Source organism: Uranotaenia lowii, chromosome 2 (assembly GCF_029784155.1).
Source record: "Uranotaenia lowii strain MFRU-FL chromosome 2, ASM2978415v1, whole genome shotgun sequence".
Classification (NCBI taxonomy): domain Eukaryota; kingdom Metazoa; phylum Arthropoda; class Insecta; order Diptera; family Culicidae; genus Uranotaenia; species Uranotaenia lowii.
This window is the reverse complement of record NC_073692.1, coordinates 4,266,434-4,338,522: the sequence shown is the minus strand read 5'-3', so window position 1 is coordinate 4,338,522 and position 72,089 is coordinate 4,266,434. Positions and strand designations below refer to the sequence as shown.

At 35.5% G+C, this 72,089-nt stretch overlaps 1 protein-coding gene across 3 annotated transcripts; it reads left to right on the top strand.

The window, feature by feature from the left end:
* The first annotated feature begins 19,513 nt into the window (after positions 1-19,513).
* On the top strand, positions 19,514-35,334 carry LOC129747385 (homeotic protein spalt-major-like). 3 transcript variants are annotated; one of them, XR_008737500.1, is made up of 5 exons: positions 19,514-20,518; positions 28,901-29,795; positions 29,986-32,186; positions 32,250-32,408; positions 33,533-33,670. XR_008737500.1 is itself a non-coding variant. In XM_055741574.1 (5 exons), the coding sequence occupies exons 1-5, from the start codon at positions 20,458-20,460 to the stop codon at positions 33,980-33,982; spliced, it is 3,747 nt and encodes a 1,248-aa protein (XP_055597549.1). In that variant the 5' UTR covers positions 19,514-20,457; the 3' UTR covers positions 33,983-35,334. The 3 variants fall into 3 exon arrangements, 2 of the variants coding, with proteins under 2 accessions (XP_055597549.1, XP_055597551.1); XM_055741574.1 differs by having other exon boundaries at positions 32,269-32,408; positions 33,533-35,334; XM_055741576.1 differs by lacking the exon at positions 32,250-32,408 and having other exon boundaries at positions 33,533-33,706.
* Positions 35,335-72,089: the final 36,755 nt, after the last annotated feature.

Genomic DNA, 72,089 nt, shown 5'->3' with positions numbered 1-72,089 from the left:
CAAAAATGACAAAAATGACAAAAATGACAAAAATGACAAAAATGACAAAAATGACAAAAATGACAAAAATGACAAAAATGACAAAAATGACAAAAATGACAAAAATGACAAAAATGACAAAAATGACAAAAATGACAAAAATGACAAAAATGACAAAAATGACAAAAATGACAAAAATGACAAAAATGACAAAAATGACAAAAATGACAAAAATGACAAAATGACAAAAATGACAAAAATGACAAAAATGACAAAAATGACAAAAATGACAAAAATGACAAAAATGACAAAACAAATGACAAAAATGACAAAAATGACAAAAATGACAAAAATGACAAAAATGACAAAAATGACAAAAATGACAAAAATGACAAAAATGACAAAAATGACAAAAATGACAAAAATGACAAAAATGACAAAAATGACAAAAATGACAAAAATGACAAAAATGACAAAAATGACAAAAATGACAAAAATGACAAAAATGACAAAAATGACAAAAATGACAAAAATGACAAAAATGACAAAAATGACAAAAATGACAAAAATGACAAAAATGACAAAAATGACAAAAATGACAAAAATGACAAAAATGACAAAAATGACAAAAATGACAAAATGACAAAAATGACAAAATGACAAAAATGACAAAAATGACAAAAATGACAAAAATGACAAAAATGACAAAAATGACAAAAATGACAAAAAATGACAAAATGACAAAAATGACAAAAATGACAAAAATGACAAAAATGACAAAAATGACAAAAATGACAAAAATGACAAAAATGACAAAAATGACAAAAATGACAAAAATGACAAAAATGACAAAAATGACAAAAAATGACAAAATGACAAAAATGACAAAAATGACAAAAATGACAAAAATGACAAAAATGACAAAAATGACAAAAATGACAAAAATGACAAAAATGACAAAAATGACAAAATGACAAAAATGACAAAAATGACAAAAATGACAAAAATGACAAAAATGACAAAAATGACAAAAATGACAAAAATGACAAAAATGACAAAAATGACAAAAATGACAAAATGACAAAAATGACAAAAATGACAAAAAATGACAAAAATGACAAAAATGACAAAAATGACAAAAATGACAAAAATGACAAAAATGACAAAGATGACAAAAATGACAAAAAATGACAAAAATGACCAAAAACGACCAAAATGACCAGAATGACCAAAAGACCAACATGACCAAAATGACAAAAATGACCAAAACGACCAAAATGACCAGAATGACCAAAATGACGAACATGACCAAAATGACAAAAATGACACCAAAAGGACCAAAACGACGAAAATGACAGTGGTTGATTTTACTCAATTCCGATTCAGTTTCAAACTTGTAAACTCCATTTCACTGAAACAATAGATGATAGACAAAATCTGACAAATGATTCGATACCAAAATTTTCCAATCAATCATTAAAATATACGCAGTTTTATAGCTATTCCCTTGAGTTATCAATTTTATTCTATAAACAAGTTTTTAAAGTGGTAAGACGTATTTATCGGAAAACTTACCTAATAAAATGTAGAAAAACAATCTTTTGCAGCCTCATATTTTGTTTCCATTTTCAAATAAATTTGCAATTGAAACCATTTTTTTTTTTGAAAGTTTCTCATTATTTCTGTTTTTTTTGTTTTGTTCTGAAGTTATTATCTATTTGGAAGCCTATCAATATAAATCTGTTTTATTTACTTACTTACTGCTCCCGCGCAGATGCTCCGGTGCGTAGTGCCGTGGTAAAAGACCTCCACAAATTTTAATTAATAAAAACATTCTTGATTCCTTTTGTATTTCAATTGACGGTTAATAAATATTCAATTTTTTCGTTTTTTTAAAATGATCATGTTTCGCATTCGCATTCGCATTCGCAGGAGCAGTCGCCTAAAACTTCGGTTGGCGCTACGCAACAACTCTCCGTTTTATGAAATTATAGCCGATCGGACTTGCAACATTTTCTCTTCCGAGATTGTGGTACATTTCCTGACTTATAATTCCAATAGAAGCTAGGTCCCCCATTTCGTTACCTCAGATTATAAAATCTCTTAAAATGGAAAACCAGCCCCCACAGAATGTTGATGGTGCCCTGGCCGAACCCTGCGGACTGTGTAAGGAAGGGGGAAGGAATGTTAGTCAACGTTTACTTTACAGATAGATGCAGAGATCTCTACGACCCATCCATAAACGTGAGGAGGTTTTGGAGCATTGTTAGTTTATTTGGGAAGGGTGGACCCTGGGAGATGCTAGGGCAGCATTGCGGGTTATGAATTTGTCCTACACCTCCTATGCTCCTAATGTCTCCTACTGAGACTTCTATCACTGACTGAGGCATTTCGATATACATTTTTAAATATAATTTAGAAAGAATAATTTATAACATTCTTTGAAAAATAAACTTAATTCGAGGGAAGAGGTAGTTATGAACCAATTAAACTGAAAATTAAATTCATTTAACTATTTATTCATTTTATTATATCAATTGAAATCAGATCTTTTTCCTATTTGTTGTTACTGGATTTTTAGAAACATTTATATTCAGGTAAAAACTTTAAAGTGATCCAAATATTTAAAATACTTTTCTACTGTTGGTTTATAAAGCACACAAATAAATAGTTTTAATTTAATACCAACTCCAATATAATGTAATTAAATTCAAAAAGCTAAACAAACTAAAATGATTTTCTGATAATCTGGCAAATAATTTCAATTACTCTGTAGATCTTATGTGTTTGAAATAAAGGGATAGCTTATCCTGAAAACTTTGTCTATCATAATGTAGTTTTTATCATAAATTTCTTGAATTGGTTTTCCTTTTGTAAATCTAACTGGGCCTCATCTTTTAGACATAAACGTCACTAGGAATGCAGAACTAATATAAAATAAGAAGGAACGGTTAGTAAGATCAATGCGAAACAATTTATCATTTTTTGAAAATATAAAAAAAAAATGGGATTGAACTGCCTGATCATTTTTAGATAAATATCAAATGCGCGAACCTAAATTCATCAATAATCCAACTTGAAGTATGAGTCATACAAACAAAAAAAAAATATTGTACCAATTGAAAGCTGGGATGGGATTTTATCGTTTTTATCTACATAAAACTCCTCTAAACATGCAATACCTTTGTAGCGAAATTGAAACGAGCAGTTCTGGATAAAATACAAAAGCTCACAAACAACTTTGAATGTAATATACTATTAGTGAGAATTATTACGATTACTTTCAACTACAATCTGCACAAGTATGTCTTAACTTCAGTTAACATATTTGGCAAGGAAAGAAAAGTGAATACTTAGCTTAGAATCCTTGACATCGTATTCGAACTCGGAGCTCAAAATCCATCTGGAGCCCACTGTCATCAGGCTGACCTCCTTCAACATGCAATATTGCGTTCAATATTCGTAACGCACCAACACCAACATTTCACACAAAAAACATCAGATAACACTATTTTATATGAAATTTCACTATTTCCGACAACAATTAACCACCGCGCCTCGAACCACCCAGACGAAGGGAATTTATTCGGCATATTACCGTTTTTTTAAAATGATCATGATTATCAATTAATATTTTTAAAGTTAGAAACATCAACTTAAAAGCTTTATTTAAATGAGCAAATTAATCTAAGTTAGTATTCGATAATATAAACAACAAATCTTTGAAATTCTTTATTTTAATACTATCAGATTCTTATTTATCATTCAAGAAATCAAATTTCCCAACCTTTACATTGTTAGTATGAGCTATAAATGATGCATTGAAAACGTAAAGTTATTTTTGTGATCTTTAAAATGAAATTTTTTGGCCTTTTATTTTGATAAATGGGAGAATTACAATAGAAAATATAATATTTTCTCAGACTTTGGTCTTTTGAAATAAAATAAAATATTTTCTTCTTTTTATAAAATTAAATTCAATCATCAAGTAGGTATGTGTTTTGAATAAATTCTCTTTAGTTAAAAAGGATATTTTTTTCCCAACCATAAATTCACATTGTAAATCGTGATTAAATATTTTTCGAAAACCAGATATTTCCGCAGATTTTTTTGCTGTTTACCCTTCAAGTGAAAATGAAAAATAAAAATGTAAATTTAAATAATTAATAGTTAACAGTTATTATCATTTTTCTGAACAATTTTTAAATTTGTTAATTTCTTCTGTTGTTTTGTAAGCCTACTTGGTTGAATGATTCAACTGAATCAAAGCAATCGAAAGATTCCTTTTAATTCAACCACGGTAAATGAAAAGTTCATATACCAGTATTTCGATAGCAACTTACTACCTTCTTCAGTGAACGTGATGAATGTGTATCGTTTCCCTCCCTTATATTATAAGGGAGACTCAGAGTATTTATAAGAATAAAATTAGGCAGGTGAAATCTTTTGTTATTTTGTATTTGAAAATGAAAAATATTTTCATAGGACGAATGATTTCGTGGTCTGAATACTAATTCGAGGCTTACTGGGGGAAGTCGGCTATGACCCCGAAAAAAAAATTAAAGGATTCTTAAAATTAGGACTATGATGTCAATATGATGTTCATGTTCAATATTCTGCAAAAGTTACAACAGCTTTAATTAATTGTTGCAAATTTGTTACTTTATGAAACGAAGGGTTAAGATTCAAAAAATGTTCTTTTAAAATTTACTTTAAAAAATCGTTTTTAGACACAAAAACTAAGTTTTTCAAAGAGGAATTTGAGTTTTTTAAATTCAATTGAGCAAATAATGTTAATGAACCAGGGCAAAATCCGAGAAGTTTTTACCATATCTGAGCCATTCGGCCAGATAGCTTTTCTAACAATACTTTTGGATCTTATATCCAGGGTTCAACACGCAGGAGTGCGTCGAATGAGAAAGAGCAAATAAAACGCAGCTCTTTCGTTCTCGGTTCACGGGCACATTTGATTGCTCGAAATTCTCTCGAGAAATTTGCGACCAAAACGCAGATTTAAAATTTTTGAGCTGAGCGAATTTGCGCGCGCCTATTCGAGAGCTCGAGTGGTTCAAAAACTGCGTTTGCGTTTATCTAGCCGCGTGCGTTTAGGAACACCGAGCATCTACCGTGAGGACACGGCGGCTCACCGATCAGCGCGCGCGGCTCTCTTTAGCACACGGTGTGTGGGCCGTGTGTTTCGTGTTTGGGGGGCGATTAAGAAATCTGTACGAATTATTTAATTAATAGAATTGGTTAAACAGTTTGTAGCGCGCAACGGGATTGGTGGGAGGGTTATTACAATGAATGTTAGAAGTTTTAAAATATTTATAAGTTATAGTTACCAACACTAGTAACTATGAAATTTTTACCATGAACTAGTAAAATTTCGCGAAAAAGGCCAAATTAAAGAGCTATACGCAAGGGTTGTTAAAATGAAATCGTTTAGATCGATCATATTGATCGATGGTTGGAATATTAATTAGTTGTTGTGTCTTTGGGGAGATTAAACGCGAAATTAAAACAAATTAATGATGATTAACGGCACAAGTACCGCGAGAAATTAGTTTAGCTCCGATTTCAACATGCAAACCCTCTAGTGAAAGGGTTTGACTTGTAGGTGACGAAAAATAGTGTCGCGAATTCGCTAGTACAAGCTACTAATGTTAGTACCGCGAGAAATGTGTTTAGCTCCGATTTCAACATGCGACCCCTCTAGTGGAAGGGTTTGACTCGTAGGTGACGAAAAATAGTGTCGCGAGCTCGCTAGTACAAGCTACTAGTGTTAGTACAGGTAGAAATGAGTTTAGCTCCGATTTCAACTTGCGACCCCTCTAGTGGAAGGGTTTGACTTGTAGGTGACAAAAACTAGTGTCGCGAGCTCCCTAGTACAAGCTACTAGTGTTAGTACAGCTAGAAATTTCTACCTGTACTAATACTAGTAGCTTGTACTAGCGAACTCGCGACACTATTTTTCGTCACCTATGAGTCAATCCCTTTCATTTGACCGGTCGAAAGTTGAAATCGGAGCTCAACTAATTTCTCGCTGTACTAACACTAGTAGCTTGTACTAGCGAGCTCGCGACACTAGTTTTCGTCACCTACAAGTCAAACCCTTTCACTAGAGGGGTCGCAAGTTGAAATAGGAGCTAAACTTATTTCTACTTGTACTAACACTAGTAGCTTGTACTAGCGAGCTCGCGACACTATTTGTCGTCATCTACAAGTCAAACCCTTTCACTTGACCGGTCGAAAGTTGAAATCGGAGCGTAACTCATTTCTACCTGTACTAACACTAGTAGCTTGTACTAGCGAACTCGCGACACTATTTTTCGTCACCTACGAGTCAATCCCTTTCATTTGACCGGTCGAAAGTTGAAATTGGAGCTAAACTAATTACTAGCTGTACTAACACTAGTAGCTTGTACTAGCGAACTCGCGACACTATTTTTCGTCACCTACAAGTCAAACCCTTTCACTAGAGGGGTCGCAAGTTGAAATCGGAGCTAAACTAATTTCTACTTGTACTAACACTAGTAGCTTGAACTAGCGAGCTCGCGACACTATTTTTCGTCTTCTACAAGTCAAACCCTTTCACTTGACCGGTCGAAAGTTGAAATCGGAGCTAAACTAATTTCTAGCTGTACTAACACTAGTAGCTTCCCGCATGGAGCAGTATCATACAATAACGATCCCCCTTATCTTCTTCCCAAGACACCCAAAAGATTACCTTTATAGTTTTTGGATTATACATGAACGATTAGACTAATCCTTTTTTCATCAAATGGAATCGTTTAGACACAAATAACGATACAGGGAACGGGTTGTTAAGTAAATAAACGATTCATTTTTTTGCTTTTTTCTAGATGCAAAATCTAGCTGAAGCACCTGAAAGATAGATGTAATCGTTATCTTATCTTGTTTTTTTAAGCATTGCTGACGCTACAGGTTATCTTTAAAATATCTTTTTCCATTAAAAATAAAAAGGCAGAGCATTCGTTTAGAGAAAATATTGTTTATTGAACAATTGTTTTGGTTTTAATTTGTTTATAGGATATTCATACAATGAATTACAAATTTTAGAATAAAAAAAAACAAATGCAAAATTCAATAGCAATCTTGAGCTTGTCCCTTCTGAGACTCATCGGAGTACTTTTCCCACTCGGACTGCCCAGAATAGTCAAAGCAGCATTCGAGCAAGAAAAAACCATTAAATTTTTAAAAATACAATACAGTTTCGGATCCTATAGAAACGGTTACAGTAAACAATGCCATGGTAGTGCTGTTCGCTGTTCTTCAAATAAGTCGGAGTATGGTTTCTGAATCTGAATCTGAAAAATTCGAAATTAGAAAACTATCAGATCCTAATAAGAATTAATTCTACTCAAATCCAACTAGGCGCACTTTTAGATGACTTATTTATGCAAATTGGAATTTGATAAAACTTAAATTGGATCGATGGAATGCTTTCAGTTGCTGATGTCGATTGTCCAACTTCTCGACACAGTTGGAAGTGGTTTCTTGCTGAGTTTGATGACCATGGACCAATGCATTGAATACTCCTGGCAGTGATTTCGTTTCGTTCATTGGGGTTTTTTCCGAAGTATCCAGAGTTTTTAATAAATCTAAAATTTAAATAAATACATTAATAAAGAACTTTTTAAAGCAAAAACAAAAGATAATATTCTCACCTCGTTACTGATGGTTGCTGTTTAGTCGTGTTCGATTCTACCAGATGACCCAGAATGTTGAATATTCTCCTTCCGCCAGAGTTATGCCTACTGTTGCTGCTGTTGATGATGCCCATGGTGATAGTGGTACACCTGGTGACACTATTTATCGATTAATGCTGGGAAGCTTGAATATTGGCAATATATGCAGGTTCAGACTTCAGCTGACTGTTCTTCCTTTGGGCATTCTCCTTTGAATACATTCCATCTACGGTTCATAGTCTCGGTTCAAGTCAAGAATGCTTTCATTTGGAATCACCATTGCCATTCGAATCACCAGTCCAGATTTACTCTATCTGCAAAACATTAAAGTTTTAATTAATATACATAAACGAAAATATTATGAAAACCATTCTTCACCTAGAATTTGCGTATTACGATGTTCTCGTGTAGAAGTCGCATAAAAGAAATTCTCGAGAGACTGAACAATCGAAAATTTCTTTCAACCTAGGTAAGTTTAGATGCTGCCAGTAAAGTTTACTGGCTTCCTGACCACTGGCTCCAACCGATGGGCAAATTTAACTGAGCTTTGGTAGTGGGTCAGCAGGAACCCTCTGGCATTGGGTTCACGATAAGTTGTTGGTTAGGACTCTTCAGAAAACTTATTTGCTACTGGTTGTAAGATTTATTCTTAGCTTTCTGTAAAATTAGAATTAAAACTAACAATATATTTCTGTAATTGAAATAAAATCAAAGGACGGGTTTAAAGCAATAAATTATTTACATTTAATATTTAAAATTTATGTGAATCATCAATTTCGAAAAAAAATCAAATTAAGGTTTTGAAAGCAAAACTTGATTTAAATTGTACTCACCTGGAAAATAAATTCTTTAGTTTCTGAATTGCTGCAAGCGGATCTTCAACGGGCTCGCACGGTCCCGAACCACTTGTCCGGGAGTCCGATGACAACGATGGCAGCTGAAGACGTGCCTGCAGAGCTTTCTGTTTTTGAGCGATTTCAACCGCAGAATTTCTCGTCGTTTCCACTGACCCGGATTCGACAGCGTACCGGAAGTGTTGATATCCATTTTGACTCTGGCACTTTTTTGCCGGAGCATATTTTATAATTGAAAAAAAAAAAAAAAAAACTGGTACACGAAATCACAACAAGAAAGTACGAATTCTGGTTGATTATGATTTGTTTCGGCGAACACTCGAGCCACCATCAAATCTTCCCTGATCAATTATGACCTCTGTTCCACGTCCGCTGCCGGGTGCTCTTGTGCCGTGGGAGAAGAAAAATTCGAATGCTAGCTGCTGCTCTTCTAGCGGAAAGCGGGTAATAATGCGAGGGAACGGTTTGGTGGTGCTGCTGTTGCCGCTGATGACGGTAGCGGCTGTTGTCTATGATCGCGATCGTGGCTGAGGAATTTTAAGAAACAGGGTAGAAAAAACGAAAATTTTCGCTAAACAAAAGTTTTTTCTCACCTAGGCCGGACGTTTTGTCGACTTCCTCTTCGACGACTTCACCGCTACCAGAAGTTGTACCGAACGTTTCCTGGAAAATCAAAAAGGTCGTCGTTTTAATAACAATTTAACTGGACAAGAATCAGCCTTACCCAGCTTTCGGCGTAAAAATCTGCGAATTTTACCTGCGAGTTTCTGCTCACTTAAACCATGCGCGCGCCATTTTTTTTTTGCTTTGTTGAGTGAAGACACACGTCACACTCAGTTACATCACGAGTTTGGATTCCAGGATTATTACGTGTATCTTTCAAAAATATTTTTTTATCATTTCTAGCAAAGACGCATGAAAGGTAGAAAAATTAGCTAAAAATTCGAAGATTTAAGAACGATTACTCGAATAATAACTATTCATGTAATCAGAACCGAATAATATTAACGATTAAGTGTATGATATTTGATTATGCGGGTTGTACTAGCGAACTCGCGACACTATTTTTCGTCACCTACAAGTCAAACCCTTTCACTAGAGAGGTCGCAAGTTGAAATCGGAGCTAAACTAATTTCTACTTGTACTAACACTAGTAGCTTGTACTAGCGAACTCGCGACACTATTTTTCGTCACCTACGAGTCAATCCCTTTCATTTGACCGGTCGAAAGTTGAAATCGGAGCTAAACTAATTACTAGCTGTACTAACACTAGTAGCTTGTACTAGCGAACTCGCGACACTATTTTTCGTCACCTACAAGTCAAACCCTTTCACTAGAGGGGTCGCAAGTTGAAATCGGAGCTAAACTAATTTCTACTGGTATTTGTTCCGTTAATCATCATTAGTTTGTTTTAATCTCGCATATGTACTATCTTCCTATAGAAAAGCGAACAAATTAAATTCGAATCATATTCTTATTTAATCGATCTGAATCCCATTGTCTAAATTTACTTTGCATTAAAAGTGGTCGCGACAGTCAAATTCATAACATTTCAATGTTACGATTGAAATTTCGTGACATTATAAATATCGATGTCGCCGTAGCATTTCCAAAAAAAGGATGTTATTCTTGGTATCGAAATTTCACTAGTTAATGGTAAAATTTTCATAAATACTAGTGCTTGGAGCTGTTAATAATATGTAACGTAAACCTCCTACATTGATTCTTTTAATCCTCCCGCCAAGTCCATTGCCCGCTACCATTTGTTCTAACTATTTTGCTGATGAAATTAAACACACAGATTTATCAATCGGGCCACGGCAAATACAAAACACAAGCCCCACACTAGAGCCCGTGCGCGCCGCCCGGTGACAAAAAGAGAGCCGCCTCAGACCGTTTGGAGGCCGCCGCGAGCTGCATTGAGAGCCGCTGCGTGCTGTTCTGTTAACCAAAAGAGAGACCTTGCACGCCGCTCGGTTAGGACGCGCAGTGAGCTAGCCGTGCCTGTCTGACTCGGCCGCTCGCGCAGATTTCGGATAGCGCATCTCGTCGACGAGAACGAGTGGAAAAGATAGAGCGAGCGTGTTTTTGTTTAGAGCGAGAGTGCGTCATCGGCCAGAACGCAAACGATGAAGTGTTTTGCACGAGAGAATGGTTTGCGTGTGTTGCGCGTGGCTAAAAGAGTGCGTTTTGTTGAACCCTGCTTAGAAGTACGTAAATTACTTGTGAATAAGTTGGTTAATTTTTTGTTATTTTTTATACAAAATAGTAAAATCGACGGCTTGAATTTCCTCTGTTTTTCAACTAATGTTTTGTTGAATGTTTTGTTTAAATGTGTCGTCATTTTAAACAGTTTTGATCTTTTTTTTTTGTTTCGATCATAGTCGTTTTGCCATTTTTATGGCATTCGCGACTTTATCAACTTTGCAGTTGGCGGAAAACTTATCCGGTACAACTGTGTTCGATGTTTACTCTTGGGCTCGAACTCGCGGACATCGGCTCAGGAGACAACAGACTTTCCAACTGAGCTATATCACAAGCCCCAAGTTTTAATCAATTGTCTTTCTTTCTTCGCCAAAATCATGTTAGAATTGTTATTCATCGTATATCAAATTTTCTGACATGGCACATTTTGCAGTGTTACAAATCAACACCTTTCGCCACCACAATTTCGCCATTTTCCTTCTTGTTTTTTGCAAATTTCCATATTCCATTCTGTTTTTCGTCATCTTTGTAGCTTTAATTGTCGGCCTTAGCGGTGAAAAGTGATGTCCTTTTTAGTAGGGACATCTAAAGATTATGAATTTATTTTGAAGCATTATCATCACATATCAAATTTTTGTTCCTCACGGCCTTCGTTATCAACTTTGCATTTTAAATGTACTCTGCATTAGATAGACTACTCTGATTTTTATGATAATCTTTTTTATTACAGTTTTATCTTTATCATATTTATCAAGATATGAATGCTTAAGCTCTGAACAAAGAAAATTAGATTATTAAATATATTTATCGAATTTTTATTCACAGCATCTTTAAATCGAAGGTTTATGGAATTTTAAGACATGTTTACCTTGGATTCAAATTCAGAATGAAATTCAAAAAATTTCTTGTTTTGGATCTTGGATCATATTTTTCTCGAGACCAAAATTTTTATTTTCCAAACTCCTTGTGTTCGAAGATGTTATTGAATCAAATATCTGACTCTGAATTCTGATACTGGGTGTTGGATTAAATTCAGAGTTTTGTGAATTAATTAATCGACTTTTTTCGGCGAGTTTTCGAATGATTAAAACTTTTTTACCAGTTGTCCATACGTTTCGAGCTACTATGGCATTCGCTCCTCTTCAGTGGACACTAAAATTATATTTAAAACGATAAATTTTAACTTAACTAACAATTTTAAAATCTTACAATACAAATCATACTGGTCTCCGTCTATTCTTATTTGTTTTCGGTCAGTATGTTTAGTGTTGTTTACATTTGTTTGTCAGTGTCTGTTTCAATTTCGAGATTACAGGGTCGTTTGAAAGTTTATTTATTTATGTATGTTACCCCATACAGACATATCTTAAACTTAACACAACTTATGTTCTAACACTACGAATAATATTTTTAAAGACATCTTTGGACTGGTTAAAATTAAAAACGCTTGACTGCGACTAAGTGGTATCCACAAAAAAATCTGTTGTCGAAGTCTTCTCGTTGGTGCGTGAATGTTGATGTTTTGTAGCAGTTGTGGGCAGTCTATGTTATTCATTAACAGGTCAAAGACAAACATTCTTCTTTGAATGTATGTCCGCCTGCAACGAAGGGTTTCGAGGGATAATAAAGTACATCGCTCTACGTACGGTGGTAGTCTAACGGCATCATTTCATGGCAGTCGTCGGAGTGCATATCTTAAAAACTTCTTTGAAACCTTTCAATCCTTTCGATTTGTACTTCCAGACTATCACGGCATATTCCAATACACTACGAACCAGGGCACAGAAAATCGCTTTGAGGCAGTAAATATCTTCAAAATCAGCGGTGTTTCTCCGGATGAAACCAAAGATGGCAAAAGCTTTTGCGGTGGTGGCGGCTATGTGTTCCTTAAAAGTCAGTTTGTGATCAAACACTACGCCCAAAACTTTTATGGAAGTCACTCTCTCCATTTCTTCTGTGTCCATGGTGTAAGCAAAGCGGATGTGCTCTCTTGATCTATGCAAAGTGCATTTACACTTACTCGAGTTGACTATCATCCCATGTGACCTGCACCAGTCCGAGAGTATCAAGATGTCAGCTTGAAGTGCTGCACAGTCCACAAGTGATCCAATAATTCGATATATTTTAAGGTCGTCTGCGTACATTAACTTCGAAGATTTGAGTATCCAAGCAAGGTCGTTCACGAAGAGTATAAAAATGAGTGGACCTAAGTGGCTTCCTTGAGGGACGCCGGACGGAACGTCGAATGGCTGACATCTGATCTGATTCCTCGTAAGTTCACAAATGCTTGGCGTTTCGTCAGGTAAGAGTACAGCCACGATGTGGACCACGACGGGAAACCAAAGCGTGCGATTTTTTTAATTGCGAGCTCGTGCGGTACTTTGTCGAATGCTTTAGAAAAGTCCACGTAAATAGCGTAAACTTGTTGTTTTTTGCTCATAGCCGAATGCAGTGTATTAGAATAGCACAACAAGTTGGAAACAGTCGATCTTTTCTGCACAAACCCGTGTTGATATTCTGATATTATCGGTTTAGCGGCGTTGTACAGTCTTCCATACATAATTATTTCGAAAACCTTTGATGAACAGCAGAGTATTGAGATCGGTCTGTAATTTGTCACATCATGTAAATTCCCTGATTTGTGAATAGGAGTTACAGCAGCCATTTTCCAACCAAACACTAGGAAAAACACCATCAGTAAGCGATCGATTGAAAAGTTACACGAGTCCCTTTGTCTGTTTACTACATGTGTCCACTGAAGAGGAGCGAATGCCATTTTAGCTCGAAACGTATGGACAACTGGTAAAAAAGTTTTAATTATTCGAAAACTCGTCGAAAAAAGTCAATTAATTAAAACACAATTTATCGAGGCGATAAACAAAAAAGTATCCGTATTATGAGTTTTGGTTAAACAATATTAACCTTATTTATATCTTAAATTTCGTTCAGTTTTACACCATCTAAGCATAAAAGGAAGAAAGGTAAATTATCTAACGTTTCAACACATTTTTAACGTAAAAAATACAATTAAATCAAGTTAAAAATGGTTGTCTTATACTAATACGTTAAAAATAAGACGTTCTCTTGGTGTTATCATAAATCTCTATGTTATCTGATTTATTGTTATCTGTTTAATTGTTTTGGAAATGTCAAATCTTTAACAGCCATATCGTAGAATATTATTTTCCTTGTGTAACATTGACATTCTTCAATATAGCCGGGAAATTAACAAAACAAAATCACGGGGCGAATTGAGGTTATAAGAACTTTTTCTGCACGTATCCTGGGCAGGTAAATCAAGCTATTTTATAAACCTTATAATATCCGGGAATATGATTTCAAAATGTTCAATCCAAAACGCGGGCAATACCGAGCAGATTTGGGCTAAGTTCAAGAACTACTCAACAAAAATCAAAACGAAAACCACTTGAATCATTTTTTTTATCGCATTTCAGCAGATTTTTATTTTTATTTTAAGCATCAAGAAACCGTTAATGATTATTATGTTAAAACTGGCTCATACAATTTCGTGTTAATAAAGCAAAAAAATTGACTTAATTACAGATTTTTGTTTGATTGAGCAATTTAAGTGAATAAATCCAGAAAAATCCAGTCTTTCTTTTTATCGAAATCCGAACAATCGGACGGCCGGACCGGACCTTTTAATTTTTTTTCTATCAAATATCCGGGCCAGTCCAGGTAAAATCGGGCAATCTGGCAGATTTTGGGTAAATCAGCTTAAAAATTAATATTTTTTGAAGTTAACTGAAAATTTTTCTCTTCGGGAAAATTCCATAATTTGGATCAAATCATTTAAAAATTAGAAGTTTTGATTGAGTTCTAATTTTTTTTAATAGTGGTGATTGACTCTTAGTGCAGTGTTTTTTAGTTCCATGCCTTGGGAAAGTAATTCCTGGTGCAATACCGCTAAAAGTGTTATTTGTTTTTATATTAAGTAAAAAGGGATGATGCTATGCCCTCCGGACAAACTCCTGAGTAGTCCAGATAATGGTAATGGTAGCCGAGCCGGAGACTCGAGGATGGCGGTTTCTATAACACTCAAAGCTAAGTGGACTATTTACTTTAGATATATATTTTATATTTCGCTAAATTTTATTACAATTCATAAATGTCTTCTATAGAGTTCATAACCTCAACGTTCAGTAGCGCAGCTTGAAATATTTTCATAAAAAATTTCAGCTCATCAAATTCCGTAAAAGCTTGCGTGGTTTGACATGTTCTGCAATGAGCTCACTTGAAAAATCTCATTTGAAAAAATAGATAAAAAAATTCACTGTGTCAGCATTTTTCTTCTACTGAGCTAATGTAGACGATTAACTAGGTACGAAACTATAGAAGAGTCGTGAATTATCGTATCGTGCTTAAAAAAAACTCAAACAGGTAATAAAAGTATTGAGTATTTCATTGTCAAAAAAATCTAATTAAAATTATTATCGATTGGTACAAAACCTTTCAAAAATATATTCACTGTGGAAGAATTCATTCTAAAATAATTGTTTTCATTTTGCTTTTTGTTGGCTAGGGCCATCCAAAATATTAAATAATCTGTTATTTATTAACTAAACTTAAATATTTTTTTTTTGTTTTGAAGAGATTTAATGTAAAAGTTGAAACTGAAATAAAGGATGCCTGGTTTAAAAAAAAAAAAAATCAAGTTGAAAATTTAGACTGAACTGTAAAATTGATAGTTTATATACGAATCAGATATGAAGAAAGTTAAAAGAAATGCTATTCTAGGTGATCGCACTAGTCAAAAGTGCCTCCTGATCATACCCTTTCACCCATGCTCCCAAAAACAAGTTTTTTGCTAGGATGCAGAAGTGATCTCGGTCCTAAAGCACAATATTATTCTTTCATCCCTTTCTCTCTTTTCCAAACTATCTTTTGACTACTAGGACGTGGCCGGCGCCGTCATTGATGTTCAAAGAGAGAGCATCAGTTTTGTGCAATGAGACTGAGCTGCTATTCCCAAGCACCATTCTTTTGACCTTTGCGAAAAATTGATGGCCTCGGTCAATCACGGAGTAGCAACCATTGACGATGTAGAATTCTAGAGTTTGTTTTGATTAGGTCGTATGAACCAATATAAACAAAACTGAGTTATTTGCTGCAAACGATTGATAAGCATGTACTTCATCTTTGGTAAAAAATTGGTTTCATTTTATCATAAAATAACTTTTACATAATGATTTGAATTTAGGACGTATGATGACTTTCTCATTTTTCAGTGCAATTTCGTTTTTGCGTCATTTTGCGTTGCCGTGTACTTGCCGGGATGCAAAAGGTCGCTAAAAACAATTCGTCAGGTTGGTTTTTACGACGTAATGCTTTGTCGCGAAATTTTCTTTGTCAAGTTATGAATATGCGTGTAAATTTCAACGAAAACTGTGTCCGGGAGTGATCCTAGCTGTCCTGATAAAATAAATGGCTCCAAATTTGTGTTGGGTGAGTACCATCCGCTTCACTTTTCAGTGTGTATAGTGAGTATTATTTTTTTCATTACAGCGAGGCAAACGAAATAACCAAAACAGATGTGCGATGCTTTTTAACACCTTTAACGGCCAGTAGCGCCAATGGTAGTGGTCGGAAATGTCCGGGTGAACTCCCATGGCAAGTCCCACAATGCAATAATTACAAATGCCATCGCTCAATGATTTCAATTGGATAGGATTACCATTCAAATCCTTTCTTCAAACATCTCCGAACGAATAACTGAGGATTTGGGCCAATCAAATTAGTAACCACAATTATCAAATGATCAAAAAGACTTTTGCGCCAGAAGAGAAATGCAGTATGTCGTAAGTACATCTTCATTTGTAAGTTTCAAGTACATCATCATGTTCTGCGTTCAGTTTTACATTAAATTTCGAATTTGCAGACGAATTTGACCAGTAATAGCAAAGTATGAATTAAAAAGGTGTTTCGGAACTTGAACATCGATTTTCTCAAAACATGCCAAGTGGTTCTTACGACCTAATCAAAACAAACTCTAGAATTAGTTCTACTGAGCCACACCAGCGATCATGGAGCTCGAAATGTAGTAGTGGTATATTAATATTTAATTGAGTAAACATTTAAAGACTTTAACATTCACAACTAAGAAATTGTATGAAAAATTTCGGACTCAATGATTTAAGGTGGATGTGAGTAGTCAAACAAGCTAAGCTAAGCTAAAAATTACTATTTTTTGAAGTTATTCTTTTTTCAGTCCAGCAGGCGATTTCGTTGTAATACACAAACATTGTTTACGTTATTTACTGTTAATTTTTCTTAAGCCATCAATCGCATGCTTCAAGTCTCCTAGGAATCTGGCGATGCGTCGTTATGACTTTCAACGTCGCGACGTGTCGCTGGTAGGCAAAGCTGCTTTGGTGAATAGCGCTCATATTTTGGTTTTTATCTGCATGTATTAAACATTGATGAGCATCAGTAAGCCTTGATTGCTTTTGGCTCCTTCCTACTCTGGGTTGTTTGATTAATTTTTTTTTTGAAAATTGGTAGCCATGGCTTTTATTTGATACATGTAAAAACTAGAAATCAATCATCAAATTCCACAATAACAGCGCGAAAATGAACACAACAACAACAAAAATGCATGCAAATCGGATGAGCCCTGCAAGAGTAGTTCATGTACGTACATATTTACGCCTCCATTTTTAAATATAAGATGATCCAATTCTTGCCACTTCTGCATGGACAAGCAACAGATTCATTCGTCATTTGAAGATGTGAGTTAAACAGTGTTTATAATTTAACAATAATCTCATTGGAAAAGATAAAGAAATCTGTTTTTGTTCTGCGTTGTCTCAAATTGACTGATTATAAAATCTTCTTTTGATAAATCAGATCTAACATATATAAAAAGGATTTACAGACATGATGTGATCATTATAACAGCAAGACATCAAGATGGTGAACGCTCAAAAATACTATCCCAACCACAATAAAAAAAAAATATCCCAACCACAATGATGGTGCCAATTGAATAAAAATCTGTTGAACTCTACAATGACACCCATAATTCTCTTGGTTCCCTCGCTGTATCAAATTTTGACGTGAAATAAAAAGGAAAAATTATATTTCACATTCTCGGTTATTCCATTTTTTATACGTCCATTTTATATCTCGCTCGTCGTCTGCCTCAATAACGGTCGATCGTGTTTGTGGAGCATCGGAGATCCATTTGAGTATCCTGCTGTCGTTTCAACGGTTATTTATGACGCATTTCGGCAACAGCCAATTTTCGCTCAGTATCACAGATGAGTTATTTAATAGTGAGCCCAAGAATAATAATGGTTGAAACGTTAGCAGAAAAATTAAACGATCAATCATTTGATGTGAAAATGCCCCTTAAAATCGAAAATTTAGAATTCTTTTCGATTCCTATCTCGGTAATGGGTGTAAAACTCTAGGATTCCAGAAGACAAATATCCTAACAAATTCAAGACAGGTAGGTAAGCAGCTCAGATGCATATAATCTTTAATTATTTCACTCGAACCACAATTACATACATCTTGAATCTTCCAATCAACGGAGATATTATAATTTTTAAAACTATTCTCAACCCCCAATGATCAACCCCTTTCGTTGTTGATCACTATTTACATGTAGGTATTTTTTTATTGCAAACGCGCATTCTCAAACTCACTTACACACTGTTACCTCTCCGAAGTTCCTCCTTTTTTCCAAGTGTATATTAATAATAAAGCAAAATTATCAAAATGACTCCACCTTCTGTCATAATGATAAATTGTTTATGATATCTTTTGCTTCTCTCCCTCTTTCTGTTACTCAGCTGAACGCATACATACAAGAAGTTAGCATCGCTCGTACTCACTCTCGTTCACTCGTCGTGAGGTAATAATCGTAAAGGTCGACTGCAATGTATGAAATCTGACGGTGGCGCTGTGTATTGGTTATTGGTGCACCTTGGAAGACTGCTCGCGTTTTCCTTCAGGTTCGTTTGTGGCCTGTGAAGAAAAATTACGAGAATCCACCGGACTTTGTCCTTTTCTGTTATGGGTTCCTCCGTATCTGACCATTTCGACAACATATGCCTCCCGACCCGATACCCCAAGCTGGAATCCTGCGAAGCCATGTTCGCGACCAAGTTGTTGTGAGGAAGTGGGTGTCGTGGATTATTTTTTATGTTTATGCTTTATGAACAACGACGACGACGACGACTGACGAGGACTAAAGACGGGGGTGGTGGCGATGGTCTTCTGATGGATTTGTAAGAATACTTTTGCTCTTGGGGTTTTCCATAAGTATATTTATGATTCGTGTATGCCATTGTCCTATACGTGTAAAAGCCAAACACCGACGAGGGTCATACGGAAGACACAGACAAACTTGACGGTAGTTTTTCGCCGTCTAACAGAGAACGGATCGGAAAATGCGCTACATACAATTTCTTCTGCTGTAACTTACTAGCGTTCAGTTGAAGTTGCATTTCGCATCTAACACAGCGAAACCTTTTGAGGGGAGTTTTTCTCATTTCCTCTTAATTCTTCGTCTGGGCGAGCGTACAAGACGAGGTGTACGGAATAGTATTGGTGAGTTTTCCAAGCATAGTATGGATCGAAGTGTGATGTAGCATACAAACGAAAAGTCAGTCGCTACAATCAATGGAGGGGATGGAATTGAATTTGGGTGGGGATGAAGCATATTCCGATGGATTCGAACGTAGTAGGCTGGTGTGTTGGTAGCAGAAGAGCTGAGATCAGAGCAGTCTTTGCGCTATCGTCGTCCGGTGCAAGTAATTGGTTCCTTTGTCGATATTATGTGAACGTTTGTTTAGTGATGTTTTGTAGTTTACGGAAACGCGATCTTCGTTTGGAACGACCCGTCTAGTGTGTATTGCTCGATAGCTGCGGGAGAGCATATTTTTACTACTTACGAGAGATTTCGATGTCACGAAAGTAGAAAAGAAAAACAATACCACCAACTAACTGTTGAAAAATAAGGTGGAAATAGAGGAACAGATTTCCCGGCCACAGAGATTGGAACGGCAGTGAACACACGGGTGAAGTGTAAAACTATTTGTGCTTTTATCGGCTCGTCCATCATACACAAAGCGGGCATATGCTCTCACTCCCTCTCTTTCGGTTCAGCCTCCCATAGCCTTCTATGTATCTGTCACGAATTCGATCGATTTTGACTTATCGACCAGAGATAGGTTGCTTAGCATATAGTTTAATCAGCAGTAGCGCGTTGATTGTTGAATGATGTGGTCGGTAACCACAAACGTCAGCGAGTGATTTTTTTCAACTTCTATATTCAATCCTGGTGACCATCATCTCACATCACCTATCTATGTACCTAACTCTAAACACAACGCATAAGCATTGCCAACGACTCTATTCTAATAATGTTAATAATGGCGATTTAGTGTGCAGTGGATCGTCGAACCGTTATGTGTTTTGCACGCTTATTCGGAAGTGATTGAGGATGTGAGCTGGCGATAAAACACACTGTGTACAGATTTTGCTGGGCACCGGTGCTATGGTTTCGGAAAACAAGTGATTAGAGAATAATCCAAGGAAAAATAACAGCTTTCAATCAGTGGGAAAAAGCTATCATGTTGAGGAATAAGTTTTTGATAGCATTAAATATGTCAAAAGAGTGTTAGAAGTTCAATCAATAAAAGTGCATCGAGGCAACACTGTGCCGGACATTGTGAGCAGAAATGATTCAGGTCGACTCTGTTGGATACTCAAAAGTTAAGGATGATCCAAATGATGACGAAGGTAATTGAATTTTGGATCTTTTATTAGTGATCATCGTATCGAAACTCGGTGAAAGACACCGTAAATAACCAAAAGAACACCGACGGCATAATGTTATACCATACAAGGTGGACTTGGAATATCTCGTAATATATCAAAAATCTGTACGATGGTAGCTTAACAATTTGGAACAATAGCTATACAAATATAACTTATCAAGATATGTGAGCTATAATCATTTCTAGGGGAATGCCAATTAGCCGCATCATTCGCTTAAAGGGCGCCCAACTCAAATATTTATCCAATTTTTAAAACCAGTTGTATTCCGGTTTGGACTGTTGACTTCGATGTCCGTGTTTCATGAACTGTTGTAGGCATATCAGACTAAGATTGAATTATAATATGTTATATCAATCTGGAATAAATTTTAATCAACGTTCAAAATGAATTGATTCAGAATCAAGTACATCAATCTTAAAAGGATTCAATCCAGATTGGAGAAACTTCAAATCACAAACTTTGAGTACAACTTTTAAAATAACTGGATATGATAAATTTCAAGTTGAGATTTTTTTTTGTTTGGATTATAATCGTTTTACCATATCTATTGCATTCGCGACTTTTTATCAACGTTGCATTTGGTGAACAGATATTAAAAAATTTATCCGGTACAACTGTGTTCCGTGTTTACTCTTGTGCTCGAACTCGCAGACATCGGCTCAGGAAGCATCTGACTTGCCAACTGAACTATACCTTAAGCCATAGTTGGGATATGTTTGAGCGATTATTTTTATATGCTCTCCTGATCGGGTGCTTATAAGGGCAGATCATCATTGGTGATTAAAATCATAGAAATGCACAATATTAGATGTGTTCAAGCAAACGCAAAAAATGAAGGTAGCAATTAGTACGCATTAAAGAAGCTTAATAAATAACTTAACATCAATAACGTAGGTATAGTTGACTGCGAATCGTGCTAATGATAGTGATTTTAAAGACATACGCTACTTATTTGTATCTAATAAACAAGATTTGTTACTTATATTCAAAAAGAAGGTTTGAAGAGCCTCTTGGCTGAATGAAAGTATGATTTCAAAGAAGTCGATGAATTCCCGCATTCATCGACTACTTTAAAATCAAGATTTGTTGAAAAATCTAAACCTTTCGGACTGAAATTAGCAGCTTCTACGCTCTGTTGTGTTGTGAGCCTACTTGGTTGAATGATTTAACTGAATCAAAGCAATCGAAAGATTCCTTTTAATTCAACCACGGTATACCGGTATAACAGGAAATTCGATTGATTTGATTCAATATCTACGCTCTTCAACGATGAACTAAAACTAATGCATATCAATAAAACTATTGGAACAACAGCATATATGTTGTTTTGAAAATACAGAAAAATGTTCAAGGTGATATGATTTTTATGTCAATCAATTGATTCAACATAAGCTTATGGAACATTTTGACAAACAAAATATCATCATCATTTTTTTTCAATCTCATTAAATCAATTGATATTGATATTCTTTTTCATTTTAAATTAATGAAATGATATACAAGAACCAAAAATCAGATCTGGTTAATGAGTTTTTTGAAAAAGCCAATCTTGGAAGGGTGAAGACAAACTGAGCACACCGGAAATATCCTTCTACCACACCTATCCTTTTTAGTACCGAAAAACATTATACATATATTTATATACATAAGACCGCTGCAAAAATGACTTTCTGTTCCCATATGTTTTTCTATACCTTTTGAATCACTAAGAATCTGTGTAAAATTTGAAATGAACCTTAGTATTTCATAAAGAAGTAATAACTGTTTTAAAATTAAACATAGCTAAGCTTAAACATAGCTAAGCTTAAACATAGCTAAGCTTAAACATAGCATAGCTGATAGCTAAATTATATCAGTTTTTGATATGCTCCTTTCAAGATTATATCTGGTTCAGATAGCATAGTTTGATATTAGGCAGAACAAATCCTATCAAAATTGTAACTTATCAAGATGCTTCGAGAAAAATTTCTAGTGGAATGTCAGTAACCCACACTATTTGCTAAAATCTTGCTCCATTTTTGGTATCCCAAAAATTTGATTCAATTTTATGAATCTGCTGAGCGAAACACATTAAAGTACGGTTTGGGCCGTCGACTTCGATGTCCGTGTTTCATGGAAAGTTATATGCATATCAAAATAAGATACGGTTATAATATATTATAACAATTTGAAACAAATTCTTTATCTTTGAAAGTGAGTTCAATGCTATTCAAGAATGCCAATCAAAATAAGATATAACCAAGATTCAAGAAACTAAAAGTCGAAAATTATGAGAACAATATTCTTACTGAAAAAGATATAAATATCTCATTGAGTTATGTTTAAGTTCCTTATCTCCTGATCGGGTAAGGTTTGTGGTTTATTCACATAAAACGCACAATTGTATTTAGGGAATATTTAAAATCCAAAGCGATTTTAAAAAAACTTTCGATGCATCTGTGAGTTTTGGATGGATAATTTAGTTTCACCATTCAAATATCCACACAACATCAAAATTCGTTTTCAGGACTCAATCAATCGCTTGCAAAATTTTAAATTTCCATACAAAGCTTGTAGCGGTCTAATGTACATACATCGAGAATTAAAAAAAAAAACTGTACACAATGATAGAATGGTTTGTTTTCTATGGAAAACACATGTAAGGAATGGTAATATTTTTATCCTGTTTGTTTTCTATGGAAAACACATGTAAGGAATGGTAATATTTGTATCCTGTGCCTAGGATATTTGTATGTTCGCGTTATGCGGTGGCAACAAAACACGAAAAATCCACCGAAAATATTATCGACGTCAGACATTTTCTCGCAATAGGAGTCTCAATCTTTACGATGGATTTTTTTTAAACTCTCGACAGTTTATTGAAGTAAATTGAATTTTTTCAAATTCAATGTATCTAGAAATATGATGCGGAAATAGTGCGACTCATTGACTAGCGAAATGAGCCGAAAAACAAGTTGATTTTTTCTTACGTGTTATGCGCGGCAACGATTTTTATTGGTGAGAATTCGATAACGCTTTCTTTTAACGTTGCACGTATGAATTTAAATGAATATCGTCGGTTTAAGCAACATAAAACATGTTGATACATATTAAATTTTTTCAGCTTTGTTTAGCGCAATTTGGCTACTTAGACTTGATATTTGATATGAATATGCTATGTACATTATTTTTTTTTCCTTTTTTATTGGAATATAACCCATTATAGTCATTCTTCCTTGATTTATGCGATGTTTAACCCATTTGGGTTATTTTTCTCGATTACATATTTTGTGGTAAAAATCTGCTCTACGACAGGAGGAATATTGTTCATCAGGTTATGTCGTGAGACAGAAAACCATGTGAAAACATAAATAAAATATATGTTACTTATATTTCATTAATCCAATCATGTTAATGCGTGTACAATTCTATGACAATAATACCTGAGAATTAGTTCGTTACAACATATACTGTTTTCAAAACTTTTATGTTTATTACTCAAAATTCGCATTTTACATTTATTGAGGATTAAAATAATCCTTTTCTTTGGCTACAGTTAGTTTTTGTGCAAACTGTTTCAACTGAAAAATACTCTAGTTATATTGGTATTCGGATAGCGTTCCTGTTTTTTTTAAATATAAAGGTTTCTTTGCAAATTTTGATTTGTAGCTAATTAATTACCGAAAGAGTTTTTTGAACACCAAAAATTAAACCAATAAAAGTAAAATTAAGATGCAAAAAGATAGTTAAAAGGTTTCGTTTAATACATTTTCGTTTTTTTTTATCAAAAAAATGTATACTTCTATAAGTTTCCAATGCACAAGATCAATTATATTAAACTAAAAATGTTGCAGATATCAATGAAAATTTGACGCCTAATGAGTGAGTAAAATTCCTGTGGCGCTTGATGTTTTAATAAATTGAATGAGAGTATGGAGAAAAAAAAATTTCTGAAATCTTTTGAATAACATTACGAAAAATACTTGTTCTTAATAACACAGTATCTACAAGCCATTAACTCATGGCAAAAAAAAATCGAAATTTCCTAGATTTAAAGAATATAAGATCTTATTTTGACTTAGTTTGGGGCGCTGATTGCAAATATTCATTTACTTTTTTTCTATCAGTTCTGGATTTCGGGAAAACTTTTGAAATAGGTTATTAAACACATAAAACACATTTTTGCAGATTTTTTACATAGCTATAGAACTTTATCAATATTTTGAAAATAAAGATTTCGACTCAATAATAAGCTTTTCCGGAGACCGCCAGTTATTCTGTGAAATAAGTTATTGATATTTTTTTTGATAATTTTTTCCAAATCTGCGAAAAACGGAAGTTTTGACGATATTTCAAAGTTGATTTAAACCAAATTGAATCTTTGATATATCACCAAAAGTGGTTATAGACAAAGTCTGACAAATGTTTTGAATTTAGAACGCCAAAATCTTCCAAAATCAGCTATTGAGACATAGGCACTAAAAATGTTGAGAATTATCAAGCTAATCGATGATTTCCTTTTAATCCAGATACTGTGTTTTAGCTAGTATCGAATACAGTCGAACCTGGGCCAGCGAACAACCTCTAATAATGAGAGAAACCGTGAGGTGCCGCGTTTTTTAAGAAACAAAACCTCCATAGTTTATGCTTGAGCCTAGTTCTATAGCCTTGAACATTGTGCGTGATCAGTAAACAACATATATTCCATACAAAAATGCAGATTTTTCGAGGATACATTGCTGTTATATCTTGAAACTATGAAATTTGTTTTGCCTTGCAAAATATAGTACAAAAAAGAAGAGTAACGTGTTGGTCGCGTTCTAAAGGTAACATAAACAATTCGCAATTGGATTAGGTCCGATATGCATTCTTGAAGTTATTTCATGAAAGCAGTAGATATGTATGCATTTTTTCCATGATATCTCAAATATTCGGACAATTACAACACGTTCCAGTTCCTCAGGTATAGAATGGATCATTTTTGCGTTTTCATTTTTTGGAACAAAAAAAAACAGCCGACGGAATCATTCTAATTATTCTTGAATTCATCATTAAGGAAAAATTAGGCGGAGAAATTCGAAAATTCTCGTGCTTGAGTCCCTAAAAATCTAAAAATTTCGACAATCAACGTAAATGGCTGAAGCAGTATCACATTTTCTCATAAAATATTAGGCAAATATGTGTATAGGCTCTGTTGATTTCGTTATCCACACACGTCGACTCTTCATATGCATAAATTTGGCATACTTGTTAAAAGTAAATACAGCAATCCGACCAGCCAAAGCACTCAAGCTACCATCATTATTGTGTTTTAAGAGTAGCAGTTTTATTGTTATTATTACTGAGCGTTCGTTTTTTTTTTGACACCGTGACAGTGACAAAAATATCGGGGTGGAGTCATATGTGGCACTTAAGAAGCCACGAGAAGTCAACGAGTGAATGCATAATTTCAGCCCTGCAATTGAGGTTAATTTTTTGACACATCAAATTTATAAAGTACTTAAGTAGCTACTATGGGTCAAGTTGTTTGTTGCTTCAGTAAAATATACTTGACTTGATTAATGAGGCATATGAAAATCGGTCGTGACGTGGAAAGTCGAGCACGTAACAAAGTGTTACAGAAAATGGTTTAATTGCTTCAAATGTTTAAGCATCAGCGAATATCGCACAAGCAATAGTTTCCATACAAAATTTGTTCAAAACGAAATTGAACATATCGAGATTTAAAAAAAATTAAAAAAGAATCTATAGAATAAGAATCTATGAAGATAATCAATCACCGTGAGTTTTATTGTAAGTCAATTTAACGGCCTTATCGAAGAAAGATGCTGAAAATGAGCGAAAAACAAATTATGAAAAGCAATTTCATTACATACTGAATTTTTTCCAGAATGGTTAAATATTGCAAGATAGAGTTGACATTACCTGAACTAACACAGTTTTTCATTAGACTGGTCAGAATCGGGCTGAAAAGTATCAAATGGTTTTGGGTTCCGTTAGAACCCAATAAAAACTGTGCAAATTTGAGTGGCTCTAGGATTTGAAATGGGCTGTAGCAAAAAAAAATCAAAGTTTGTATTGGTATGGAAAATTAGACTTTTTGGTTCAAAAAGTTTCATAGCCTAACTGTTGCACTGAACTCAAATTTTGCGAAAACCATTTAATACTTTTTTTGGCCGACCAGTTTTATTAACAACTGTGTTTGTTAAGGTAATGTCAATTCTATCTGGCATAGCCTATCTAACATAGTTGTTCCATGGTGGACAAAAAATTAGTGTGTGATAAAAATTCTTCTCATAATTCGTTTTTTGCTCATTTTCAACATCGTTCATATTATTCTTGCTGCCTGTAATTTTCAATTCTTAAAATGTTTTCACTAAAAAAACATAACATTTACCGATAAGGCCGTTAAATTAACTTACAATACAACTCACGGTGATTAAATGGTCGTAGCCAGTGGCATGGCATACATAGTACACTTTCTGTGGGTTGGTGGTTTTAGCATTTGTAAGATGCTAGCCATCATATTTTCGGAAGACGTACGATTAGAGTTAAGTAAAAAGGAATCTTCGAGAAAACATTAAGTTTCATTGAGATCCTGTATGTGTTTGTGTTCGTTTGAAAAAATATTTTCTTACACGTAAATTTTTTAATCTCAATATGATTAATTTCCTTTTAAAAAAATGTAAAGTATGATTTTTTCGCCGCAATGTTTTTAAAAAAAGGTCTCAACACATTAAGGACTGCAAAAAAAAATCCGAGCAGTGGGGCATCAAATTTCGGCATGGTATATCTCAGAAACCACAGGAATTAGTTTCTTTAAGTTAAGTGTTGCGTTTAATTCTGTAGAAACAAGTTTTATTATGAACTATATTACATTTGAGTTATGCTTCTGAGTTTATTACACATTTAATCCGCAATGAGTTAATAAAGCCGAACATTAGCATTATAAGAGTAAACCATGCAAATTTTAAGTATCAAAATCGCATGATTTCAAGCGTGACTCTTATTTGATTCCGTAAAACATATTCAAGTTTGAAATCCCGTATCATGTAAAAGTTTAAACCCTACTCGGAATCCTGACAAAAGACATTGCTACTAACAGGAGTTTGAGAACTCCTTTTGGTGTCCATATGCACATACGCATGATCAATCTTCAATATGACAGGCTAAAATGTATGGAGAATAAAAAAAATTGGAAACCATTTTGATTTTTACCCGTTTTGCGATCACACCACTGCATACACTGCCATACAAAAACGCCAAAACGGCAACCATTGATGGTCGTTCGACATTCCGATTGAGACGAGTTTTCTGCATTTTCGCATTCATACACTCTTCTCTTATCGTACTTTTAGCCATGCATGTTGTTACTTTTATATTTTTTTCTTCGCTTAAATCTCGTTGTAACGCAATCACTGGTCGCAATTACCAGCCCAGGTTGTCTTCGTCTTCGCGTATGAAAATCTCTTTGGCTCGAGGTTGAATATTTACCGCACGTCGTTCGATCATGTTCTAAAGTTTCTATATCATCTTCAGTTTTTATGCTTTCATCTTTTCGGAGCTCCTTTTTGAAGCTTTCCCATATAGATAGGCACGCATCTCTCCTTTTGGCGATTTTTATTCGAGCTCTTATTAATGTAAGATTATAAGTCCTCGCGTACAAATACAACAAGCACTGAGTCGAGTGGTTTTAGTGTACCTATATTCAGGAGGGTTGCGCGCGCGCCTGTGCCCAGACATGTGCTGTTAATTTATACACATCATCACGCTGAAGAAGAAAACCAGTTTTGTCCATTCGGCTCAACTCAACAACTTACATAGGTATCTTGGGTTTGAGCGTCCGAGAAGAAGCCGTGCGCGTGGAAAACTGATCGGACGCTCCAACTGTGGCTTGAGAGATCGCATTGTGACCGATCCAAGTCGTGTATTAGGTTATGTAGGATGCTATAATGGTTTATTTACCAATCGAGCTTAACAGGTCCATACTCACTCGCATATTGAACGCATATTTTAATCGTCGATAACTGCCAGTTGAGTGATGATTGGGGATTAAAATAAAGTCCATTTAATAACATCAGTGAGCTTATTGTCTAAAAAATACAAATATTTTTAAGAATATTGATCCTGTACTCAATACAACAAGCCGCTGTCCTTCTTATTCTTTACATGAATGTATTAAACGTGTATTCTGATTGTTCAAAAATAATCATCTCTAATTATTAATAGCGGCGTCATTTTTTAAAAGATTGAACTTAATGATGCTGTCCGTTGTTCATACCATTCAAATAAGCAAACAAAAATTTGCTCACAGCCTCGAGGACTAACGCAAATTTTCGTTTTTCTTTCCCTCGCCTGATGCAGATATGAAAGAGCCATCGGTGAAACTGCTTACGAAAATGTCGGAAGAATTCGCCGAGAAGGATTGTGACAAGCGGGAAAAGTTGAACGATCACCATCATCATCTTGTGACGCGACATCAAGAGCATAATCGTGATGAGATTGTGCATAACGAGGATAATTTAAGTGATGAAGATAACAATGATGAGGAGGGAGGTCGATCCGAGGATGCCGACAAGAAGGTTGATTTTCATCACGACCGCAGTTCTACGCCCGGCCACGGATCGGCCACTGATGAACCGTCGGCACCAAGATCGACGGCTGCGGCTGCGGTTGCAATTGCTGCGGCCGCTGCTGCAGCTGCTGCCAAGAGTCCAATTGGTGTGCAATCAACATTGCCAAATGATTTTAACCCGGCAGCATTCTTCCCACCACCGGGACAAATGTCCATACAGGCCTTCCAGAATGCAATTGCTCAATTCACTGCAAATGCGTTGGCGAACAATATGGATAATGAAGCCATGGTGAAGAACCTGGCTATATTACAATCGGCCTTGTTCACTCTACAGCAGCAACAGTTCTTGCAGTTCCAGTTGATACAACATTTACAGTCACAGTTAGTGAGAAAACAGACGACTAAGGAAGAGTCACTTAGTGATTCCAGTAATCACTCGTTATTCAACCATCATAATAATAATAACAATAATAACAACAATAATGAGCAGAGTAAAAGAGCTGAACCGCAGGATTTGAGGAAGCCTGAACGGCAAGAGGAAGAGGACGATATAGAAGAGGAAGGCATTGAGGATGCGTATAGTAAGAGTTATCAAATGGCAGCAGTCGCAGCAGCAGCGGCTGCAGCTGCGGCCAACGCAGAAAATCGTCCAATCATCCATCCCGTTCCAGAGGAAGAACTGAGGTAAGTTTTCTTTTGTTTCGACAATTCGATGCCAGTTCAATAGTTATTCAATATCTAAAAATACTTATACTGGAATAATTTGTAAGTTAAAAAAAACAAAATCATGTGTTCACCTGTACGGATGCACGAGAAAGATTCAAATTTCGTTTTTCTTCTTCTGTCCTCCTTGTTCCTGTTCCTTCCCTACTAGGAAACCTAAACTTGCCGATTCATTCGTCGACAAACGACCGATGTTAGACAGTTCAGTCACGCTACCATCTTCGGTGGCGGTTAGTAGTGCGAATTCGAGCCATACCACACCTTCGATATCATCCACCGCTCGAAGCGGAACGTCTGATAAGGATGAAATTTTACCATATCAGGACTCGAACTTTTCATCCCTGGCAGCAAATATCATTACCGATCATGCCCCTTTAATGATGGGTGAACCAAATTCGTTAGCAATGTTGGAGAAAAAAGCACAAGAAGTCCTAAACTCAGCCTCTCAAGGCATTCTATCCAACAATTTACTGGATGAGCTTGCGTTTGCTAATGATAAATCATCGCCCAATGGTCGAAGTGATGCTGCCCTATTCAAGCACCGTTGTCGGTATTGTGGCAAAATTTTCGGATCCGACTCTTCGTTACAGATTCACATACGATCACATACCGGAGAAAGACCTTACAAGTGCAATATTTGCGGGAGTCGATTTACCACTAAAGGCAATCTGAAGGTACATTTTCAGCGACATTCGGACAAATATCCTCACATACCAATGAATCCAAATCCAGTGCCTGAGCATTTGGACAAATATTTCCCTCCACTGATTCCGCAAGAAGCTCTTAAAGAGCAACAGCAGCAGCAACAACAACACCAATCGCAACCTGCCCCTGGTTCAATAGCCCCTCCCGGTCCACCTCCACCACAATTTTCTCCTCTAGACTCGAGGCCATTTCCACCAAGAGGCTTCTTCTCGGATTTCTACATGCCTAGGCCTCCCCTAGAAATGTTCAACAATGCTATTAGTGAACCATCGCGAAATCCTGTAGATTTATCTCAGGTGCGAAAACCGGATCCACCAAGAGAACCTACGCCAGAGATGCGATTATCACCCGAAGTAGTGATTCATGAATCACCTCACTGCATTAAACAGGAACCGATGGAGGAATCCTTGGATCTGTCGGAAAAATCTTCGAAAACTGTACCGAAGGCCGCCGACAAGGAAGAAGCCGAGCAGGAAAAAGAACTGAATAATAGCACTACCAGTGAGAAAGATTTTCCTCTCAAATTGAAAAATAATTCTGTTGAAAATCTAGCGACGGTACCATCTGTTTCACCTCCATCAAGTTCGTCATCCGGATCGCTCTACCAAGATACGGTACTAGATCCATCATTTTACTCAGCTCATTTACCGAGGCCAGACAGTAATGACAGTTCGTGGGAAAACTTCATTGAAATATCCTCGGAAACCTCAAAACTCCAGGAATTGGTAGATAATTTAGATAACAAAAATACTGAACCAAATCAGTGTTTGGTCTGCAAAAAAGTTTTATCCTGCCGAAGTGCACTTCAAATGCATTACCGGGTTCATACCGGAGAGCGTCCGTTCCGTTGTAAAATTTGCGGTCGGTCATTCACAACCAAAGGTAATCTTAAGACCCACATGAGTGTGCACAGGATAAAACCCCCGATGCGAACGCTCCATCAGTGTCCGGTGTGTCATCAGAAATTTTCCAACATATTCGTCCTTCAGCAGCACATCCGTCTGCACACCGGTGAAATGACCGACTTGACACCCGATCAAATCAAAGCGGCGGAAATAAAAGAGTTTGAAGGACATGATATGCGCCTTAATCCTTTCGGATTGCGGTTAGGCGAGTTCCCTCATCAGAATCAAAACAAAAGAATGCTGGAACATTCGGACGAGGAAAATGATCAGGAAACTAGTGAAGGAAAATCGTCCCCCAAGGTGCCGACGATGGACGATAAATCGAAAGTTAAATCGGGCCTGACATCGCCAGCCATCGAGAGCCAGGTAGAGGACTTACGTGCAATGAATCTGCAGCGCCTATCAGTGCGGTCATTACCGAGTGAGGATTTCTCTCGCGATTCGGCCTCTGCAAGTCCAAACTCATCAGAGGCTAAACGATTGCGGCCATCGAGCCCCATCGGATCGGTTTCGTCGATGTTATCGAACAGATCACCCATGTCCACGCCACCCACAACAGGAAACGAACAGCTAGGCGTTCTGGGTAGAGCGGCCGCTGCTAGTGCTGCAGCTGTCGCATTTCCCTATGGACCTCCCTTTCTTGGAATGCCACAGTTTCCACCGTTCATCAATCGACCTCCATTTCTTGGAAGTGTTCCTATCGTGCCTCCTGGTTCCAATATGCCGCCGTTCGGATTGTTTGGTAAGTGATCACCTTAGAAGTAGACTTTACATATATTTTCAGAACAATAGATCTCTATTACAGAAAATTTGATTAATTGTAGGCGTACGTGGAAACACAACAACTTGTAATATTTGCTTTAAAACTTTTGCTTGTAATTCCGCGCTTGAAATTCATTACCGAAGCCATACGAAGGAGCGCCCATTCAAATGTACAATCTGCGATCGAGGATTTTCTACAAAGGTAAAAATTTGATTATTAATTTCCCGGTTTTTCATCGCCCTCCTATTTTGTATAAGTGATTTATTAGTTTCCTCTAAACTTGACTCTGTGGTATTCAAAATTCCAAATTTATCTGTGTTTTCTTCACTGTGATTATAGTTTGGTTTTCTTTGTATTCTTTATTTGAGTCCCCTGATTGGTAGAGTAAAAATCCTTAATTACGTAGAAAGCAAGTGGAAAGCATCTTTGACTGAGTGTTTTTTGTATGGCTTATTTGAAAATTAATTTCATAAATCAAACCCAGTTATTTATCGACCAATTTCTCATCGTTCATTCAAAAATGAGAAACGATCTTTTTTTCTGAAAAACACTTTCAAGAAGAAAAACATAAGGATCGATTGAAAAGGTTTGAATTTCTTTTCACATGATGAGTAATGCAGAAATGCGCTGAAAAAAAAAACCATGGCTTGAGACAACGTACCAAACGAGTACAATACCAAATTTTCTGTAATTTGTTAAAAATAGAACCAAATTCTCGCTATATCTTATACGATAACGATAGCTTTGCAGTTGATGCGTTGAGCATTTTTTGTCATTGATTTCCTCATGCCTGCGCTCATTGACATTTTAACACAATTAAACTCGATGCAAGTGCTATTGACATAATGCTTTATTTTAATTTCAACATGTTTTCAATCGATTTTTTATCTTTTAATTTGCTTGCAGCAGCGCTAAATAAACCTTAAACATTCGATGATTTGCTATTCTATTAATAATACAAAATACTTAAGCTGAGAGCCTATACCTTTAACCCAATGCAAATTGAACTAATTGAATAGCATAGACAAGTATCTAGTGCAGTTGTATTTTTTTTGCTCATCCACTTTAGGATGGCATTGCTTTCCCTTTCACTTCAGTTGACGAGTGCGAATCGCTGTATGAAAAACGTAGTCATGCTAATTTTATATCTAAGTTGGAATGATTTTTTACATAACAAATTATCTGTTTGTTTGTTTCTACTCTCGGTAACTGATTGACCATATTAATCATTAGATAATTCGACTAACTAAAACGGTAGATGAAAATTTTGATGATTGCAAGCATTTCGACTGCTTTTTGACGGAGAATATTTGCTCGTTTTACAGGGAAATATGAAACAGCACATGCTCACTCACAAGATCCGTGATATGTTTGGCAACTCTGTCGGTAACTCAGGGGATGAATCACGTACGCAAACTCCGCCGCAAGATTCGAACGTCTCAGGAAATAGTTCCGGTGGTGCGATTAACAATAGCCGCTTCGGATTATCACATTCTCCAGCATCGATGATGGATACGGCAGACGATTACTCACCTTATTCAGGCGAACAAACCCGTGAACGGTCCTTATCCGGCAGCTACGATGGTCCTCCGACTGCCTTGGTGAAACAAGAGAAAGAACACTCTATCGACGATAATAGTTCCAACGGCTTACATTTGAGAACAACCGAGAACACTTCAAATAATAACTATCAACAATTCACAAACAAAGATGTGGACATCAAAAATTGGTGCCAAAAGCTGAAAGAGATGCCGGAGAATATAGCTGCAAGTTGATAATCTTTCGCTAGGAATGCTTCGGTTGCCGAAAAGATAGATTTTTGAGTGTTAAGGGAATTTATTAAGAAGCATGGCAAAACAAAGATTGAATCCGCAATAAATAATCAAATGTGCGATCTCAGTAACAATCCCACTCTTCGTTCTTTTGATGAAGGTAACCCGAATTTGTATTGTAAAACGACAATGGAAAATTTATTTTGTAAAAATTGTAACATATCAACCGAAATTTAAGATGTAGATGAGTTGAACATTCAGAATGCAACGAAAGAATCCCATCTTTTCGTTAAGAGAAGAGAAAGTTCAATGTAGAGGAGGGTTTGGAAAACCTACAGGAGATCTATGCTGCTCTTATTCGTATAACAGTCCCATATTGATAGGAATAGCTAACAATATGGGACTGCTATGCAAGTAGGGGCAATGTACGATCAAGGATATAAGACCTTTGTTGTTTTATAAATTGGTGTGATATACCTGACAAGAAAATCAGTTGAACGGTAAGATTAATTAAACGCTATAAACCAATGATGTAGCATAACATAAATCCCACACAAGCTGAGACTGCAAACAAACAAAACCGAAAATTAGTTTCTGTGAACCTAGTATTTGACCCTCTATCTGTTGTGGAGTAAAGTGCAAAATAATAACACGAAAGACCGACAGGTAAAGTACGCTTGGAGTTACTTTGCTTGTCACCATTGGATATCTATTTTAAACACTGCGAAAAAAACTAACTGTAAGCTATTGTTTTGTATAGACACAAAAATAACCTATAACTAAAAGTTGGGCCTAGGAGCTCCTTCAAAGTACTGTATGTGAGTGTGTCGCTGTATGTATGTACCTATGAAAATACATTTAATATTTCATTATGCTTTATAAAAGTCTAAATCAAATCATTATTTATAGTAGGTTATACAAAACATGAGCAACTATTTGTATTTGTATAGCAAATGATGGATACAAATAAGGGAAGAGATACATGTAAATTCATTTTGATGCATATGATATCTCGTGAATGGGATAAAAACGTTACAAAATAAAACAAATCAAAATCAGACAGATAGTTTAAATTTAATTGAAATTAAAAGAAAGAATATAAAAGTAAACATTTGCATTAAGTTCCCTGTCAGCACTACTAGGTACTATTGATAGTTCCATCCTTTAGTTCATCTTTATCATACTCGATTTTTGTAGTGAAGTATACCAGGAATCATGTAATTTAAAAACTTTTTTTGTGATAATTTATGTTATGGAAAATTATATTAGGTATTTATGTTTAATTTTTATGCAACTGTTTTTATTGGAAATTCTGTATGAAATGACAAAACTGAATGACAAAATAATATACAACCACCAGAAAATGAGTAAATGTGTGCTTAATTTCTTATTAACATATCGAAATTTATCCAAAAGGTCTTTGTCGTTGTCGTTGATTAATTTTTTCATGCCCAACAAGAATACTTCAAAAAGGTAAGTGCATACCATGAGTTATTTTTTATTAATTATTTACGATAAGCTAAGTAAATTCAATCATTAAGTGTGCTTGGTTTTGTTTTTTGGAAGCGTACCTGGTCGGTCGTTCATTGCTACAGTTTGGACCAATATCGTCGTTTGATGTGCTTGCCAAAACATCAACGTGGCTAATTGTCAAAAGTGAACGGAAATTAATTGCATTTGAAAAAAAGCATATTGTTTTGATAAACTATTGTCAGTTACTTTTCATTAGAAGGTTCATAGTTACTTTTTTTTATTCCACGTTATAAAATGAATTCCCGATATTCTGTTTCTGATGTTGATTTTTTTCGGTTGAATTGTGTTTTTTCGTTTTGTTATATCTGATCTGATCTAAGAACTGATTTTTTTCTTAGTCTTCTTATACATAACAGAAAAATTATAAAAATATACAGAATCTTAAAACGAGTGATCTATTTTTATTCACAAGAGTTATTCAAAAAAGATGTAATTTGTAATGATGTTAATTTATGAATTAGATATTACAAGTTAGATCTAAATTTACATCGGAAACTAAGTGAAACATAACAGATGCAATGTTTTTTTCATGGCATAAGTTTATTTTCTTTGAACCAGATGCTGGTTCTTGTACGGTTAGCCAAAAATGTCGCTCGGAAGTCTCGGTTTTATTCCGTCCAGGCAAAATTTTGTCGAATTGGTGTATTGTAAAGTGGTACATATATGAAATGTAATAAAACATTGCATTTTATTGTGAAATTTCGAAAATTCGTTTTAAATTATAGGAACGGCAAATTATCGAGAACCGAACAGGAACAGAATCGAATTTGTGTGATTAAAAGTTTCCTGTAATAACCATAGTAGTCTGGAACCACTCGAGCATGCTGGAAACGCTGACTCCACTAGCAAACTCTCCACTCCAGAGCCTAGCCCTGCTCGTAATAGTGGCTGACCGTTTGTGTTAAGTGTGGGGTTTGATGACGGATTTTTTCAATGATATTTTGTTCCAACATTGCATGAAAAAGAAATCACATTATTTTCCAGTACTATTTGATTATTGATTTTTAAGGTTTTTCACATTGAAAATTTCATACTATGAAGCTTAAAAAAAACTGGGAAAAAACGTCACAAAAAAATTAAAATGGTAAGTACCGTTTGTATACTGAAGAGTTTAGTAACAAAATAGGGAAATAACTTTTCTAAAATGATAGTTCAAATAGCCAAAAATTCTTTACATAGTGCAAAGACATTATAAATGAATTGCAGTGCATATAATTAAAGTGGCATTAGTAAGTTAAGGTGTGATTTTTCAACTACAGTTGTGCAAAAATGCAAAAGTAAATTCTGATGAATTGATGCAGCCAGTACTGGAACAACGCCCTGCGAGACTATCTTGGAAATTCCAATCCAAGACGGACGTAGACTTTCGAGATAACTGCCGATGGATTATCAGCTAAGTGTTTTTTTATGATTTCTATTCATTTGATTTGATTTCTCATGTTTTTGACCAATTTCTGAATCACAGCAACCGAAAGATTCCTTCAAATTCAAATTCAATTGAATTAAAAGGAATCTTTCGATTGCTTTGATTCAGTTGAATCATTCAACCAAGTAGGCTCAACACAACAGAGGGACAAATTTCTCTTAACAAAATATAGCAGTAAGATGATTCTAAACAAGTTACGAAACATTTCACAAGGGATGTTTCCCCGATGAAATTGTGTGCAATTGTAAATTTTTCAATTATATATTCAGGCATTCCCACAGTAAACTGCTTGATTTATGCATATCAAATAAACAAATAATAATTTCAGAAACTGGATGTAAACTTGGTAGTATTGTAACTGTTTTGCTTGAAAAAATTCTTCAAGATTCATGAGCACAGAGAACCTTCATGTACATTTTTCTATTTATAGCTTCAGGAAATCTTTTTCATCATCTTATGAATGTGAAGTTCAACTAAATATGTTTATTTACATTTTTTCACATTGTTGTCGTTTTGAAATTCAATGATGTTATAGAGATTTCAATGAGAGAAACAGCTAGCTTGTGAGAAATTTGATTGATTGCTTTTCTAATTATTTGAGTGTTCTTAGTTTTTTTTGGGTTTTCAAATAAATAACACACCGTAGTCCGTAGGTATCAATAGAAGATTTCTCAGGAAATTTCTAGGAGCATAGGAGGTGTAGGTAAAACGAAGATCGCACCATTTTCCAAAAATGGCTCCTGATTCAAACCTCTCCCTTACTAACACAACCCTTCCTGAGATACTTGAATATAGATTCGCAGACGTTAAGACGGTTTCTATCGCTGGTGATGCTGACTTATTATTGTTTCAGAGATTTTCAAAACAAGCTTTTTAAGAAAACTGGAATAACAGATTTATGGTTGATCCTAAAAAGTATCTTACTAACAATCCTTCCTTCATCCCTCATTGACTACTAGGACGTGGCCGGCGCCGTTATTGATCATATTTTAAAGGGAGAGCATGAGTTTTGTGCATTGAGAATGAATTGCTAATCCCAAGCTGCATTCTTTTGGCCCTTGCACAAAATTGATGGCCTCGATCAATCACGGAATAGCAACCATTTCACAGTGGTCCAGAACAAACATTTATCGTGACAAAATTCTGGCAACTCTGCAAGTGTTTCGAAGCTTTTTCAACTGCTCTGTTTTTACACAAATTTTCATGCTGTTATCCGCTACAATTTCTTCCGAAACGCATATCAACTGGAAAACTAGCACCGAACGAACCCGCACAATCGCCAAAACCCCCCAGCTCGCACGGCAAAGGTACGAAATTTCACATTTCCTATAGAAGCTAGAGGCTGGTCGATAGAGCGCCCATCCACCATTACTCTCCCACCTCGCTCTATTTACCTTCCGCTGCTGAACCACCCGCACCAATCCACCGCTCAACTTACCGTTCATCACGCTCCTTCCGCTGAACGCAACATAAAGCTGCACAAAACCGCCCGATTCCTCCGACCGCACAATATATTTCAATCCACTTAACCGATAACCAATCACTGTACCACTGTACCTGTAAATCGATCTTGTCTCGTTTAGAAGTCGAGTACTCAGCCCTGCGAAATACTGCCTTTAAACGATACATATCAAACATCGAACGCAACGTTAAGGAAGATCCATCCAGCTTTTGGAAGTTCATGAACAGCCGCCGCCTTAAAAATCCGGTTCCATCTTCTGTATCGTTTCATGGATGCACCTCGAGCAGTATCAGAGAATCAGCTGATTTGTTTGCCGAATTTTTCAGCAGCGTATATAGCTCGTCAACTCCTAACTGTGCTGATAACTATTTTGGAAATCTGTCGAACTATGACGTCAGGCTACCCCAGCCTCTATTTACCGAGCAAGAGGTGCTAAACATTCTCAGTAAACTTGATCCATCGAAAGGCCCAGGTCCAGATGGAATTCCATCGTCGTTGGTTTCGCGAATAGCTGTTTCCCTTGCAACACCGCTTTGTCTAATTTTCAACCGATCCATCTCAGAAGGAGTTTTTCCTAGCCGTTGGAAAATTGCTTCAATTTCTCCAATTCATAAGTCTGGAAATGCTCATCGTGTGGAGAACTACCGGCCAATTTCAATACTCTGCTGTTTCTCAAAAGTGCTCGAAGTTTTGATGTACGAAAGGCTCTATTCAGCAGCTACACCGTTACTTGCCGAGGTCCAGCACGGGTTTATTCGCAAAAGATCGACGTTGACCAACTTGATGTGCTATGCCAGTGAATTGCATACAGCGATTGGTAAAAAACTGCAGGTGGACTCAATATATGTCGACTTTGCCAAAGCCTTTGATAAAGTGCCGCATATGATCGTGATCGAGAAACTTAAGCGCTACGGATTCCCAGAATGGGCAATCAAATGGTTGCATTCCTACCTGTTACATCGTCATGGATTTATAAATATTTGTGGAATTCATTCCACTAGTTTCGATATGCCGTCTGGTGTTCCACAGGGAAGTCACTTAGGACCGCTTATCTTTGTGATTTTCATTAACGATCTTGCAACTTTCATTCAATCGCCAAAGCTACTGTTCGCAGACGATTTGAAAATCTACAGGATCATTGACTCGAGAGTGGACTGTGCTGCGCTTCAAGAAGACATCAATAGACTACTCGCATGGTGTGGAAAACATGGGATGGAAGTAAACGCCGATAAGTGCAAGTGTATCAGTTTTTTTAGAACCAGAACCTCCGTGCCCTTCGAATACGCTTTTGGTGGCACTCCACTTGAAAGAGTTGTCACCATTAAGGATCTAGGAGTAACCTTTGATCAGAAGCTATCGTTTAATCAGCATATCGCGACAACAACAGCTAAAGCCTTCGCTATGTTTGGATTCCTGCGAAGAAATACTTTAAGCTTCGAGGACCCATATGCTCTCAAGACAGTGTTCTGCTCTTTAGTGCGAAGTGTCTTGGAATATGCGGCACCAGTTTGGGCACCCTACCACTCTGTTCATATCGAACGGATCGAACGAGTTCAGAAAAAAATTCTTCGTTATGCTCTGCGTCGACTGCCCTGGCGAGACCCCGTAAGGCTACCGCCTTACTTACAAAGATGCGCTCTTCTGTCTATATCGTCTCTGAGTCAAAGAAGAACATATTTGCAAAGAATGTTTGTATACGATATCCTGACAAACACTGTTGACTGTCCACGATTGCTCCAAAGCTTGAGTTTACACGCCCCAGCACGCCGTTTGCGCAACCAAACCACCTTCTGGCTACCTAGAAGCAGAACAGTTTTTTGGACAAAACCACCCGCTTAATCGATGTTGTCAAGTCTTCAACGATGTTTCACACTTGTTTGACTTCAATGTATCCAAATCAATGTTTAAATGTGCAATCCGTGACGTTCCCTAGCATTAACATAACTTTAATTTAATCATAAGTGATTTTAATACTCGGTCTGTATGACGGCAGTCAAAGACTTAAATAAATAAAATGTATTCAAAATTAATTACGCAAAATATATACGTTTTAAACATATGATGTCTTCTGCAAAGTTGTTCACAATTATAAGGGCCGTATTTTGGAAGAACAATTTATTAGGACGTGTCATCCTCCTGGGAATTCGTAATGGTTATTTCTTTCAGGAGCTAGATAGAGCAAAAATATGTTCTACAATGTTATAGATTCAAACATTTTAACAAACTTTGCTGAACATATAAAAGTCGTACGATGAGACGTTGTCGTTTTATAATTTTTTTTAAGATTTACATATTAGAACGTGTCGAAACAAAACAGGTTTTTGATCACAACTTTTTCTAGTGAAGTTGTACAGTATTAGTGTATTCTAAACAATTGATCAGCATAACAATGCGCACGTTTTTTTTGAAGATTATAGGGAGCTATTGTTTCATTTGCCAAAGTTAGGAGCACAAATGTGTTCAAATTTGACAATTTTTGAGCTGCAATATCTATGATTTGTGCAAACCTAAAAATCTTAAATTTATTGCAAAATGTAGCTTAAGATATGAATATTCAATGCTGAAAAAATTGGAGATAGGGTTTTCTTTAAATTCGAGATTTATTATTTTGAAAATAGAAATTTCTCATGATTTTTTTATGAAATTTTATCCAATTTTAATCCTTTTTTTATCAGAAACACAACTAGTACCAATACACAAGCCAACCATTACTCGTTATATTGTTTATAATTGTTCAGCTTCTTATTTTACAATTATCTTAAACATTTAATTATTTATGAAAATATTTGGAACAAAATTAACAAAATTCAATTGCTCTAAGAAAATTCCACTTTCTTCAACCAATTTTCCGCAGCCAAGGCAGTGGAGAAATTTCTTTGACTCTTGGAACGCGATTGATCAATGAAATAAGCTGATCAGAAAGTAATCAGCAACCTTTTGAAGTCATCCGTACCATCACGTGAAAAGGATCTATCTCCAAAAGTAAACAAAATCCATTCTCAGTACCTCTTGATAGGCCAACATTTGCACTACTTAACGGTAAAACCAGGGGGGTGACAGCCCTATCCTTTGTCATTGATTTTGACAACCATCAAAATTACGGGCCCACGATTTTGTGGGCCCATAACAAACCTGACATTTTGCTGTCAAGGAACCGGACTAGATGTCAAATCCTAGAGAATTATGAATGATTGCACACTAACACAACCATCATTCTGGTTCCTCATTGGTTGAAATTTTGACTTTTTCAACTCTGTATTGCTTTGAGAGGAAAACACCATAAACGTTTCTCCCGATGGAGAGAAAAAAAAAAGATTCTTGTTCGCAAGAAGAACCAGATTGTCACCCCCTGGGTAAAACCCTTTTGAGAAAATAATATTTCGTTACATTAAAAACTCAATTCGAGTAAAGGATCTATAAACATTCTAAAACCAGAACCGCCATCACATTGATATACACCCTTTACTCCGGAACAATTTTTCGAATGCGTGCGTATAACTAAAGCTAAAAAATATCCGGCCAAAGATGCAATAACATGAGCATTATCTCGTTTATTTGTATCCCAACAAGAAGCTTGGACGACCAAAACAGAAAACAAACTGCGGAGGATAAAACCTCAACTTGGAAAATGGCAAGATCTATCAAACCGAGAAGAACAACGTGTTATCACAAGAATCCGTATAGGACACACCCGATTGACTCATGGATACCTGATAGCAAAACATCCAGCACCTATTTGCACCCCATGCAATACATCGTTGTCCGTTGAACATATACTGAAGGAATGCAAGTCATATGATGATTCAAGAAAACAGTTCAAGTTTGGTGAAAACCTTGAAGAAATAATTTGTGATAATATTGAGTTCATGAAAAACCTTGTTAAGTTTCTCAAAGAAAATAGTTTATTTAAGCAAATTTAATGTACACGAACATTAGTTATTAAGAGAGGGTAAAAGTTGAAGGCTGAAAACCCTCTAAAAATAAACATACAACAACAACAAGCTAAAAATAAGAAAATAGCAAAGGGTGTATAAACAGGTTAGACAAAATATTACGTGAGCTAGGTTCTATCTACGATAGCGCTTTTTTTTTGTTCATGAAAATTGATGTTCCTCTATTCTAACATACCGGCAACTGGGGCAACATGCAACAATTTTCAACTTCAATGGCTTCTAAAAAACTTATGTTCACAGTTAATGCATCAAAAGTTTTAAGGATGCTGGGGCTTCAAATTGGCGTAGTTCAAAAAATTATTGGTTTCCTCAGTTATTTTTAATTTTCTAAAAACATGCGATTTTCACACTCCTTAGAAAATGGGGTAACTTGCAACAAACTTTGTTTTTAATGAAAAATCTTATGAACACGTACGAAAATTCATAGTTTTTAATATATTTGCGATGCCTTAAAGACCATTACGCATGACAACACCAATTGCAGTAGTTTTTGGGTCTGTAAAAACAAATTTTCACATTTTTTCTGAAAATAAGGATGCTGCATACATTTAGGGGTTAAATAATACTACGATAAATTTTACAAGCTGAAATCATAAAAATAAACGTTAGGATGAATGAAATTTAAATGTTTACAAACGCGTGATGCAAAACATTCATATTCCAACACATGGAAACTAGATTTAAAAGGTATTTCTTTGATTTGCATTTTGTTGCATTTAACCCCAGACACTTAACTGAATTTTAAAAATATTCATTTAAAAAAATTGGGTGATAGTTCGAAAAATATTTTTACACCAACAATGTTGGTATAACATGAGGAAACCTGTAAAAAGTTTGTAGGTAATTTTATCAAGCCGATCTGAGATACTGTGTAAAGTTTTTATCGGCATCAAAAAATGTTAAAATTTGTACATTTATTGCTCGATTTTTCAAATTTTACATAAAAATAAAAAACTTAAGACAACTAGCTTAAGATGCGAGAAATTATGTCATCATCATTTTGTTATCATTAAAAGATAACTTTATTACAATACATTAAATTAAAAATTGATTCAATGTAGTGTTATATAAATGTTGCATCGAACCCCGCTGCATGATGCCCCGTTTGACGGTATAGAAGATGCTTCTAAAAATCGTTTGTCTTTCATAAAATGCAAAAATTTCAAGTTATTTTTAATTAGCGATTTAAAATAGGCTGTATTTTTTCAAATGCGTTTTTCTCGATTCGCCATATATGGAGATACATCCTTTTCATGTGTTGGTACAGACATCTTCGATGTTTGCAACCCTGCTGAATTTGCGTGCATGATATTCTCTAAAACTCTTATCGATTTGTTCCTTGTTGCCTGGTTAAAATATTTGATAAACCCTGACTTTTCCCAACAGGCATTGAAATAAGCTTATCATCAGTCTCGATTCCTTTGCAAAATTAAGTCGATCTTACTATAAAGAGACTCATGATCTTTCTAGAAAGGTTAACGGATTTAGACAACTTATCCGAATCAACGGTCATCTTTAAGTGGAGTTGCGATGGAAGCTCGAACCACTCGAGGTACAAGCAAGTAACTTTGGATAGCAACGCGGATGGAGACGTTGTAGAGAATAATGATTCCCATATGTTTGCTTGTTCTTTGGTGCCACTACGTGTAATGAACGGAATTTTTACAATTTGGAACAGTGATTATCCATTATCAACAACATTGTGTCGACCAATCTAATAGCTTAAAAAGAAACTAGTGCGCTCACACAAAGCGAAGTGGGAAAAATTGAAACAGAGATAAAATCGCTGTGACCATCATGCCGCATATCCTCTATCACCTACAGTTGAATTTTCTTAGAGCAATTGAATTTTGTTAATTTTGTTCCAAATATTTTTATAAATAATTAAATGTTTAAGATAATTGTAAAATAAGAAGCTGAACAATTATAAACAATATCACGAGTAATGGTTGGCTTGTGTATTGGTACTGGTTGTGTTTCTGATAAAAAAAAGGATTAAAATTGGATAAAATTTCTTTAAAAAGTCATGAGAAATTTCTATTTTTAAAATTATAAATCTCGAATTTAAACTAAAACCTATCTCCAATTTTTTCAGCATTGAATATTCATATCTTAAGCTACATTTTGCAATAAATTTAAGATTTTTAGGTTTGCACAAATCATAGATATTGCAGCTCAAAAATTGTCAAATTTGAACACATTTGTGCTCCTAACTTTGGCAAATGAAACAATAGCTCCCTATAATCTTCAAAAAAACGTGCGCATTGTTATGCTGATCAATTGTTTAGAATACACTAATTCTGTACAACTTCACTAGAAAAAGTTATGGTCAAAAACCTGTTTTATTTCGACACGTTCTAATATGTAAATCTTAAAAAATTTTTAAAACGACAACGTCTCATCGTACGACTTTTATATGTTCAGCAAAGTTTGTTAAAATGTTTGAATCTACAACATTGTAGAACATATTTTTGCTCTATCTAGCTCCTGAAAGAAACAAGCATTACGAATTCCCAGGAGGATGACACGTCCTAATAAATTGTTCTTCCAAAATACGGCCCTCATAATTATGAACAACTTTGCAGAAGACATCATATGTTTAAAACGTATATATTTTGCGTAATTAATTTTGCAACGATAAATGTTTGTTCTGGACCACTGTGCATTGGCGATGTGGAACTCGTTCTACTTAGCCACGCCAGCGATCATGGACCTCGAAATGTATTCTATATGTTTTTTGTTTCAAATAATCAAAAAATTATAATATTTGGATAACAATGTAAGAGAAGCATTTCGGGTTCAATGATTTAAGGTGGATACGAGTAGTCAAACAAGCTAAGCTAGCTAAATAACTTTTATCGCTCGTGAAAATCTTTTCATTTGCTTTAGTATTGTATATAGCTTATTTTATGTGAGCATGAAGTTATTTTAGGCAATCCTTCAATTTCTTAAAAAAAAACAATTATTCCATCAAACTCGAGAACAAATTTTCAAAACTAAAAGCGTGAAGATAACACATATTTCCTATGAAAAATCAATTCCCTAATTAAAATCCTGCTATGAATTAAAAAAATGAGGGTTTTTCATGAACAACACTTGCAAAACAAACTGCAAATTCTTCTTTGTATTTGTGGTTTTTAGCTAATATGTGTTTAAACAAAGTGATTTTGATAAAAAAAAATATTTTGAAATTGATTTTACCTACTTAACATTCAAAATTATTATTCAGCGACCTATGCGATTTTTGTTCCTCAACGGAGTAGTCATCTTGATATTTTTATCATGATTCAAAACTCATTAACGAGCTAAATCTGAATCTGAAATTTGAATATAGATTCTGATTCAGAATTCTGAGCTTGAATTCTATGAAGAGATTAATCACCGTAATTTATATTTGTTACTTAATTTATCGGTCTTATCGATAAAAACTGATGTCTTTTTTTAATAAGACTATGATCATGTAGTATCCGGGCAGTTACAAACGTGTGTATTTTAAAAACCAATCATTTGATCGAAAAATTGTCTATGTAAGAAATGAAGGTGTTAATATGACATTTAATATAAAAATACAGAAAAAAATGTTTATCAATGATTTCAAGAAATTAATACTCTTACTTTTTCTTAAAATCTCTTTTTTATCTTTGCACAATTTTTTCAGTCATGTATTGATCTATTATTTTTACCACAGAAGCAAAACCTTTGCAAGTCATGATATTTCACTTAAACTCACCTAGAAAAAGATATTGGAATCTGGTTGGAACCTTTTCATGAGTAGGCATCTCGAAGAATTTGATCTCTCAAATCCGATTTTAACATAATTTTTTTGTTCATCTGAACATATCTGTCATATTACGTAAAAACCGGATGCACAGATTGCTATCTTTGGAACTGACCATTATTAGTTATTTACTTGGTGTCTACTAAAGCTTAGTTCTTTTAGAAATGGGACAGTTACGAATGCGTGTATCTCAAAAACCTTTCGTTTGATCGAAATACTTTCTATGAAGGAAATGAAGGTAATCTTATGATAATTCATGAAAAAATTTGAAAAAAAATATTTATCGTTTTTTTGTAAGATTAAATTCTACTTTATTCTTCGTACCTCCCATCGGCCAGCGCACACTTTTTTCAGTCATGATAATGATCAGTTTTTAAAACTAAAACTTTGTTTAATCTGTATTTTAGGTGGCTACATCCTCCTCCTTCAATTTCTGCTACTTTTCGGACCAATATCTACTTCTCTTTAAAGTGGAACTGAGGGCAATTTAGTGGATACAGCTGTTTTGAAATTAACAAATTTGATTATTTTTGAGTCACTTTTTGAGCGTTTTTGATGGAATTTCAACTGGAAAAATCTGGCAATAACGAAGTATAACCATCAGGAGATTGAACTTGAAGTAAAATCGGTTATTAAAGATCGTAGGTTGCGAAGGGTACATACAAGATTACTCTTTTTAGGCTTTGGAAAACAGCGAAAACCTAAGTTTTCGTTTTGAAAATTTTTGTTTATTTTCCACAGGAACAGAATTTTGGCAAATCATTATATTTTAGACAAAATAACAAGCAAATACATACTTTAGTATAATCGGAACCTTGCCACGAGCAGACAGGGTATAGGATTTAAACGCTGGAATTTGTTTAAAATAGGGTATTTCATAAGTTTTGTCGTTCATCAGAAATCATCTGTCCCATAGCCTCGGAACAGGCTATACAGCTTACGAGCTGAGGAACTAGCAAAAATTTGTTGTTTGAGGTCAGGTTTGAATGACTCATTACCAGGCAACACTTTCAGCTTATAGGAGAAAATTTGTTTTTGGAAATTTCAGCGATCTACCCTTAGTTTTTCGCTTATTGAAAATTAAAAATGCTGGTATGAGACTTGACTTCCCTGATGACCCTAAGCCGAAGTTGTCGATCATGTGCTTCACTCCAATGCTTGATTTGAACTTTGTGGACATTTTTGCCGGTATTTGCATACTTTTCCACCACTCACACACAGTAATTCTTCGAATAATCAACGGTTTTGTCAGCTATCAATTTGATACTGATGGATTTTGAATGCAACTGTGCAAAATTATTTTTTGCTTTTTCTCTTGCATCGTAAATATCTCAAAAACGCGTAAATTTTAAATTTTGAAAAAAATAGGTCGGATTGTACTTTTTACAGGTAGCAAAATGCTGTCAAAATTTTGAATGTCCAATTACTAGTAAACGAGTTATTAGCAAAAGAAAATGTCCCATTTCTAAAAGAACTAAGCTTTAGTCAGGCAACACTTTTTGCCAGCCGAAAATGGATTTTTTGCATTATTTAAGGAGTCTGCATTCAGTTATCCTCAATAACCAAAGACTTTTTACCATATTTAAGATCAAGGGTTGCACTCCGATGGTTGGTTTGAACTTCGTGTGGATCCTAGAGTGGCTCCTAATACTTCTTAACCATTTGGTCCGAAAGAGTTCATGAGCTTTCATGTCAACAATGAAGAATTTTCGAAGCGCAAAACGCGTAAAAGGAGCGAATTTGTTCAAAATTATTTTTACAATGTCTTTTTGCATCGTAAATATCTCAAACAAACGTTAACTTAAAAATATATCAAAAATAGGATAGATAGTTCTTTTCATAACCAAAACAACGCTACTAAAGTTTTGCATATCCGAGCTTTAGTAACGTAGCTATCACCGAAATAAAGTGCCCGGATACTAAATGATCATAGCCTTAAGCACATCTTTAGCATATCATTATAAAATTTTTTGGAAACGAATGGGTAGAATTTATTTAGAAGCATTATCATCAAATACTAAATTTTTGTTCAGCACGGGCCAACTACTCTGAAATGGTAAGCAGATAAAGATAGAGTTGCTAATATAAATGAAAAATGTTATTAATATGGACGACCCCTTTCTTTGACCCCTGGCAAAATATTTGACATCTGAAATCGATTGCCCGTCCCTGAAAAGTACCGTGTGTAAATTTTCATCCCAATCCGATGTATAATAACGACGATATTGCAAAAATACTGAAAGGTTTCTATGGACGACCCCATTTGCCGGCCCCTTAGACTAAATTTAATAACTGAAATCGATTGCTCGTCCCACAAAATTCTCGTGTACAAATTTTCGTCTGCATCCGATGTATAATAACGAAAATATTGCATTAACAGTGAATAGTTGATATGGACGACCCCTTTGGCCGACCCCTGTGGCCGACCCCTGACTTTAATTTTGGATAAGTGAAATCAATTGTTTGTTCCTTATAACTGCTATGTGTAAATTTTCATCTTAATCTGGTGTATATAAACGTCAATATCACTAATATATTGAAAAGTAAACATGAACGGCCCCTTTTGCCGGTCCCTTACACTGAATTTGATACCTCAAATCGATTGCACGTCACTTAAAAATATCGTGTACCAATTTTCATCTGAATACGATGTAAAATAACGTAAATATCGCAAAAACAGCGAGCAGTTAATATGGACGACCTTTTTGGCTGACCCCTTACACAAAGTTTAACACCTGAAATCGATCACTCGTCTTTCAGCACAATCATGTTGAAATTTTCAACACAATCCGACGAAAAGTAACGCGTAAACAATAGGTATTTGTCTTGTATGGACGACCCCCTTCAGAAAGGGTCATCCGAAAATCTGAAAACGTTTTTCATCATTCCTTGTCCTAATGAGCATCCATGCCAAATTTCAGACATTTAGCTCTTAAGACGGCTGAGTCTATAGAGGACAAACAAACAAACAAACAAACAAACAAACAAACAAACAAACAAACATATAGAACGTAGATTAATCACCGTTATTCATGAAACCTGACTTCCAAAATTAAATTTTGTATCTGTTTCGGAATTTAAATACGATTTATGTCTGCATAGACTCAAAAACAACTGAGTAGAATGAAAATTCAGATAAGATAATTCAGATTCAGATAATTCAAATAAGGTTTCTCGAGGGAATTTGTGGAGTGAGCGAGCAATTTTGTAAAGAAAGTTTATATTTAGTTTCATTCATTTCAGAAGCATAATCGATGAAAAACTTTCAAAATCATAATAATCAACATTCATCATCGTTCAAAAATGTACATAGATACCATTATGTGGATTTTTTTAAAGCGAGGCAAGCTAAGTGTGATACTAGATTTAGGAAAAAATACTCGCGCCTATCGAAAGGCCACTGTTTGCAACATGAGAAACCTGTTTAATATAACTCCACGTGAGTGGAGTCATGTGTATCCTGCCAGGTAAACGGTATAAACACATAATCCAATAAATTTCTACTTGAAATACTTATACAATCATCATTTTCCGGAGTCAACCTGAGAACATTTCTTCAACATTGTATTTTTTGCCTGAAGGTTTAATGAAAACTGAAGAAAAAACAGAAATAACGTTTCAACATTTCAAGCAAGTTAGAAATACCTAATTGACTATCGGTTTTCGCAATGTAAGATAGTATGCTTAACACGCAAGTCTTAGCTGAACTTTTGGAAGTTGATGAACATTTTTAGGTAAAGATTAAACTGAACGTCAAAAAAACGACATTTTGTAGAGATATTTGGGTTAAATGAATAAAATTTTTCTTCTGGAGATAAAGTGTTTGTTGTGGGTACATAAATAATAAAAAGGAGTTGGAATAGCACCATTCGGAAATGAAATTTAAAAAAATAAATGCCAATGAAAAGGAGGTCTTCGAGAAACCTTATTCATGCTCGATCGATAAATCTAAGTAGAAGTTTTAAACCAAGATTCCAAAACAAATTAATCTTAGATCAATAACATAGGTTTCATAAATAAAATCTTTGTTTATTCCCAACTCTTAAGAAGTGGCAAGTTTTGTTATAGAAAAAAAAAGAACGAAAAATGGTCGAAAAGGGTGTTTTGTAACGCACTGTAACGCAATTTTGAGTCATAAAAATTACGACAATTAAAATCTTATAACAATATCGAACATGTTATTTCGTTGAACAATATTACACCCGTTTCTCGTATTTTTTCTTCTTAACCGAGAAAAAAAAATCAAGCTTATCATTGTTAATGTTCTCTGTAATGCTGAATTAGCTAACCCATCATGATGTTTTCCCTCTAGCCAGGTTCAGATAACCAAAACCATCTTACGACACCCCCAGCCAACCGCAAGGCAAGTAACATCGTATAGAACGGAATGAAGAATGAGCACTTTTCATCGTTTCCTGTATTTTGTTTCAATCATCGTCAGAGTGGCTCCAATTTAGCTTGGATCTTCCCAACTGGACGAGGGTGGCGGATACGGACGAAAACAAATTTAACAAATATAGCATCCTGTAAGACGGGGAGGCCCGAAATCATCCGAAGACGAAGGAAATCACTTCAAAAGAAATGAAAACTTTTTTCCTGCTGGGGGGAATTTTCCGGCATGGCTCAGCGCCGACCGTAATTTTGCATCTCATAATTTTGTTTGGATAAGCTCCAAGGATTCCGGAAAATTGCGGTAATCCGTCGGATTTTAATTGACTCGACACACTGCCGGATTTGTTAAGTTTATTAAATTTAAAATGATTAAATCGGTGCAGGAGAAGAAGCTGTCGAAGTGAAAATCAAATTTGTATAATTCCCAAGCTCGTGCTGCGATGCCGATCGGCAACTTAGGAGCACCCCTTTTGAAAATTTTCATTTTCCTCCTTGCTAGAATATGCTTTACGCCGTAAAGAAAGATTCAAATCTGAATGCAAACAAATGTATGCAAAATGACACATTTTCCATTAATAACTCGGGAGATTATTTTAATCCCTTTGTATGACTCTATAGAACGTTCTGAGCACATAATAGATCTATTGACTGTGAAATTGCACACTCGTTCTGATGCGCATCTTTAGGCTAGGAATTTTCCTTCCGTGCACTTGTTCTTCCAGAACGACAAACGGATGTCGGCGATTTTCCGCATTGAAACGTGGAACGAACGCCACCCCACTTCGAAAGTGAGAATTATCAATAATCTGACTGGAAGAAGGGGTGTCATCATCCTTATATACGCTTTTATTCAGCAGGAAAGGGCGACACTTTGAACACTTGTCCCTTTTTTATTTTATTGACGACCAGTATCTTATTGTGGAAATGATTACATTCACTGTCTGTTTGAATATTTGTTTTGCTTTTTCAGCTGAATAGTTCCAGTCTAGGGCAGTATCATTCCGACGTAAAAGAATAGGTACCTACTAAAACTTTGTTCGGCTTACAATTTTATCTCGAAATTGAACGAAAACATAAAAATCCTAACCCGGAACTGGAATCTCCCTCCGCACGATGAGTGGAACAAACCAATTGCTTTGTCGTAGAGGTAAGAGAGTGTGAAAATTTGTCCAGATGTCTAAGTGATTCACGAGTTAATCTCCATTCATTCAGCGACCAGATATTCGTCATAGATATATGTAGTTCCCGTTATCCTAATGGAAATGCGGAAAGATTGACTCCCTCTTTTTCTGTGCGTCCATCGTTGTGGCTACGTTCGATTGTGTATATTAGCTTCGAGGTAAAGGTCACGATAGATGCTGAGTTGTAAAATATTGTATCAGAATCATCCATCCATTTCTGGTGGTTACCATATGTTGGCAACATTTGTATAATTGGATGGTCTTCCAACATTGAGAAAGCTCTTCGAACTAATTATGATTATAGAGTTTAATTTCCATTCTAAGATATAATGGAATTAAAAAAGATTGTATATTGATTTTCATGTTTGAAAATTCAGATCATTTAGTCAAACGTTAAAGAAAATAAATTTGAGATTTTTATGATCCATTAATTTTTTTCTATTTGTGTATCTAGTAAAATAGGATGATTCAGGACAGTTTCTTCGGACTTTTCTCATATTCAGCTCTATCAGTCAGTGATTCACCTTAAGATGATATGTTTTGTATTTTTTTTATTGTATTTTTTATTCATCATTTCGAAATATTTCTCCAACACAGTTTTGTTGGGGTTCATGCTGAAGAAAGCTTTTCTGGATTTGCAGAAACTCACCAACACAAGAATATACCTCCGCCGAAGTTACTGCTCATCTCAACTTCCGATTCAATTGCATCATACGAATAATACTGATACCTATTTTTGTAATAGAACCATACATGAACCCGTAGATGAACTAGAAGCATTTTCGTGTGACTAAAAAAAATATATGTTTTAAGTTACAGAAGACTTGATCCTTCACGAAAGTGCACTTGATTCTTAATTCATGGTGTCCTGACCTTAGGCAAAAATTTAGTGAAATCCGAAGATAAAACGTCGACGTCCAATACACATTTTAAAAAGTCTATCTCAGAATCTTTATAGAGGTTACAAACCAGTTCAATCATGTTGAAGCTTGCAAATTTTAAGCTGATGTTGGTTTGCTCATCACTCTGCAAAAATTGCATGACATCAAAAGTGCAGCGATTAAACTGAAATTCTTAAGGAAAAAATCGTTACGTAACGATGGGCATACCTCCCCACCTCCCCTATGTCACAATTCGTAACGCTCGAGCTTACTCCCTCCCCCCTAGGAGCGTTACGTAATTAATGGATGCCCCCTTATGAAATTAATTTCTTAAAATAATTTATTCTGGTTAAAAAAATTCTGGAGAATGGTCCATCAGAGGGAAAAAATGTGGAAAATTGTTTCTGGCAAATGGAATTCTTGGGGTTTTACATTCTGATCAAAAGTCAATCGTCCATTTACTTGGAGCGATTTGAACCAATTTAAATTTTCTCTTTTTCTCCGAAATCCGATGAAAACAATCGAAAACGCTCACTGAAGAAGGTAGTAAGTTGCTATCGAAATACCGGTATATGAACTTTTCATTAACCGTGGTTGAATTAAAAGGAATCTTTCGATTGCTTTGATTCAAGTGAAAACGAAAAAAAACAATGGGGTGCACATTATAAATCACGATAAGTTTTCGACCATTGAAGCTAACGTTCCGATGCTCGAGAATTAGAATTTTTCGTCACTTGAGAACCAAGTTGATTTTCTTAAAAATACTTACGTATAGTTGAAAGGAGATTTTTGGTAGCTGAAAAATAATACTAAAGGAACATCAGATATGTTACTCATGAAAATTTATCCTAGAAAACGCGTACTTCCGTAGAAAAGAAGGGTACCCACTTTGCCCCGGGAGCTCATGATATCCTTTTTCACCTATAGTTTGAAGCTGGTAGCATTGAACTAAATAATTTGTTGAACAAAAGAAAGTTTTTCTGCATATTTTACGTCATTTTTAATGAAATTTGGCATACGTTATCTGTTATGTAAAATTTCATCAAAAATGTTGTAAAATATGAAAAAAAAACTATTTTTTTGTTCAAAAAATATTAAGTTTAATGACATCAACTCGATAATTTTAAAAGTAAAGTGGATTTTATCGTTGTTCTCATTTACAAATGAAATATAGGGCAATGGGTTTATTTTGGACCAGGGGACCTATTTTGGACCACCTTGTCTAGCTTTCTTATAAAGCAACTAGTATTTAATGAAAAATATTAGTGCATTACATTAAGTGCCCGGGCTTCAACAATATTTACTTAAAAATTTCATGATTATTTGTTTTATAAGAGAGCTAGACAAGTTGGTTCAAAATTGGTCCTCTGGTCCAAAATAAGTCCGTTACCCTATTTATTAACAAGACTTTCTGGAAGCTTTGTAGTGCACTCCTTTATAGAGTGCCTAATGATGAAAAAATAATTTTAAACAACTAGAATAACATTTTCATAGCAAAAATTTTGCAAATTTGATTTGAAGTAAATAGACGCAGGGAAAATTGGGTTGATGATTAATACGTCCAAGACGAAGTATATGCTGGCCTGCGGATCCGAGGTCGACCGAACCTGCTTGTTCAGTAATAATAAGGTCTCGACCGACAGCGACGAACTGGAGATAGTTGAAGACTTTGTCAATCTCGGCTCACTGGCGATCGCAGACAATGACACCCGCCGCGAGATCCGGCGGCGAATGATCAGCGAAAGCCCTCGCACGAAGTGTTATCTGTATATGACGCTCATTAGACCAGTTGTTCTCTACTGGCACAAGACATGGATATTGCACGAGGAGGACCTTCGTACGCTCGAAGTATTTGATCAACGAATGTTAAGAACCATCTTTGGTGGCGTGCAGGAAAACGGAGTATAGAGGCGAAGGATGAACCACGAGCTTGCGCGACTCTACGGCAAACTCAGTATTTAGAAGGTGGTGAAGGCTGGCCGGATACGCTGGACAGGAAATGTTGCGAGAATGCCGGACGACTGTCGGACAAATTCTTCGAACGTTTTAATGTATATTAATGAAATTAACTTTTCATACCAGCGGCACGCAATGTTGAAAGACTCCAAACGCTTCGATAAAAAAAATTATCTACGAAAGCCTTTTAATGATTGAAATTTTTTGAAACTTTTTAATTCTGAAAGCGTTAAAACTACCTGGACCTATGGACCTATGCTACAAGTTTCTATGTAGGTACACATCACACTATCTTATATATTTTGTGAACACCATTTAAGTTTCATAATGCTATTTTCAAATACGGCGCTTTGTAACAAAACAAATTATAAGATAATTTTAGAAGTCAAGGCAACTTAAATGAAAAAAAAAAATTGCCGTTAGCGCTATGTAGGTTTTCGAAGATTAAAAGTAAAAACATAACATGGGATTGAAAGCAATTTTTAAAATCGATTTTCTGGCTATTTCAAATCAATATAATCAATGTTGCTTGGTTAGCTTAACATAGAATCCATTAAATGAAAAAAAAAAAAAGATATTCGATTTAACTTTCAAGAGCTGAGATGTTAAAAAGAAGAAGAAAAGCTAATTATATCAAAACTTACGTTTTTTAAGGATTTTTTTTTATTTTCTCGGCCGTTGACATACAAATTATGATCACAGTAATCAAATCTCATGAGGTCTTTTTAAGACATTTCAAGATTTATAAATTTGGGAATACTACTGACGATCAATCTTTACTTCATATTTTCAGATTTTTGTCTTAATTTTTCTTAACAAAGGTTTATTTATCAAGGTATTTTACTTTGTCATTATTCGTGTATTTTAAAACATATGTATCTATACATTTAGAATAAAAACCTACTTTTTTATATCATTTAAATGAAGCATTCAATGATAGGAGCTGTGATGTCTGTGATAAGCTGTCCTTTGTTACAACAACTTTCAATTTTCTTTTCAAACGATCTTTTGTTAAACGCCCTTGGCCCTTGACATCTCTTCTCTTTTCCATCTCATTGGAGGTGCAGTTCTCTGCAGAATTTTTGATAAGCCATTTTACTTTAATTAATCAATGTTTTTTTTGCATGGGTTTCTCGTATTTTTTTAAAGGGCGTTTTTAAACGTACAAATCGTTTAAAAGTCCAGTCCACAATACTTATTATTATCAAGAAATGATTAGTAAGGCAGCTTAACAAAAGACGCGATTTGATAAATACTCCGAACTGTAGAAAAAATATTTTATCTACCTATTCCATGGTACATTATTCTTTTTTCTATTAAGAATTCTATAAATCTTTTGAAAGCGATTTTAATAGAATAAGTGAATTTATCGGACATTAGATAGGCTAGTATGAATCATGTCCTCCCTTTTTTGGAACGGTAATGTTTTGCACTTCGGAAATTTCCCACAGCGTCCTGCGTGTCGAGATAACATTTGAAAAAAAAATTGTGAGCCGGCACAATAGAAAACGGCTCTCATTCTTAAAAAAAAATTCTTTAAAATGCACACAAAGCTGAATTTAGGTGTTTCCTAGCTTAGCTGTCTTTGCGTCACTGAATCTTTCAATATTCATAATAATGAAATATGAAGCTATTCAGATTTTAATTACTTTGTTTATTGTTTATTATATTGGTATCATCTGACAAAGGTGGGTGTCTGAATGAATAAAACTTAAATCTAGGTTTACATAAATCGTTTTCTAGTTTCTTAGTCGTTCACTCATGCTATGCTCAATCCGTTGTTTGAAAGTTGTAATGGACACATTAAAATCGAATAGGGTATAATTACGGAGGAAGCATATTTTTGCGGCACGAAGGGGGTCGTTACTGCCATAGCGCGTACTTCGTGGTTCCAATGAGAGCCAGTCTCGATTACGAAGGGTTCGTTCTGGAGCATAAATGTTACAACGGGAAAGCAGCCAACAGCAGTCAATTTCATTTCTCAAGATCTTTGCCACGAACAGTGATCGACCAATGGAATGACGATCCTCCAGCGTATGGAGTCCAAGCAGAGCACATCGTTGTGGATAAGGCGGTAGATTTAACGGGTTTTCCCAAGGTAGTTCACGGAGAGCATACCGCACAAATCGCCGTTGAATTGCTTCGAAACGCGCAACCCACAAAGCCTCAAACGGCCACCATACCAGATTCGCAGATTCCAATATTGATCGAACCAGGCAGCAATATAAAGCTCGTAGGCAGACGGGATCGGTGAATTCTGTACTCAGGCGTATAATGAATCCCAGCATCCTGTTGGCCTTCTCGAGTACCACAGAGTAATGGGGCTTAAAAGTCATATGACGGTCCAATAAAACTCCAAGATCCTTTATCTGATCCACACGTTGCAGTGACTCACCCAGTATGCTGTATTCATATATGAATTGATGTTTCCTCCGACCGAATGTAATAACACAACACTTAGCAACGCTTAAAACCAGTAAATTATCAGCACACCAGTTCACAACCATGTCCAGGAAGCCTTGTAACTCGTAACAATCAGCTAAACTGTTTATGACCAAAAATATTTTTAGGTCATCCGCATACAGGAGAACTCCACAGCCAATCAGTGTATTTCTAGTTTGTTGTGATGTCCAGAAAAATTTAGATGTTTATTCAGGCAAGGACTTTAAGTCATTAGTAGTTTTTTTTTTGAAAGAATTCTATACTTGGAGATATTGACTTACTTTTATTTTAGAATTTTTCAAAATTAATCTTTGAAATATTAAGGGACAAAAGGTTGTTGATTCCTTCATTCCTCATTGACTACTAGGACGCGGCCGGCGCCGTTATTGATCATTTTCAAAGGGAGAGCATGAGTTTTGTGCATTGTGAATGAACTGCTAGTCCCAAGCACCATTCTATTGGCCCTTGCACAAAGCTGATGGCCTCGATCAATCACGGAGTAGCAACCATTGACGAGGTAGAACTTGTTCTGCTTAGCCACGCCAGCGATCATGGAGTTTGAAGTGCGTTAGTTTAACAAAGTCTAATCAATTATTTAATCTGAATTTTAAAATGAATTATCATGTCTAAGCACTTCAAGTTCAATGATTTAAGGTGGATATGAGTAGTCAACTAAGCTAAGCTAAGCTAAGCTAAGCAAAGTAGTTTTTTTTTGGAAAACATTGGATTATTTGTCCATGATGAAAATGCAAAATTTTACATCAACGTTTTTAAAAGATACATGACTGTGAGCAGAGATGCCATTCTCTACCGAGAAAAACGGAGAACGGAGAAAAAAACACCCCCGTGCGATAGTTGCAAATCACCCAGGTGAGATTTTTCGATCCTCTCCACACATTATTCGCACCCCGGTTTCGAAAGCCACACACACCTAATTTCAATAGCTCCGGCGTGCGACGATTTGTCACTGTAGAGCACCCCGGTGAAAACACAGAACCGACTAGTTGAAGCCACCAAAAAGCAAAGACAAAAACAAACACGACGGTGTGCATAATAATAGCATCAACAAACGATGAATGTTTCGGGCGAGTGGTTCAGCTTCGTATGTGTTGATAAACGCAACAAGCCAAGCCAGCTGCCGTCGCTGTCGCTCTCCGTGGTGAAAACATTTTTTCACTGTAGTGTGTGTTAACTCTGTCGTGTTGATTTACAGATTCTCTACAGAGGTTCGGCTAAAAATCTCTGCGGTGCGTTTCAGAGAATCTCTACCGAGAATCGAAAACCGAGCACAACGGTGATTCTCGCTAGAGAAATTGCAAGCCTGACTGTGAGAAATACAATTCCATAAGTTGCAGTCTTTAATCGTCCGATTATGAGTAAGACTTATCACACCAGAATAACGCATTTTAGTGCATAAATATTTGTTACTCATCCAATAAAATATGATAATCAAATTCTAACAAGTCATGATAATACATTCTTTAAAAGATGTTTTAAAATGAAAACTTTTATTCACAATCAACGTTTACATTGTTTAACTGGTATTATTTGAAAAAGTTTGATAGGTTCAATTTCTTCTGAACTGGAAAACTTGTTTTTGTTTTGATTATTATTTTCAGGAAATTGCGAATGTTATCTTAATATTCCATCAGAAACATCCGCCCTTCATCGGAAACATCTGGCATCTCTGCCTTCAAAATTTCAAAAAGGAAAAATTTCACTCGATAAAATTTCAATCTCATTAGATTTCGCAAGCTTGATTCGACTCGACCTATCGTCCGTTTGGCCTAACAACCATTCGACCAAATGCAGCCGAACATGCAAACAAGCGTTAAATATGTCTTATAGGCCTAGCATCCATTTGGCCTAAATATCATTCGGCCTATCATCCATTCGGACTAGCTTCCATTCGACCTTGTATACATTTGGCCATATATTAGTTTGGCGTTACCACCATTCGGCTAGCACAACCATTCGGCCAAAAGTTCCATTCGGCCTATTGTCCTATTCAGCCGAACATCCTTCGGCCTAACCTCTTTTGGCCTTACCTCTTTTGGCCTTACCTCTTTTGGCCTAACCTCTTTCGGCCTGACGGTCTTCGGCCGAATGTCCGGGGCCCCATACTTTACCCCGAAACATCTCATTATTCGGGGGCAGTACTGGAGGCGATAGAAAAAGTCAGACATGAGATTCTACTTTCCAACTCCCAATTCTTTCATATTCCACTTTATGTAATTTCTCCAATTACAACAACTAAAATTTGTACAAAGTTAATTTGGATTTGATTCTTTAAATTTATTTGATGAATTTAAAACTTAAAATGGATTTTAATGTTCATATTTGACTCCACATTTCAATGAAATTTTCTAATTTCTTTCATAATATAACAGAAAATGACAATGGTTATCAGCCTATTCGCTTCACCACATCGGCGCTTTAGTAGGTTCTGAGTGGTTATAAAAATCTAATTAGCAAACATCTTAAACGCTCAAAGTCCATAGACAAAACTAGGTGAAATCGTATTGAATGAAATAACGATGATCGCTAAAACAACAAAACCAATGATTTAGCTGAGAAACATCGAAAAATTTTCGTTTGTCTTTCTGATGCATTTCGCTCAACTCGTAGCTGCAATAATAAGGGAACCCAACAAAAAACAAAAAGATCCTCTTTTTATGATGAACGAAACACGTAATTATGTGTTTTGATTTGAAGGGCCGAATGTTCCATTTGATGCGATAATAGTTCTATAATAAATAGCATTTGAAAGCTTCACCCGTCGCTGACATGATATGGAAATAAGCACTTGGCTAAGAGGTAAGAAAATTGCAGCCACATAAATTCGCCAATGGCGATCAGACTTTATTATTTGTCTCTGAAGGTAAGTTTTGGGGCTGCTGCAGGTATTCTGTGATTTGAAGCTGCTCCAGAGCATCCAGCAAAATTTTGCAAGCACTAATTTTAGTGTCAACCATTTGGTCCGGGCTGCATTCTGGACAGAATCGGATAAAGAATGGGCACTGTTCATTTTAATTTCATGCTTCCTGGCTTACAGGATAAACTTTTGAGTGCATTAATTTCTATGGGGAAGCGATAAATTTTATTCTATCACTTCTGCAGACAGAAAACTTTTCTGTGATTGTTTGTCGTCCGGTCAGAAAGAGAAAAAGTAAAAGAGAGAGAGAGAACGGGGAAAAGTTTTCCACATGAAGAAATAGCGGATTTCTTAAATGCAATTTAAACTTTTGTCATATCATAAAATGAGCATTGTCATGAGAGAATTATAATATAAACATTATAAACATTAAAAACAACCTACAACAGCTACGCTATGACCTTATCTAAGAATCTATCGTTTTCCCATTGTTCCCAGCGCGGATTTCATTCATCATTGCTTCATAGCAAAAAACAAGTTAGTGTTAGGCAGCTGAATTTCCAAACATCCTTCAAAGATGCCGCTCGACAACAATCTCTATCGATTGTCCGAGCTTTTATTCACGAGAAGTTTAATTAGTTGAAGTTAATGTTACTCAATATATTATCGATGTTCGTACCCATTAGAAATAGCCATCTTATCATGGCTTTGCCCAATGTTTGGTTTTTTTTCTGTTACTTCTCCTCTTCGATTTGAAATAGCCTTCCATCACCATTTTCGATAGGTTTGTCAATCGAAAGGTCTTATGAACCGTTGATTTCGATAATTGTCGTTTTCTCATCGACTGTGCTATTCGATCTTTGCTTTAGCAGTAAAATAGCTTCGATATAATGGTTAATTGATTTTTCTCCCGAACCACCACCGTAATGAAGAACGGATGGAATCGTAAAATTTTGTAACAAGTGTCAATCGAAATTAGACTTCAAACCGAACGCTCCAAAACGGAGGGCTTAAACTAGCTAATGTGAGAAAGATTGGAAGATAAATTTCTTAAGGCACGGAAATAACTGAATACACAGAAACATCATTAAACTCTCAGTCGATGGCTGTTGTCATTATTGGATGTGGGAATTTGTCTGATGAAACCTTTTCTTATTGAGAAATGAAGATTGTCATCATCATTGGGAATTTGATGACCTTATGTTAGTTTTCTCATTTAAAAAATAGTATGCGCTTCTGCTCGTAAGAACAACTTACAGGTTTCTACCGTATAAATAAACAAGTTCGTGTTCAATTGTAAGAAAAATTGGACATACTCTTTTTAAGTTTCTCTGGATGGAAATTGTCTAACATCTGGATATTTAAAATCTTCAAATCTTCAAGCATAACTATAAATTTTCAATGTTTGTTCGGCGGTTTGAAGGCTACGAAGAAATTGTGAAAAATTCTTAAATTTTACATTCTATGTAGGGGGAAGTCGTCTATGGCCGGACATCGCCTATGGCCGGACAACATAGATTTTTCGAAAACACAATATCCTAATAATGTTTTAACACCATGAAATTAAAGTAAATAGTAGCCTGATATGGTGTTAGAAATATGGTAATCCAATCTGAAAAAGTAAAACATTGATAGGCATCTAAAGCTTTTGCGTAGTAGTACGGAGAGGATCGCCTAAACTTTGCATTTGTATTGTGGTCAATTTTTTCGGCTTCTAAAATTTGAACAGCACATGAACGACATTGTTGATTGGTTATCTTTCGACTACAGTAGATATAAGATAACAGAACGGAAGTTCAAACGAAATATAAGGAAAATTAAAAAAAGTGCGATCTCTCTATGACCGGACACCAAATTGTTGTCTATGACCGGACAAGAAAATATTAAAAATTATAGATGATTTCAACTTGAAACTTTCATTTTTTCATCCCTTTAGCACCCTCAAATGGTTATCAGAAGATAAGGATTCAATAACGAAACTATTTTGGTCCTCTGAGAAACTTAAGATTTTGCTGTCCGGTCATAAACAATTTTTCTCTAGTTTTTTCGAAACAAATGTTTCATTCTGGTTTGTCAAAAAAACTTTTATGACTGACTTCATAGAATGTTCAGTATTAGAAAACACATACTCACAAGACCTGTGCAAGTGATTTCAGTCATTTTGCTACGTTTTTGTGCCATTGGTGACAACTTTGGTGAAGTAATTCGTAGTGTCCGGCCATAGACAACACTTTTGGAAATGGATGAAAACTAACATGAAATGATTTCTCTTACCACATGAATATGATGTAAATTATTTTTTTTTCTAATATAGTTAAGTGATCATAATATTGATGCCCTTCAACTCAGTAGAGGAACCAACATTTACAAAAATCTATTTTTGAAGTTATTGCTAAAAAACCTTAAGTGTCCGGTAGTAGACGACTTCCCCCTATAGGCAATCACTTAGTCACGTTTTAAAATTTAATAAATATTTATTGATTATTTGGGTATTGCTCGAGGAGGACCTGCGTACACTCGGAATATTCGAGCGACGAGTGTTAAAAACCATCTTTGGCGGCGTACAGGAGAACGGAGTGTGCAGGCGAAGGATGAACCACGAGCTCGCGCGACTCTACGGCGAACCCAGTATCCAGAAGGTGGTTAAGGCTGGCCGGATACGCTGGGCGGGACATGTTGCGAGAATGCCGGACGACTGTCCTACAAAACAGGTGTTCGCTACGAATCCGGTAGGAACAAGACGAGCGGGGGCGCAACGAGCAAGGTGGTTAGACCAAGTGGATCGTGATCTGGCGAACGTAGGGTGCCCGAGAAATTGGAGAACGGTTGCCATGGACCGAGTGAATTTTAGGAATAATAATCGTCAAGTTATGTCGTGAGACGGAATACTATGTAAATGAAAATGAAAAAAATATTAATTATTTAACTTGTTATAGAAAGCTTTGTAGAACATTATTTAACTTAAATTTTATTATATAGATATATAAGAGTTAATTTCTCTGAAATTATAGAATTCATTATAATTCTTACTGTAACAATCATGTTTGTTACACAATAAGTATGGGACGAATAAACAAGAATCTCACGCACTTCGGACTAATTTAGCTTTCGATAATTTACAGTTAACTTTAACGTAAGAGCAGCACTACTGTTGATATTTGTGAATTAAAAATCGACAAAATTTTGCAAAATTTTAAATTTGATTGGCAGTTTTAGGCTAGAAACAAACATTTTGAAAGTTTACTTAGCTTAGCTTTGTTGACTACTCATATCCACCTTAAATCATTGAACTCGAAATGCTGTGAATAAATGATTATACACCAACAATCAAAAAAGACTTCACATAACATATTTTATTTTGATCAACTTACGCATTTCCAATTCCATGATCGCAGGCGTGGCTAAGCAGATCAAGTTCTACCTCGCCAATATAGTTGCTACTCCGTGTTTGATCGAGGCCATCAATTTTGTTCAAAGGTCAAAAAATTGTGTCTGGGATTGACAGCACATTCCCAGTGCTCAAAATCCATGTTTTTCTTTAAAAAAGATCAATAACGGCACCAGCTACGTCCTAGTAGTCAATGGGAGAAGAATGAAGGAATGTTGGTAGGATACTTTCTAGGTTCCTTATGGCTCTAAAATTAAAAAAAAAATATTTCAAGAGATAATTTATTGAAATGGATTGAAAACTGTAGAGAAGTTTTCATTTTGTTTGATTTGCATGTCGTTTTACCATCTTTATGGCATTCGCAACTCAAGAGAGAAGTTATGATTATCTATCTTTCACAGTAATGCGAGCATTTTGAATAATTGCTTGGTTAATATAAAAATGACACATTCCAGGCGCTTGTACCGCTCACAAGTGATTTTTATCCGTTAGCTTAACAAAAAATCTCAAACTTGTCAATAATTTTTATAATTTAAATCGAACAAAAGCAACGAAGAAAGAGAAACAAATAATTTGGATAATAATTTGGAAAATCATATTTTTTGTTGGAAAATATGCAAATGTTGACAACTTTTACAAAATAAGTAATTAAATTATAAGGAATGATATTTAACGGATTTTTTTTCATTAGGAAGAGTAGGCGATGCACAATGGGGAAAAAAGTGTACAAACCGCGAAGAAATTCAATGTCTTTCGTGCTACATGACCCAAATCTATGGAAATGTACTTTCCTTTTGTGAAAATTTCCGGAAAATCGATTGGACATAGTTTCAAACGCCGCACAAGCTTACGAACGGAGATATAGTGCCTTTTTAACCCCTAATTCCCCCATATTTTGTAAACATTCCAGAAAAACACTGATTCGAACCAGAGAATTTTGAACGAAAACAGACCTATCGTGTGTAATTTTTTCTGAGGAATCGAATGAGGGCTGTTCTGGCCAACGCACGCTTCAGAAAATGGAGTTATGGCTGTTTTTACCCTCAATTCCCCTATATTTTTCGATTATTTCAGAAAAAAGCAAATTCGAACTTGAAAATTTTGAACCAAATGGGTTGTATCTTGTGTGATTTTTTCCGAGCAATCGAATGAATGCTGTTTGAGCCCCCGCACGCTTTGTAAAATGGAGTTATGGCTGTTTTACCCTAAATTCCCCTCAATTTTTCAATTTGTTAAGAAAAAGCATGTTCGGACTTGAAAATTTTGAACCTTTTGGAACGTAGCTTGTGTAGTTTTTTTCCGAGAAATCCAATAAAGGCTGTTTGAGCCACCGCACGCTTCGGAAAATGAAGTTATGGCTGTTTTTACCCTCAATTCCCCTACATTTTTCAATAATTTAAGAAAAAAGCATGTTCGGACTTGAAAAATTTGAACCAAATGGAATGAATCCTATGTGATTTTTTTCGAGGAATCCAACGAAGCCTATTTGAGCCACCGCACGGATAAGGAACAGGAGTTATGGCTGTTTTACCCTCAATTGCCTACCATTTTTGAAATAGCTCAAAAAAAGCATGTTGAGACCAGATAATTATGAACCAAATGGGTTGTATCTCATGTATTTTGTTCCAAGGAATCCAACGAAGCCTATTTGAGCCACCGCACGGATTGGAAACAGAAGTTATGGCTGTTTTACCCTCAATTTCCCTACATTTTTCATATAGCTCAGAAAAAGCACGTTCGGACTTGAAAATTTTGAACCAAATGGAACGTATCATGTGTGATTTTTTTCGGGGAATGCAACGAAGCCTATTTGACACACCGCACACATCGGAAACAGGAGTTATGGCTGTTTTACCCTCAATTCCCTTTCATTTTTTCAAAAAGTTCAGAAAAATCATGAACGGACTTGAAAATTTTGAGCTAAATGAGAATTATCTTATGCAATTTTTTCCGAGGAATCCAATGGAGCCTGTTTGAGCCACCGCACGTTTTGAAATAGTGAGTTATGGCTGTTTTTACCCTCAATTCCCCTACATTTTTCTGAAATCATTGAAAAATGTAGGGGAATCGAGAGTAAAAACAGCCATAAATCGCTATTTCATTCATTCCATTGGATTCCTCGGAAAAAATTTCATAAGATAAATCTCGTTTAGTTCAAAATTTTCAAGTCCGATCATGGTTTTTCTGAACTTTTTGAAAAAATGAAAGGGAATTGAGGGTAAAACAGTCATAACTCCTGTTTCCGATGTGTGCGGTGTGTCAAATAGGCTTCGTTGCATTCCCCGAAAAAAATCACTCATGATACGTTCCATTTGGTTCAAAATTTTCGAGTCCGAACATGCTTTTTCTGAGCTATTTGAAAAATGTAGGTAAATTGAGGGTAAAACAGCCATAACATCTGTTTCAAATCCGTGCGGTGGCTCAAATAGGCTTCGTTGGATTCCTTGGAAAAAATTACATAAGATACAACCCATTTGGTTCAAAATTTTCAAGTCCGAACATGATTTTTTCTGAAACCATTGAAAACTGTAGGAGAATTAAGGGTAAAAACAGCCATTACTCCATTTTCCGAAGCGTGCGGCGGCTCAAACAGCCTTCATTCGATTCCTCGGAAAAAACTCCACAAAATACTTTACTTTTGGTTCATAATTATCTGGTCTCAACATGCTTTTTTTGAGCTATTTCAAAAATGGTGGGCAATTGAGGGTAAAACAGCCATAACTCCTGTTCTTTATCCGTGCGGTGGCTCAAATAGGCTTCGTTGGATTCCTCGAAAAAAATCACATAGGATTCATTCCATTTGGTTCAAATTTTTCAATTCCGAACATGCTTTTTTCTTAAATTATTGAAAAATGTAGGGGAATTGAGGGTAAACACAGCCATAACTTCATTTTCCAAAGCGTGCGGTGGCTCAAACAGCCTTTATTGGATTCCTCGGAAAAAAATACACAAGATACGTCCCAAAAGGTTCAAAATTTTCAAGTCCGAACATGCTTTTTCTTAACAATTTGAAAAATTGAGGGGAATTTAGGGTAAAACAGCCATAACTCCATTTTCCAAAGCGTGCGGGGGCTCAAACAGCATTCATTCGATTTCTCGGAAAAAATCACACAAGATACAACCCATTTGGTTCAAAATTTTCAAGTTCGAATTTGCTTTTTTCTGAAATAATCGAAAAATATAGGGGAATTGAGGGTAAAAACAGCCATAACTCCATTTTCTGAAGCGTGCGTTGGCCAGAACAGCCCTCATTCGATTCCTCAGAAAAAATTACATACGATAGGTCTGTTTTGGTTCAAAATTCTCTGGTTCGAATCAGTGTTTTTCTGGAATGTTTACAAAATATAGGGGAATTAGGGGTTAAAAAGGCACTATATCTCCGTTCGTAAGCTTGTGCGGCGTTTGAAACTATGTCCAATCGATTTTCCGGAAATTTTCACAAAGGGAAAGTATATTTCCATAGATTTGGGTCATGTAGCACGAAAGATATTGAATTTCTTCGCGGTTTGTACACTTTTTTCCCCATTGTGCGATGGTTGAAAGTGTCAGACGCGTTTTTTTCGGAGCTGGAAAATTTCTTTTTGGAAAATTTAAATATATGCAAAATTTTTAAACGAAAAATAGTGTGAAACTGTTTATTGAAAAGATATTTTGCATCGGCTGGCGTTGTAAATTGAGTGCGTTATCTTTCTGTTGTTAGACCTTGATTCAATTTTCCGCAAGTTCAGGTGTTTAATTCAAGCACATCACAATTCGTGATCAGAGGCTGCGTCCTTAGATTACTGACGTATTTTCAGTGGAAGTAAATTTTAAGAAAAAAGTCTAATTATTCAGGAAAGTTGTGTGAAGTGAAATAAATTAAAAAACGAAGAGCATGTAGGTTTTCCCAAACGATTTCATGCAAGAGAAATCAGATCTTTTGATTGGATGGGCAGAATGAAGTCAAACTCTAAAAAGAGCCTAAGGTTAAAGCACCAAGGTTTCAAAGCTAAGTATAAATCTTTATTTTCCATGTTATTGCATGTTATTCATGTTAATGCATTGTTTTTCCTGTCGTCGCGATGAGTTTCGAAAATTTCAATTTTAATTTGTGATTACTGAAGATAATCTTCAAAAAAGTAGTACTTATTTATACGTCAAAGTTTACACTAGATGTGCTCACCACTAACAGTTAGAAAAAGAGAAATATCAGGCAAAGAAAGTGGTTTCTGGAGATTCAGACCCTTGGTTTTTAGATGGCCTTTTAGATTGGAATTTGCCCTCTTGTTAACATTTAGTAAAGACAAATCTAAAGCTTTAGAAAAAATAAAGGGTCCGAAGAAGATTTCATGAAAATGTGTCAAACCAGCAATAGGTTCATGTTTGCTGTCTTGTGGAAAAGGAAAATGAAATGCCATTTGTAAGATTTTTACTAGGATTGGGTGAAAATCAAATGTTCCCCCACGGTTGATGAGTTTTTATGTGTTGTAGAGTGCTTCTGAAAAAAGTGTTTCTGAAAAAATTGTTTCTCGGAAACAAAATATAGTGCGAAGGAAGAAAACGCTTTTTTGCATCAAATGTCCGTGTCAGAGGTGGATACCGTGAAATTATTAATAACAGAGTACAGCTTTAAATTTAAAAACATTGCAAATGTATTGCGGTTGAAAAAAGTGTTTTTTATGTTTTATTTGCCTCACGGTTGTTTATCGACTACCAACGGGATATTGGTTCCATGATCCATTGAAGAAATGTTCCTGCAATTTTTGGTATTTGTTTTTAACAAATCTTTTGTTCAATTACTAGACATATAAAAAAAGATTATTTATTATTTTCAAAGCTGTAGGTAAAGTAGAACAAATTTTAATTACTTTGAGTTTGACTGTTCAATTTTTAAAATTAATTAAAATGCTGAGTTGGTGGATAAAATCGAAAATGTATTAAAAAGTATTGATTATTCAAAACATTACTTAGTGCTCTTTAAGCAATGAAACTAAGAATTTTTGAATGTGAGGCAAAGGAGAGCAAAGAATCAAAGAGTTTTTAAAAAGGCAATAATCATAGAATAACTATTTGAAAAAAAATTGTGTCTTAATATTATAATATATTTCATTTTTATTTTAAATAACATTCCGTCTTCAACCATTTAAGCCCTTTTGCAAACTCTTACTTCAACAGGGATCACGGTTAGAAAAAATAGCTAGTTTATCAAGGGAGAAAATGGAATAGTATTGATTTGCATTCAATATTTAACTCGATCCATTTTCATTGGACATTTAAAAAATGCCTCATAGGTATGGGAGTTATGGGGGTATGGGAGTCTCTACCTTTTACAAATTAACACTACTCCTTCCTTGGATACTTGAATATGGATTCGCAGACGTATAGACGGTTTCTATAGTTGGTGATTCTAGCTTGTCTTTGGTTCTGACTATTTCAAAATTTTTTTTGGAGTATGCAAGAGCGAGAGGTTACTAGTTGAACTTAAAGAGTATCTTACTAACAATCCTTCCCTTTTCCCCATAGACTACTAGGACGTGGCCGGCGCCGTTATTAATCATATAAAAAAGGGAGAGCATCAGTTTTGTACAATGAGAATGGTTGCTAATCTCAAGCACCATTCTTTAAGACTTTGTGCAAAATTGATGGCCTCGATTAATCCCGGAGTAGCAACCATTGGTGACGTGGAACTTGTTCTGCTTAGCCACGCTAGCGATCATGGAATTCGAAATGTAAGTTTGAAATCAAGTGAAAAAAAACGATGTTTTTCTAGAATCTATTTTAATTTAAAAAAAAAACCTATATATGAAGCATTTAGAGATCAATTATTTAAGGTGATTTAAGGGCAACATACATACATACATAAATACAAAACTCGAAAAAATCGTTTCTGGACGCAAAATTCAAAATTATAATAATTAAATTTGAGTTTTTTGTTAGATTTTGGGGAATTAAAGTGAATAAATCTGAGCAAAATTCCACGGCATTTTTCAACGAAATACGGACTATTCCTTAATTTTGTGTCAAATATCCAAGCATGTCCGGATAAAACCGTGAATTTTGGTCAACTAATTGTTAAAAGACGTTACATAATCACGAAATTTTCAAATAACAAAGTTCTTTCTTTTTCATATCATTTTATGAGTCGGTGCAAAAACCTATAAACTTTGTCCATAAAAAGCATCTCCTCCTAGAAGTACTGCACATTTCTCACTCCTCATTGCTCGGTGGCTCCACTAAATGCGATCATAAGTTCGATACGCATACCTACCATAAATAAAGCTGATTGTAGGAAGGACACTTTTGGAGAAATGTCAGCAAAAACAAACTCGAAGCAGAAAAATGAATTGTCCATTCATTCCTGAGGCCCCTGTCTTACAAGTGACGATGTATGCTTTCAATATTTTATTTATTTATATTTTTGATAATATTTTCGCGGCTCCTTTTTGTCTTCGAGTGACTTCCAATCGGCGGCTCGATGTTTGTACTTCTTTGATTTTGTATGCGCGCGTTTGCCTTCAGGGCAAGGTGAGAAACGAGACCTTCTTTCTCTTCAATCTCTCACCGGTTTTTACACCTCTATACATTTTGAGCTTCGGATGTCAGATGCTGACTTTTTTTTAGCTTCTCGCCCTCCGCTTTAGTGTAGTTTACACCGTATTTATAAATTTATAATTTAAAAATTCTCAGGTGTTCGAAGAATTCTTCTCGATCGGGATGAGGGAAGCTGAAAAAGCACGAATGCTGCCGGCTGGGGTTTTTTATTTTTATGGATCAGTTTGTTTTCATATTGTCAGCGTTCGTATCTTGACGGGGGGAAACCTCGCATCTTTTCAAATCTTGATGGTGTCCCCGAGTCTCCCGAAGCGCGCGAAACCGTCGACAGGACCAGACAGACTGGCAGTCGAGTTTACTACTATGCTGGGCCACTTTCATGCGACCTTTGTTCGATGAAAATGGGTTTGAAACATGCCACAGCACAGCACAGCGTGTCTGATCCATTTCGCTGATATTGATGATTCAATGAGCTTCTGTTTTTGGGCTTGATGAGTGAAAAAAAATCAATCGTTTGAGTAAACCTGATCGGCTTTGCCAACGGTAAAAGCCGACAATCAACATTTGAGCTTACGAAATGTGATAAATGAAAATGTTTTCCTCTGGATTAACTGATGCTAGACATATACATAACTATGTTATTTAGTTAAGTTACTAAGCATACGAAAAAAAAATCTTAGGTTAGTAAAAAAATTGATCTCGAAACAAAGATTAAAAAAAAACATGAAAAAATGGTGAAAACATTTATTATTGACGTTTTAAAGAAAAAGATCTAGAGGTTATTGTTTTTGTGTTTGACTCTTAAAATTGAGTGTACAGTGTACACTAAACTGGTCAAAATTGGATCAAAAAAGTATCGAACAAGATTTGTTTCATTTAGGGCGCAATAACAACTGTGCTCTAGAATTTGACAAAGGTTGTAACAAAAAATTCATAGTTGGTATGGGAATTTGTATCGAAAAAGTCTTTCTACGGCTGGAAAAACATGAGTTATTTACCTTTTCATCTCTGACTTAAAAAAAAAATTAAAAAATAAAAAAATACATTCAAACGGCCCCACTGTAGTGCAGGTAAGTTGGTTATTGCTGTTTTACCATTAAAATTATACAATTCATTCGAGTTTTTTAGGTTTAAATTTTTTGAAAAAAATCTTAAAAGATGTTCAACTCGAAAAAAATCTCCTACTCCTACAACAATCAATAAAAATTTCGAAAGAACAAAATCCAATCTAATAGAGGCAAATGGCCATAAAAAATCTCATCTGTATGGATAAAGTATAATATCTTAAGCGTTGGAAGGAACAAATCTGCAATTGTTGGGAGAAAGGAAACGAAAACTCGAGAAAAAACAATAAAACCCAGCGAGAAAAAAAAGTTCCTTAGCTTGGTTCGATTGTTTTTTTTTCTCCCCAATTTTGAGTTTTTTTCCTCCATAAAAACCGTGCACGGGAAGAAGGTCCTTTCTGGGATTGGGTGGTTCGTGATTTCATTGCAGTGCTCGAAGGATAACCGGTGGCTCTATGTGTATTCCTTTTTTTTCGCCCCGTGCGCCCCAACCCCATTCTCGAGAATTCATGGCAGAGATATAAATATACCGTTGGCAAAATGAAAACGTGGACCAGTCAGAAAGGAAGAAAAATGGAAAAACATAACCCAAACGAAGGGGGAAAAAAAGAGAGGGAGCCAAACGAAGAAGTCATTTTTTGTATTTACGTTCCATTTCCGCCCACCCAGAATTTCTCATAAAATAAGACCAAGATAACCCCAGCAACATGAGAAGTTATGCGATACTACTTTGGTCCTTATTGGATTGGCCGGATGCTGGGACGAGGTTTTCGCAGGAAAAAAAAGAAAAAAAAAGATGGCAAGCAGAAATGGGGTAGCATTTTTATTTCTGCGCTTTTTTAGATCCATGTTGGAAAGTGAAAGAGAAAGAATAAATGTTTTTTGCTACCCCCTCGGCACCTCTTCATAGTCGAGAAGCGAAAAAACGGCCCAAGAAAGGCGGAGACGGACGGTGAGTTTCTGTCCAAACCACCATTTTTCCTTCCGATGCTCGTTTTCCACGTTATCAAATTGAGATATATTTTTTATTCCATAAAATAGGGCGAATGTTTTATTTTATTTTATATTTATGTAAATTTCTGGATTATACTCAAAGACTATCGTTTGTTTCCATCTCATGCCGAGCCGAGAGTCCCACAATTTCCGTCTTCCGTTGAAGCTAGTAATTGCATTTGTTTCTGCGCTGAAGAAAAGCATGAACGAAAACGACATTAAGAAAAACTGAACGAACATTTTCACAGGTTGGAT

Excerpts from the sequence above, each read along its gene's own strand:
- LOC129747385 (XM_055741574.1), top strand. The coding sequence starts at position 20,458 with ATGATTCAGGTCGACTCTGTTGGATACTCAAAAGTTAAGGATGATCCA. Across the intron at positions 20,519-28,900 it reads TGATCCAAATGATGACGAAG|ATATGAAAGAGCCATCGGTG; the intron begins GTAATTGAATTT and ends CGCCTGATGCAG. Across the intron at positions 32,187-32,268 it reads GCCGCCGTTCGGATTGTTTG|GCGTACGTGGAAACACAACA; the intron begins GTAAGTGATCAC and ends GATTAATTGTAG.